General features: G+C 40.9%; 1 long non-coding RNA gene across 3 annotated transcripts; it reads left to right on the top strand.

The window, feature by feature from the left end:
* Window positions 1–42,566: 42,566 nt before the first annotated feature.
* LOC101678274 lies at window positions 42,567–60,703 on the top strand. 3 transcript variants are annotated; one of them, XR_199992.3, is made up of 5 exons: window positions 42,568–42,839; window positions 48,908–49,120; window positions 49,231–49,633; window positions 51,728–51,959; window positions 59,151–60,703. It is a non-coding gene; the product is annotated as an uncharacterized LOC101678274 (long non-coding RNA). The 3 variants fall into 3 exon arrangements; XR_001180716.2 differs by having other exon boundaries at window positions 42,567–42,839; window positions 48,926–49,633; XR_001180713.2 differs by having other exon boundaries at window positions 42,567–42,839; window positions 48,908–49,633.
* Window positions 60,704–72,089: the final 11,386 nt, after the last annotated feature.

Raw genomic sequence — 72,089 nt, 5'->3', positions numbered from 1 at the left:
AAGACTTTAGGAAAAGTTCTGCATACCCCTTGTGTTTTCATGGCCAACCAGTTTATGCTTTGAAGTGATATTTACAATGTTAAAAAACAAAACAAAAAGGAAACAAAATGGGGGGTGCCTGGGTGGCTCCCTTGGTTAAGCATCGGAATTTTCAGTTCAGATCACGATCTCAGGGTCGTGATATTGAGCCCCGTGCTCAGCATGGAGTCTGCTTGAGAGTCTCTCTCCCTCTCCTCCGCCTCTCTGCTCATGCTCTCTCTCTCTCAGATAAGTAAATAAGAAAATCTTTAAAAAATAATTTGTTGACTCAAAACAGAAATAAAGCAGTTATATCCTTTTGAATGAATATATTCAGCTATATACCACAGTTCCTATTATTCTCACCACTGACTGCATTTTGAGAAGAACATTAGGAGGGAAATCACTTTCTTAATATTCTCCTCTCCCCTAGCCACCACATTACATTTCACTTTTCTCTAAGATCTCTGTGTCTTTTTTTGGTTGTTGTTTGTTTGTTTGTTTGATTTTTAATCCTCTAGAAACATGGGAGGCAAGGAAGAGCAGAAGTCATTCTCTCTATTGGACAGATGAAAGCAAGAGGCTCAGAGGAGGGGTTTTCCTAAAGCCACTGAGCTCATAAATGATGGTGTAAAACAGTACCAAGGCTTTGCTGCCCCAGGATTGGCGGAGAGAACAGGATTCTCTCTCCGCTGGCCCTGCAATCAAGAACTTTGAACACCTGTGGAGCATCTCTCACCCAGGAAGACAGTGCACTTGTTGGTCACCATCTTCCCATACTCAGGTCCAGTCAGGAAAGCAGAGCACAGTCCAGGTAGAGGTAGTCCTAGGACCACCTGGGTGTCTGTCCCTTGTCCCCTCCTTTCTCCTTGTGTTACTACCCTTCTTGCCCAGGGTCTAATGGTTTCTTCCTGTGCCATACTGCACCTTAAAACTGAGGCTACAAACTCCAAATTCAGACCCCTTGCTCTGCAATGGGAGCTTGACAACAGTCTAGCCTGACTCATCAGATCTCAGGCATCCTTAACCTCATCCAACCTGCACAGAGGGCATCCTAATACATATTTGTAGAAAGAATGAATATTGTCCAGAAGGCAGAAGCGGATCCCTGGTTGACATCTGACCATCACAAAATCGTGCTTCTCCTTTGATGGAAACTCTGCTATGGATTGGGGCTGTGCTGGTGACGGAAACAGAGCCATTCCCCGCCCTTCAAGGATTCTAGGAGGGAGTACAGACAGTTATACAAGGGTTGGCCATGCACGTGATGATATGCAATCTGGCAGATGAAAAGCTCTTAGTACCTCTAGGCTCTGTCTTCAACAGAATCATAGGCTCTCCCAGAGCCCTCATATCCAGCTGATACTGCAGTCTGGAGGTTTCCCTTCGAGGCCCAGTGTTAGCTAAGAATTCATTGCCTCCCTTCTCCCTCCCTCCCTTTTGCTCTGCCTTGCTCCCTTCCTGACCTTATTTGGCCCTGAGTGTAGGGCTTCCCAGGCTCCTGAAGTCATTTCGGTCCTATGTAGTGACATCAGCATCGGTGGGTAGCCATAGCAGCTGCGTAGATCTGTCTATAAATTAAAGCTATAATTCCGAACTTGGACTGCCAAGGACGCACAGCAGGCCTTCCCTTTCAAACACCTCCCAGTCATCCTGCTGAAGAAATCTGGATTTGCAGCCTCCCTTCAACCTTCTAGAATAGAAGGTGTGAGAGAGACTGAGTGATCGAGGGTCCAATTAAAATTGTCCCTAAATGGAGGTGAGAATTTCAAAGGCCAATAAATGTTGTCAGAGTGCAGAAACACGGCAGGGTCTGGATGTTCAAGTCATAGTTCTTTTTCTTGGTTTTGGAAAGAAAGTTGTCAATCTAAAAAAAGCAGTGTTGAAGGACATGCTGATTAATCTAGCCAAGTGTGGCAAAGGCGAAATGTTATAAACCATTTTTTTTTTTCCCCAAGTAAAATCCTACTCTTTGGAAATGGCTCAGTTATAGAAACATCTGGGGGCACTTTTTGGCATGAATAAGAAGTTTGGCCCTTAATGTAAGGTTAATTTACTTGGGATGAAACCATAGCTATTCAACTTCCTATCACTCTTTCCAGAAAACCCTGTAGCCTGGGATCCTCCAGGCAGAGCTCATTTACATTTTTTTATCTCCCTATAGTCAATTCTGAAATTCCAGTGGTCATGTTCAGACATTTCTTACCAGAAGAGTTATTTCATTTAAAAACATCTTAATTTTCAATGACATCTTGAATCTCCAGATCTGTGCTATGGACTTCTTTATTTTGACATGTTCATTCTGGTTGAGTAAATTTAAGGTTTATGAAAACACTTTACAAGCTAAAAACTATGTGTTCCCCCCACCACCCTATAAGTTTCCTCTGTCTGATCATGGAGGGTCCTACTTTTATTACCCTTTCTGATATACAGACTTTCAATTTCTATTTTTAGCATTTGTCAAGTGTCACAGAAAATGTTGTCTTCTGCTGAGTCAGAGTTGGAAATGACATTTTCGAGAACTTTGGGAACATTGGCAAGGATCCCACCAAGGTGTAGACCAAAGAGGGCTGATAGAATTACAAAATGTTCCTCCTGGGGGCTGAGTTGTATGGTGGGAAGAACCCAACTTGGGGAGCAGACCGACCTGTGTTTAGATCCCAGCTCTGCTAGTTTTTCATTGTGCTATTAACCTCTCTACTGAAAAGAGGGGATTATATGGTCTTTTTTCTTGCTGTGGGGACATTAGAGTCTGGGAAAGGCTTAGCACAGTGCTTGGCCCATCGTAAAAGGTGGATAAACAGAAGCGATTATCATTTCCTCTCTCTATTGGCAAACTCGTCTAGGACACATTTGACCCAATTCACCTGGGGTTATTCTAACTTTTCTGTTGAGAAATGAGGTGCTCCACACAGATCCATCCTTTAAGTAAATGCTTGCACAATGCTGACTGGTTCATAGTACTGGGTCACTGGGTAGAATGTACTTTCCACTTGGAAAGTCAAGTGCTGCTCAGAATTCTAAACAGTGGAGGGGAAAAAAATAACGACTTAGAAAGCAAGAGTTCCCAGGTAACAAAATACTTCAAGGAAAGAAAAGCTAGATCTAAAAATCAAAGATGCATTCTTTTGTTCAGTAAATATTTAATTGTTTAACATGTGAGGGACCCTGGGGGGGTATATACAGAAAATGGATTTGAAAGGTACAGGTACCCCTACTTTTTTTTTTTTTTCTGTATAGTTGAACTCGCTCAATTTAAAAGCCAACATTTTCTTCTCAGCAGCTAGAAGGTAGGTGTGATGGTTAAACTTTAAATCCAGCTCCATGTCCTAAAGCTAACTTATTCACTTCTGCTTTATTTCGTCACTACTAATTCACTCAGTCTGTGAGCAGGGGAGCCCGGGGGTCACACTGTCTACGTTCATGGGATGGACTCTAGTTCTCGCAAACACCCTTGTTCTTTGCTCCAACCGATCTTTGAGGGAAGGCCTCTGCCCTTATAGGACACGTTACAGAAGTGTTTCTGGTTGAGATAAAGAAGTCTCTTCCAGCCCTGCTCATGCACAGCGAAACCCTACTGTCTCTGGCTCTGAGGTGTGGGTGTGAGCCTGTTCAATCCCCATCTTGGAAGGCTAAGGTACCATTTTCAGTCTGGTATGTAGGAGATAGTTGATCCCACTAATAGAAGTGGAGAGGGACACTCATGGATTGGAGAGGTCCATCGGATACTTAGGTGAAATGTGAGCCTAAAACTCAAGAGAAAAACTAGAGATGGGAGATTGACATTGGGGAAGTAATCTGTTCAGTCCCAGGACCTGAAGGCACGAGGTCAGGAGAGGTCACCAGTGGAGTGTCAGTAGCTAGATGATTGAGAGGACGAGGCACCATGTTCCATGGGAGAAGGACTTGCCTCCCACCTGCTTATCGAGTTTTCACAGACTCCGGATTCCATCTCATCAGGAGGAATGGAAGTGATTTCCCATGCCTCTGCATTTTGCATCCCCTGTTCTTGCTGGGGTGGGATACTGTTCTATACTGGGTTCCAGTAATCCATTCCCATTCTCACCTGATGTTCTTCTTCAAGGGGAGTGGACAGTGGCTGGGAAACCACAGGACCTGGGACACCTAAGTGACCCTGGTGACTGAGCATGTGGTGTCAATAGTACCTGGAAGCAAATACTAGTCTGGTATCTAATGAGGCTTCTGAGTCCATCATAGATGAAACCATTCAAGTTCAATATCCAAGCCCATATAAGGCAAGATGGTAGGGAGGAAGCAAAATGTAAATTGGAGGAGGTTCAGAACCATGGAAGCTGATGTGTAGTGGACAGGTAGAGAGGAGGGATTGTAAAGTGAGTTCTGGGAAAGTGGTCCTTCATGTGCTTTCTGGAGTTCATTGCCCAGGGGCATCTGACTCCAAGGTTCTTGCTTAAACCCTGGCCTAATTCCTAATCCTATCTATCCCCTCCTTCCTTGAACTACTCCATGTCTGAGTTTCGAGGGGGGGGCAGTTGGATCACAGACTTTTGCCTCTTGTGGTGATTTTTTGACCCTCAATTTTTGGATTTTCCTGGCATTGCTACCTGCCAGTTTAGGCCTTGATTTTGGTCTGTTTTCCCTGACAACCTCAGCCCCCACTAACGGCTGCGTGGTTCTACCTGTTGGATTCCCATTATCGGTGTCTGGCCTGGGTCTAATCTCTGCTTCTGGAACTTCCTTTTTAATGGCTTTCCTAGCACCAGGAGTGTATCTGGTCTTCCGGTGCTTGTATAAGTTTTGATTTGATCTTCTGCTCAGCGCCTGGATCTCCTGTCAGTCCAAGGGCCCCAGTCTTCACTAAGAATGACTACGTGTGCCTTATTATCTTTCAAACAGCCTTCAATACAGAATTGTAATGCTCATTTTGCAGGGCACAAAAGGATGCTCACAGGCATTCAGAGGCTTGCTCAAGGTCACAGAACTAGGAAGTGGCTGGCCCTAGGATTGACTGTCAGATTGGTTTGGTTCCAAAACTCATTCTTTTTCCACAACTACAAGTGGCTTCCCAGGAGGTGGGGACGTTAGAAAGGTGAACAAGACTATCCAGGCCAGGGGTTTCTCATCTTTATGGTTCCTTCAGAGGAATAGGCTGGCTAATGACTGTAGCAGAGAGGAGGTCCCAAGTGCGGAGGAATTGGAGGGAGATTCTCTTCCGGGTTTCAGGGGACGTGTCCACACAACACATCACAATGGACAAATTACTCTCGTCGGGATTTGCAATCAAGACAAAATGCACCCTGTCGCCTAGAAATGGGTGCTATGAAAGGATTGCGATTAGAGTGATGGTTGCTGGATTCACCTGACTTTTAGACACGATCCCGTTACTTCCGTTACTTCCGCAGGAGGTCGAGACACACACGTTGTGTACATTTGTAGCAAATCTGCCCACGTTATTGGGCCAGCAGTCTTGACCACCACCTCCATCCACGAAGTCCGAATGCAACATTTGTGAGAAAAGCACAAATGTTGCCTCTCTGGTTCGCTATGAATAGAAACGGCTCCACTTTGCTAGATGTTCCTGATGTAACGCATCTTTATCCAAACTATGGCTTCTTTCCTGCCCTAAGTATATGCAGAATAGCTAACATTCTTCCTTTTCCTTTTAGAAGGCGGATTAGTACCACCTGTCTCAGCTAACATTCATGGGATTCAGCAGGAAAAACAGTATTAGGGGAGGAAAGCTCCTTTGAATGCAGTATTTTAGGATTATTTCTTTGGTTGCTAAACTGCTACCTTTGTTTTCAAAGGTGATGAGACATTTTCTGGCTGGGAGACAGACATCCCAGAAAGGTGTCAAGTTAAAAGAGGGCTGATGAAAAGATCTGAGCCTGAGCTCTTAGAGGAGGGTAAGCGATTGATTACAGGCGTTGCTTACACTTGCTTCTTACTGTTACAGTTGAGGGAAGGATTGTGGTCATCACCTTGCTGCCCCATCCCACCCCTTCTTCTATGGAAGGTATTAACCTGGGCTCCCATTCCAACTGGATCTTTGCCATCCCAGGCTGCTCAGTGGTTTCTCTGTACAGGGTAAAGGGAGGAAGGTGCTGTGTGTAGAGGTTCAAAGGGCTATCTCTGAGCTGGGAGCTCTGAGATCTGCTCTTGGATTTGGCATTCAACAAGGATAGCATCATGGACTAGGTATTTAACCTTTGGCTGTCTGCATGGTGCCCTTTTCTAAAATGGAGATAATGGAATTCTCTTGCAGGAACATTGGAAAGATTAATGAGTTAATGTTTGGTGAAGTGCTTTGAGATTCGCAGATGAAAGGTGCTACATAATAATTATAATAACACTTTGTTCTTACATAGTGCTTTTCTTCCAGGGAGCTCAAACTGCTTTACCAAAATTATTTCATTAATCCTTGCAGCATCCCTCTATGGCAGGTAGCAATTACGATCCCCCTTTCCCATCTCAGAAATCGGGGGCGTGAAGGAATAAACAGACCTGGCCAAGATCACCCAGCAGGTTATTGGTTAAGTCATCGATTCAATTCAGGTCTGATTCATTCATCCACACATTCATCCATTCACTTACTCATTCACCAAATACTCACCCACAATTATATGCCAGACATTTGAACTCTTTGAAAGGGGGGTATATGATACAAAGTTAAATAAATATACATTTTTTTTTTGCCATTGAAGAGATTGGGTTAGTCCATTTAGAAAACTAAATAATTATTTAAAAAATATAGCAAGCATGTTATATGATGGAGTTTACCAGTGGAGAAAAAGAGGTTGAAGACACATGTCCCAGATAAGAGAGTGAAAGAACACGGTAAGTCTGGGGAGAAAGACCCTCTTGGCATGATGGGAGTACAGGGTAATTTGGACAGAGGAGTGGGATAAGAAATTTGAACTTATGCACAAGACAACTGAGAAGCTTTGGAGGTTGTTCAAGTAGAAGGAACGAGGTCAGCTTTATATTTAGAAAATTAGCTCTGGTGGCTGAGTATTAAGAGGTTTGGATGCAAAGAGACCTGAGTCCAGAAAGCAGGAAAAAAGCTCCCTGACTCAAAGTCCAGACCAGTTACTAGGTCATTCTCAATGGCACTGTAAGCTAGAGCTACAAGGTATTTTAAAATATTGCACATGGTACTTAAAAAAAAATCCATAACAGACTTCTTTCACAGCGAGGATGTTTTCTCATGTCAAGAAGCATCCAAATGTCTTTTTAAAAAAACCAAATAATCTAGAATCTAACTTTTCAATGATGGTACAGTGAGCAACTGTCACTCTTCGGCTCTGAAATCCATCAGGCAAATGAGTAAGTCTACATCAATTACTTATTATAATAGAAAGAGCATTTGCTATACTATTTGTTAAGTATCTCTTCAAATTAGGTACAAGAGAACGATCTTCAATGCAAAAGAGTGTTCATTTGATTTCACGTGATAAAGCTTTCTGTGATTAGACATATTTATTTTTATTTTTTGCCCATCATTATAACCATACAGTCAATTTTAAGAACAATTTCTTGATCACTTGTATTTTTTTCCTCATCAAATGTCTTTTAAGTGTCTGACAACAAAAAACAGTAAAATCATCCTGACTTCATTAGAGGTTCTTAAAATGTATTTTTAAGTTATGAATGGATTCAGACCCACAAGCTACTTATGCGATGGAAGAGGAAGACCCACTTGGAACTCAGCTGCTCTGCATCCGGCCCTTTATTGTCAATCCAAGAAGAGTAGTGAGCTGGGAAAAATCATACACATACATATTTTTCAAAATTAAAATCCTGACGCATGGCTGGCTGAACTATTCTGAGCCTCATGGACGTGAAATCAATGCTTGTTGACTTACTGACAAGGAGCTCATTTAGAATTAATAATTTCTTTGAGCAACGCTTGCTTTGTAAGGAAGACTTCCTATTTGTTCTGAAGTTTAGTAAGCGCGATCAGTTAGGATAAGCAAAGTTATGCTGCAGTAACAAACATGTCTAAGAACTAGTGAGTTTAACGACAGAGATTTAGTTCTGGCTCATGCAAACTTTATTGCAGATCTAAGCGATTCTCCAGAGTGCTGTCCTCCAGGTGACTGCCGTGAATATTACCTTCTTATCACATGCATTTCAGTAATTGCTGGAGGAGGACAAGAGAGAATCCATTGCTGGTCAGTTAAAAGTTTCTATTGAGAAGTTCTGCTCTTTTCATCTGCTCCTATTACATGGACTAAACCACAACACACAGCTGTGCCTAATTTCAGGGGCACCCGGCATTACAATCCTTTCATGTGTCCTGAAGAGGGAAACTTAAATATCAGTGGACAATTTAACATTTGCCATAGGTTTTTCTGGTGGTCTTTGAAAATACTGTGTTTTTGAAAATATCATCTATTTCCATTTAATGAACGTGCATCTTAATATTTGAATACCAAGTTATTTATTATTTGTGAAATTCCTGGAAGACTTACTGGTATTAAAAAAAAAAGATTTTATTTATTTATTTGAGAGAGCGAACATGAGAGAGGTGAAGGGGAGAGCCAGAAGGAGAGGGAGAAGCAGACTCCCAGCTGAGCAGGGAGGCTGACACGGGCTCCATCCCAGGACCCCAGGATCATGACCTGAGCTGAAAACAAACACTTAACTGACTGAACCACCCAGTCCCCTGCCACACTTAACTAGTATTAATGCCATTGTTTAAATATAGTCTACAATATAAAACTCTATATTGGCTAACTTCTCTCACCAGATGGTGAAATATTTAATGGTAGGGACTAGGTTTGATTTTTTTCTTCTACAACTTAGTGGCTGTCACACAACAGGCACTAAACATCTTCCCATGTCTGGTGACACAAACAATTTGTACCTCATATACACCTGGAAGAAGACATAGGTAAGCTGAATTTATTTTTTTAAGGAAAAAAAACATCCCCAATTTTATTATAATAGAAGTGTTCAGAAAATTTCTATAGTTAAACTTCTTTTTTTTTAAATTTTTTATTTTTTATAAACATATATTTTTATCCCCAGGGGTAGAGGTCTGTGAATCACCAGGTTTACACACATCACAGCACTCACCAAAGCACATACCCTCCCCAATGTCCATAATCCCACCCCCTTCTCCCAAACCCCCTCCCCCCAGCAACCCTCAGTTTGTTTGTGAGATTAAGAGTCACTTATGGTTTGTCTCCCTCCCAATCCCATCTTGTTTCATTTATTCTTCTCCTACCCACTTAAGCCCCCATGTTGCATCACCACTTCCTCATATCAGGGAGATCATATGATAGTTGTCTTTCTCTGCTTGACTTATTTCGCTAAGCATGATACGCTCTAGTTCCATCCATGTTGTCGCAAATGGCAAGATTTCATTTCTTTTGATGGCTGCATAGTATTCCATTGTGTATATATACCACATCTTCTTGATCCATTCATCTGTTGATGGACATCTAGGTTCTTTCCATAGTTTGGCTATTGTGGACATTGCTGCTATAAACATTCGGGTGCACGTGCCCCTTTGGATCACTACGTTTGTATCTTTAGGGTAAATACCCAATAGTGCAATTGCTGGGTCATAGGGCAGTTCTATTTTCAACATTTTGAGGAACCTCCATGCTGTTTTCCAGAGTGGCTGCACCAGCTTGCATTCCCACCAACAGTGTAGGAGGGTTCCCCTTTCTCCGCATCCTCGCCAGCATCTGTCATTTCCTGACTTGTTGATTTTAGCTATTCTGACTGTTGTGAGGTGATATCTCATTGTGGTTTTGATTTGTATTTCCCTGATGCCGAGTGATATGGAGCACTTTTTCATGTGTCTGTTGGCCATCTGGATGTCTTCTTTGCAGAAATGTCTGTTCATGTCCTCTGCCCATTTCTTGATTGGATTATTTGTTCTTTGGGTGTTGAGTTTGCTAAGTTCTTTATAGATTCTGGACACTAGTCCTTTATCTGATATGTCGATTGCAAATATCTTCTCCCATTCTGTCAGTTGTCTTTTGATTTTGTTAACTGTTTCCTTTGCTGTGCAAAAGCTTTTGATCTTGATGAAATCCCAATAGTTCATTTTGCCCTTGCTCCCCTACCAATATCCTTGATGAACACAGATGCGAAAATACTCAACAAAATACTAGCCAATAGGATTCAACAGTACATTAAAAGGATTATTCACCACGACCAAGTGGGATTTATTCCAGGGCTGCAAGGTTGGTTCAACATCCGCAAATCAGTCAATGTGATACAACGCATCAATAAAAGAAAGAACAAGAACCATATGATACTCTCAATAGATGCTGAAAAAGCATTTGACAAAGTACAGCATCCCTTCCTGATCAAAACTCTTCAAAGTGTAGGGATAGAGGGCACATATCTCAATATCATCAAAGCCATCTATGAAAAACCCACCGCAAATATCATTCTCAATGGAGAAAAACTGAAAGCTTTTCCGCTAAGGTCAGGAACACGGCAGGGATGTCCATTATCACCACTGCTATTCAACATAGTACTAGAGGTCCTAGCCTCAGCAATCAGACAACAAAAGGAAACTAAAGGCATCCAAATCGGCAAAGAAGAAGTCAAATTATCACTCTTCGCAGATGATATGATACTATATGTGGAAAACCCAAAAGACTCCACTCCAAAACTGCTAGAACTTATACAGGAATTCAGTAAAGTGTCAGGATATAAAATCAATGCACAGAAATCAGTTGCATTTCTCTACACCAACAGCAAGACAGAAGAAAGAGAAATTAAGGAGTCAATCCCATTTACAATTGCACCCAAAACCATAAGATACCTAGGAATAAACCTAACCAAAGAGGCACAGAATCTATACTCAGAAAACTATAAAGTACTCATGAAAGAAATTGAGGAAGACACAAAGAAATGGAAAAATGTTCTATGCTCCTGGATTGGAAGAATAAATATTGTGAAAATGTCTATGCTACCTAAAGCAATCTACACATTTAATGCAATTCCTATCAAAGTACCATCCATCTTTTTCAAAGAAATGGAACAAATAATTCTAAAATTTATATGGAACCAGAAAAGACCTCGAATAGCCAAAGGGATATTGAAAAAGAAAGCCAAAGTTGGTGGCATCACAATTCCGGACTTCAAGCTCTATTACAAAGCTGTCATCATCAAGACAGCATGGTACTGGCACAAAAACAGACACATAGATCAATGGAACAGAATAGAGAGCCCAGAAATAGACCCTCAACTCTACAGTCAACTAATCTTCGACAAAGCAGGAAAGAATGTCCAATGGAAAAAAGACAGCCTCTTCAATAAATGGTGCTGGGAAAATTGGACAGCCACATGCAGAAAAATTAAATTGGACCATTTCCTTACACCACACACAAAAATAGACTCAAAATGGATGAAGGACCTCAATGTGCGAAAGGAATCCATCAAAATCCTTGAGGAGAACACAGGCAGCAACCTCTTCAACCTCAGCCGCAGCAACATCTTCCTAAACTTCTTTTTTTTTTTTAATTTTATTTATTTATTTAACAGAGAGAGAGTTCACAAGTAGACAGAGAGGCAGGCAGAGAGGCAATGGAGGAAGCAGGCTTCCTGCTGAGCAGAGAGCCCAATGCGGGGCTTGATCCCAGGACCCCGAGACCATGACCTGAGCCGAAAGCAGAGGCCTTAACCCACTGAGCCACCCAGGCGCCCCTATAGTTAAACTTCTGATGTGTTTTCTAATAATACCTAAAGGCAAACCAAAATAGCTAAGAAATCTAAATGATTTCTTGAAAACATTTTTCAACTTTGGATGGAGTGAAGTGGAGTTCATTTGTGCTAGACATAATGAGGAGGTTATCAGGAAATTCTACTTTGAAAATGAACTCAGGTAATGAACTCAATGAAACTGTACACTTCTGGTAGAGAAGCTGATTCTAATTCATTAAAATTTCAGAATCATTAATAAAACTGTTGGTACGTGCTTCCCATGTTTGTTAAATTTACCTTTAAGTGTCTTAAATCCATGAAAAGGCTAAACTATAATAAAATTCTTAAGATATAGCTGATGTGTTTTCTTCTTGAATTTTATTCCCATATGTCTAGTATTTCCTTCCAGTGTATTTAAAATAATTCCTGTTCCTCATTGGCAAGGACATCTTCTGAAGTTTTATAGCACGTCCACCCCATTAGCTATGATCTTCATTTGATATTTATAATCTTTCCTCATGGGTCCATTGCCCTAGTCCCACCAGTGTTTGATACACCGTTGATGTATCGGAATCATTTTGATACAGAGGCAGTAGGCCCCACGTGATGTGAGTTAGATTCTTTATGTGAAGCTCAAATAGCAGAGTTGGATTTTTAATTTTTTCCTTACTAATTTTGAACCTCAGTATCTTCAACTCTTTGGATTCATCTACATCTGTATTTTACTTATTTATTTGTTTAGAGAGATAGTGCACATGAACTGGGAGGTGGAGACAGAGAGAAAGGGAGAGTTTTTTTTTTTTTCTTTTTAATGACAAAGCAGGCATTTTTTTAAAGATTTTATTTATTTATTTGACAGAGAGAGATCACAAGTAGGCAGAGAGGCAGGCAGAGAGAGAGGAGGAAACAGGCTTCCTGCTGAGCAGAGAGCCCAACGTGGGGCTCAATCCCAGGACCCTGGGATCATGACCTGAGCTGAAAGCAGAGGCTTTAATCCACTGAGCCACCCAGGTGCCCCGAAAGGGAGAGAATCTTAAGGAGGTTTCACATCCAGGATGGAGCCCAATGAGGGGCTCCATCTCACAACCCTGAGATCATGACCTGATCTGAAATCAGGAGTTCCACGTCCAGCAGATTGAGCCACCCCATTGCCCCCATCTGCATTTCAGATGGTTTGCTACTGCTGTCCTGCCATTTAGAAGGGGCCATTCTTTTGGATTCCATGCTAAGTGAATGGATGCCCCTTCAGTATATCTGGGGCCACAGGGAATTTTCCTTCTTTATTTTCCCTGAAAGCTGATAAGTGATCATGGAAGGATTTGAAAAACAAATGGAAACACATTTTTTTTTTTTTGAGTAGACACCAAAGGTTGAGTGGTGAAGTCAAAAATTCTAGGGACACCATGATTATGCAAGACTCTCTGTATGGCTCCAAGTTGTGCATCTGCCATTTTTTATGCCATATACCCTTAGTTCAACTAAGGGAGGTTGCATGAGGACTTCTAAGGGAGGGAGAAAGGCAGAAGACATAAAATGCAAGCCATTGCTTCTGGATGTTATCTTACTTAAAAGTTCCATCAAAATTACTGGGTAACTCAGAGTGACTGAGGTTGTTGGTATGGGAGTAGATGCAGAGGTAGAGGAGACAGAGAATGAATTCAGAAAATTACAGGCAGTCTGGGGATTCCTACCTGAAGACTGAAATGTTGTCAGATGTTGCCCCAAGGGCATCCTATTTTAGCAACAGCTTCGGCAGTGTCATTTTTCAGAGTTCTCTCAACTGTTGTTTGGGTGGGAAATGGGAAAGCATTGGAGATACAGAAGCTAAAAGGTCAGGGCTCCTAAGCTGCTCCATAATTTAAAAAAAAAAAAAAAAAGACACATTTACTTGGGTGCCTGGGTGGCTCAGTGGATTAAGCCTCTGCCTTCGGCTCAGGTCATGATCCCAGGGTCCTGGGATCAAGCCCCGCATCGGGTTCTCTGCTCAGCAGGGAGCCTGCTTCCCTTCCTCTCTCTCTGCCTGCCTCTCTGCCTATTTGTGATCTCTGTCTGTCAAATAAATAAATAAAATCTTTAAAAAAAAAAGACACATTTACTTGTTTTTCTAAATTAGTGTATATTGAAAAAAGTAGTTTCTGGGTGAAGACCTCTGGAGGCAATTTAATGAACATACATATATTTCATATTGTCTTATGTTATATTTTATCATCGTGCACACATATTATGTTCTGTGGTTTTTTTTCACTCTGCACTATTTCATATATTCTGCACATCGATATTATTCATGCTGTAGTCATTTTTAATAGTTATCTGTGCCGTATTTAGTCAAGCTACTACATTTGAGTTGGCTCATATCTGAATTTTAGAGTTGGTGATCTTTCTGATTTTAAAGACCGTATAAATTTACATAATGTAAAGTAATGTGTTTACATTGGTGTCTAAATTAGATACCGGCTAAAGGTTGCCCTCTTTTTCTTCCTCTTAATTCCCAATTGGATGCAACCCCCAAACTTTGAGATTTCTGACTCCCAGTGCTCATCTCCAAGACTATCAATCCCAAGAAGGTGATTTTCATGTAATAATTTTCTGCTCATAGTTTTAACCTCTTTTGGTGCATTTCTATTATTTCTTTGTCCTTACTGGTGGTTGCACCAGCTCCCAGTTTAATATCATTTGCACATTTCATTAATATGTGGCTTACTCCCTCTTCGAGATCCTTAATAAAGATGTTAAATTAGATTGTATCTGACATTGACCCCTGGGGCACTGGAATGCTTTAACGATATCCCGTTTTCCCGTCTGCAGTGTATAAGATTCTCGCAGAATGCACGAGGCGCACAGCTTCAACCTGGGATAAATCTTCAATTTTAATTCTAAAGCAGAAGTCAAGTCATGTGGTTTGGGATAACTTGACATTGCCAGAAAATGTACTTGTAGTTGCTAGGAAGTCATATTTTAGCAATTAAGTACAGGTTTGCCAGAATTATATGTCAGATTGCCAATCTTCTGACAATTACAAGACATAGTCTCTCTATCCTGCTTCATCCATTTCAGTCAAACTGAGAAGGGTCTTGTTTTTCAAAATGAAACTCAGCTTTTTTTTTTTTTTAAATTTCAAGACTAGCAATCACCTTTCGCCAGCTTTCAAACAGCACGCTTCTTCTGTGTTTCAAAGTAGTCTTATTAAAGAACTGGTTGTACCAATACACCAATCGAGACAGGTTCAGGGAAGCCTACCAGGTGTCCCACTGAGAATCTGGACATGAACTCAACTTTCAAATCTCAGGAATTTACTAAAAGTTCTTCTTCTAAATTGGAAAACATTTATTTATTTTTTTTAAATAGAGAAGGTATAATACCATATGATATTCTTGGCACCAAATTTAACTCTCTGATTGTACTTGGTTTAATTAGAGAAATATCTCTATATCAGATGCAAGTTTTACAAATAAGTTATAAAATAATATCTTAAAAATTGAATTGTGTAACCCAAAGTGCCTATGAAATGAAACTAACCATGGTTAAATAGAATATTAATCTTACTACCATCAAGCCTTCCAAATCATTCCAAATGATCAAATATTTTAAAAGTCCCATGTTAGACATTCGCATCAACTTCTCTCATCATTTATGGCAAACTTGTCCTGCAAAGTTTTTGATCTCTTCTCAGGCATATGCATTATATGTGTCTGCTTGGGCTGCCACAGACTGGGTGACTTGAATAACAGTAATTCTGAGGGGGCTGGGAAGTCCAAGATCAAGGTACCAGGTGATTTGATTGCTCAGTGAGGACTCTTTTCCTGGCTTGTACATACCCTCTCATTGTGTCCTCACATGGAGGAGAGAGAAAGAGTAAGCTCTCTTGGGTGTCATTCCCCTTTTTAAAAAAACAATTATTTATTTATTTTTTATTTATTTGTCAGAAGAGAGAGAGAGCACACAAGCAGGTGGAGTAGCAGACAGAGGGAGAAGTGGCCTTCCTGCTGAGCAAGGAGCGTGATGGGGGACTCTATTCCAAACACCTAGAAATCATGACCTGAGCCAAAGGCAAACGCTTAACCAACTGAGCCACACAAGTGTCCCTCTTTGGTGTGACTTCTTATCCCATCATGGCGACTTCACCCTCATGACCTCATCTAAACCTTATTAGCTCCTGAAGTTCCCATCTCTAAATACTGGGACTCAATAGGAATTTTGGGGGGGAAAGGGGCATACTCAGCCTATAGTACATATCCAAATAACTCTTTGGTTTCAAACAGGAAAAAAAAAAATGATTGAAAGAACAAACAGAACCAGCCCTTGACATTTGCCCTGTAAAATCCATTTTTCATATTCATAAGCACAACTGAAAGTATATTTCAGCACCAGTCACACAAAGCCACATCGTTCTCTGAGATGATGTGATGGAGGGAAGGTGCTCTATTCCTCCGGGGTTCTTGCCTCCAAACATTTTTTTTCAAATATGTGATGACTGATTGTGTCATGGAAAGGACACTTTTCACCCACTTAACTCATTGCATTTGGAAACCTGAATTCCAAAACATTCAAGAGAAATTCTTCGGTCACCTACTACCTCCCTCTTTGCCCACCTGCACCCCATGAAAAATCAGTGACCTCACCTACTTCACGAAGTAGGTGATGACTCAGGCAGCTCAGACAATACAGCAAAGCAGAGTAATTGGGTGATGGAATGGGGAATATTTACTCCAATGCTACTTGGTTGGCTGGGTTTTGGTGGTAGAATTTAGATGGTTTCTGAAATTCCTGCTTTCTATTTTGGGTAAATGATTGGATATAGTGCATTTTATTATACTTTCTTGACCTCAAGAGACCTAGCAGTTTAGCTGGCAAGAAAAGAGTTGTCTATAAGAGGAATTAGAGTCATATGAGAGATAGGGGCACCTGGTTGACTTGGTCAGTTAAGCATCCAACTTTTGATTTCAGTTCAGGTCGTGATCTCAGGCTCCTGGGATCAAGTCCCACACTGGGGCTCCCCGCTCACTGGGAGTCTGCTTGCCTTCCTCTGTCTCTGCCCTTCCCCAGACTCTCTCTCTTAAGTAAATAAAATTTAAAAAAAAGAATTATATGAGATGTACAGTTTAATACTAAATTATGCAAAACAAAAAAGGACTCAAGCAGTGACACAGAAGTTAATGTTCCTCAGAGCCTGCTTCTGAGCTACATCTCCACCCCCTCCTCACATTCCATCCCAGGTCCAGCCAGTCTGACAACAGGTGCTAGGTCTTCGCCTCCTTCCCAACATCCTGCTCTGGGTAAAGGCCCCCTCACATCCAATGCTAGGTCAGGGACCCCTTCCATGGGCTTGCAGAACCCCTGTGTCCTCTCCTTCAAGGACTCACTTGAGTCCTAAATACATTGATTCTTTCTCTAAATTAAATTATATGAGATGGAGATGGCTCTTTCCCCCAGAGAGTCATCTCCATGATGGGAGGTCAATAATCCAGGATCCTGCTGCCCAAAGAGAACAAGGCGATGCTTGCGATAACCAATCTGAAACTTCATGTGTGTGCACTGACTAATTACAGAAGCAAAAAGATGGAATCGTGGGCCACCGAGAAGACCTTCCCAGGCAATACGTTAAGGAATTGTCGCTCAGTTCTCCACGATTTTGGAATTTTTAATGTCAGTGCCTCTATGTTCTCTCATTACCAGGGAAACTCAACAATCACAAGTGCTGGAAATGAAAGATATTTTAATGGAAATGAAATTCAGATAATAGGTATTCTTGTTATCCAAGTAGTCACCTTTCTTATTTTGAAACCAAATGCTTTTTTCTTCCAACTCTGTATTTAACATTTAAAAATATTTGCATTTTACATCTCAACAGTAGTTAACATGTGAAGGATTAGAGAGGAATTGTTTTAGCTGATAAGCATTGAATTAAACTTAGAGAAACATTTTTTTTTTAATCTGATGACCTTCATCAGGGTGAATCTGTCTAGGTTTTAGTGCAAATCAAATTTTCAAAGTACTGTAGAGAGAGGTAAGAAGATAGGGCTTTTTAACTATGTAATAATGTTTTGGATTATCAAGACTTATTTAAAACTTCCTTGACATAAATCAGTTTAAAACTCAGTCTTCATTTTTTTTTCAAAAATGAATATGAATATTCTGTAAACCATAAGATTTTAAGGCACAGTAAGATTTGTTTAAATTTATGGATAAAGATTGATTTTATCAAACTGAAGTTACCTCAGTGAGAGTTTTTTCTTCTAAGGCTATCTCATTGGAAAACTAAGTTAAAAATAACCATGTCGGGTGCTTGGGTGGCTCAGTGGGTTAAAGCCTCTGCCTTTGGCTCAGGTCATGATCTCAGGGTCCTGGGATCAAGCCCTGCATCGGGGTCTCTGCTCAGCAGGGAGCCTGCTTCTTTCTCTCTCTCTTTCTCTCTCTCTCTCTCTCTCTCTCTCTCGGCCTGACTCTCTATCTACTCGTGATCTCTCTCTGTCAAATAAATAAATAAAATCTTAAAAAAAAAAAAACAAAAACCCCGTGTCTATCAAATCTACACATGCATATGAAGTTGTTTGTTTGCTTAGCGTGACAATAGAAGAAATAAAAGAAAGCATTCTGAGCTAGAATTTCCAAGTTCTCACTCTAACACACTTCACAGCTCCAATTCAGACTGATTTTAGAAGGCAGCCATGAGTTTTGCAGAGAAAACTTTTTTTTTTTTCTTGATAGGCGGTCAGTTTGTGCAACAAGTAAAGCAGCACAATTTCAGAGGTAAACAGAGAAGATAAGAAAGAGGGTATCCCTGTATTTTTTTTCCATTCTGTAAAGTTCAGATCATGCATCATCTCTAATGAGCTTGATAAAGCATAGGAAGGCAAATGTGCCATAATTCATCATGTTTCCCATTTCAAAAGTGACAGGCAACCTAAGGGAAGAAGTCTTTATTTTGTAACAATAAAAGGAGGAGGCAAGATAATCACCTTTAAAACAATATCTGCAGAGGAGCCCTTACAATCCACACCACATATCGAAAATTGTCTTGTTCTACAGGGGATTTGTTCAGTTAATGTTGTATCAAAACTTCCATTAGTGCTCATAAGCAAGACAGTTGATTTTTGTATTTAATCTAAATGTAGGAGAAAGAAAACATCTTTAGAAATCTCTTCACATTTTGAGGACTCATGTGCTTGTATTGTGAGAAACGGAAGCAGTGTTTGCAATTGTTAGAAAGGTACCATGAGCTTTCGTGTTATTTTGTTAAATGGTACAACATAAAATATTGAAAGAGCCAAGTGAAATTCATTCTGTAAGGAACCAATATATACTTACATCAGTCTTCTGAGGCTGTTTGCTTATTTCTAGAACTAGTTCAACAAAATACCATCTCCAAAAATGCGTCTCTTTTTTCTTCAAATGTGCCTTTTGAAATCATTGGAATATTCCAGAAATTGTATGTATAACATATTAATATATTATTGTATACTATATTTATATTATTAAATATTTGTATAATTAATATCATATGTTATATATATTTCAGTAAAAAATATACGTAAAAAACAGAGACCTGAATATCTTAGACTGCACACAGAGAGAAAGGTTGGTACGCAACCTCATCACATCTCTGATGCCTCAAGTATTCTGCCTTATTTGCAAGTGAGCAAGGGAGGCTAAGACGTGTTTGGTCCCTCTAAGAAAAATAAAAGCTCCTACTGCAAAGACATGCTAATATTTTATAGTGTCTCAACACCACACACCCACATCTACTCAAAATATGCCACTTTTTATAATGGCTAAAGAAAGCAATTTGTCTTTATTAAGAAGTTTAAGGTTCATGTTTATTTAAAGTTACTATCTGCACCGTAATGAACAAGTAACAGGAATGCTAGGCAGGCAAAGTAACTGTTTCTGTTTCGAATATATGGAGTCTATTTACACAAAGATTCAAAATGCAGAAACACATTGGGTTGTAATTAATGACAGTGAAGCCCCTCAGAGTTCATGTTGAGGTGCTGAGGGTCACGGGCTTCAAGGTTAAGACAGAGACTGTCTTCCATATCTGTCTTTGCATATTAGAACACATTATATTTGGTAGATTTAAGGGCAAAAAAGTCCTCTGGGAATTACAGTAATTGATTTTATATGGTATGGATAGATGCATACTTGCCGAACAAATTCTACCACTGTTACATCCTAATCATTGGCCGTTGCTTAATGACATTCCAGTGGTAAACAGCTTGGTCCCCTTGCCACTGAATAATTAATACGCCAAGGCATATTTTAAGCAATCTTTGTTCCTTTTGGGACCAAGAAGAGCTTAGCTTCTCTCCCCTGCTTTTGAGTTTTTTAACAGGAGAGAAAATGATAGACCTGATGATGTGCATACATCTGGTCAACTCAAATTGATTTTATATAATGAAACAAGAAATCAGGGATGTCTAGGTGGCTCAGTTGGTTGGGCGTCTGCCTTCAGCTCAGGTCATGATCCTGGGGTCCTAGGATGGAGTGCCGCATCAGGCTCCCCACTCAGCAAGGAGTATGCTTCTCCCTCTGCCAACTCCTCCCTTGCTTGTGTTCCTTCTCTCACTCTCTCTTTGACAAATAAATAAGTAAAATCTTAAAAAAAAATTGAGTTTCCCCTCACAAATATTCACCTGTGTTGCTGCCCAAAAGGGCACTATTTTAAGGACTATGACATTCTCCCTGCTCTCTCAAATAGAAGTTGAGACTCTTTCACTGACTCCCATTCCTGCATCTCCTGTTACTTTAGGGTTATTGCAGGGGATGAAGATGGAAACGCTTCTCTAAAACATGGGCTCATTGTTAAGACTGATAGATTTTACCCAAGGGGACTGATCAGCAATATGCCACCCTTATATCAGGACTGGGGACATTTTCCATTTTTGCAAAACACCTGCCTGATGAGCTTTTCAGTACTTGCTTCTAAGAAAGACATTTGGGTGACTGTAGTGTATATGTTTGAGTTTGGTCTATTTTTTTGGTATTTCTCCTTTTCTTTCTGATCCCCTTTCCCGCCTAGGGACCGTTATGTTTTTCCTTTTTGGAAAGGAAACTTAATTTTCAACCTATGGTCATACTTGGATTATTAGATCTTTTTCTTAATGTCCTAAGTAATTTCTTTCATTTATTGATGTTCATATCTCACACAGATGCTTATCTTGCTATCCCTTCATTGAACAAAGTCTGAGCAATTTATTTTTTACCATTCTTAAAGAATCAGTGATTTCAGCCATCACGTTTTTCTTAACTTTATATTTTGTTCTCAGGGACTTAGAAATCAAGTGGAACTGCAGAATAACTTTTGGTACACACCTCTAAGTCCCCACTGAACTTGAACTTTCCAACTCGAATTTGAAATTTACAATTCAGGGTTTCAAAAAGAAGGGAGAAATAACAGTCTGAGTTGCTCTCTTAAGCAATATGAAGATCAGAATTGATTTTAACAAACATGGTAACGTCCAACGTCCAGTGGAAAAGCATCCATTGGGACACAAGGTGACAGTGTCCCTGGAGACAGTGGGCTAAAGGAAGTTAGTTCTTGATGCACATCTTTCTTTATGGGGCTGCACTGATACGGTTGACAGGGTCTCCACAATTTCAATAAGGAAATTCAGTACTTTTGGCATGGGGGGGGTGTGGAATGTGGGAGGGTTAGAGAGACACCCTTGACAAGGGTGCAATCCACTAGTTAAAGATCTTGTTATCTGGTCTTTCCAATCATAGCCACAAGGCCTTTCTATAATGTGCTTGCCTTTTGTTTTTGGTTAACACTTTCCCAGCCAGATCTGTGAAAGGGGTATTGTCAGCCAGCCAGAGAAAGCTTGCGTCCCAATAAGGATGTCACTGGTGAGGGCTTGGCCATGGAGCTCCTCGGCTGCGCCATTAATGTCATCACTCTGTGAGGTGAGGTATGGATGGAGAACACATGGTCTAACAGTCACTGGAGGGTGGGTTTCTTCAACTGAAAGTCAGAGGCCAATGGGCTGAGACTGGCAAGCTTTGGAACATCAGCTGGGATTTGGTTGGAAAGGAGCCTGTATGGTCGGTATGGTTCACACATGCTCATCTCTGGATTGTTCTTGGGAGGAGCCTTCAAGGTTTCCTGACTCCACCCCTTCCCTGGTTCCATACCAGCAACAATAGTGAAAAGTAAAGAACCTATCACTGGGGTGTATAGCATGTAATGTCACATCCAAGGAGAAAAGGAAAAAAAAAAGATGACTAAGCCCTATTTCTGGCTTGAGGACTTGGGGAATTAATTACCAAATAGCTGAACTTCTACTAATTCAGGAGATGCAGCTAATAATCTAGCAAAAACATCTCTCTTTTTAAGCAGAAGGGCAATGATCTGGCAAAAATATATGCTTTCTAGGCCAGGCAACAGATATCCTTTAAATGAACATGGGTGGGGGAAATTGGAAGGGGAGGTGAACCATGAGAGACTATCGGAGGGTTTTGAAGGGACGGGGTGGGGGGGCGGTGGGGGGGAGGTTGGGGGAACCAGGTGGTGGGTATTGGAGAGGGCACGGATTGCATGGAGCACTGGGTGTGGTGCAAAAACAATGAATACTGTTATGCTGAAAATAAATAAGTAAGTAAGTAAATAAACAAATAAATAAATAAAATGAACATGGGAAGGAAGGAACTTTGGAACAAGCTTTGGAACATCAGCTGGGATTGTCGAGGTGTTGTATATTTTTCACACACACACACATTTTCTTTTTGTATTAAAAATTATGTTAAAGCTGAATTTATGTCATGCTTCCAGACAAAGCACAGGATAACCAAATGTCTTAGCCCTCCTGGGTCGAACTGTGGGCGTGAGAGTCAAGTAACTGTTTTAAAGATGCTTACAAGAGGTATTTATTTCAATGAGGACATAAACTTCCGTGAAAGCCCTTTTCTGCTCTTCCTTGTTTCCGCTGCGACAAGTTCTCCCACCCAGAGGGGCATCAGAAAGTGGGATTCAGGTTCAGGCCTGCTGATGGAGGGGAATACGTGGTCTCCTCATTTAAAGCAACTGGATTTTTTGCTCTTCGAATGTAGGAAACCTAATTACACCCTGGTAAATTCTCTTCAGTCTACCAAACACAGAAAAAAACAGTGACAGAATCTGAAAGGCCAGAAAAGAGAAAAGAGTCCCTAAGACCTAATGAATCCAAGCTAAACACCTCTCCACAGAAATGTCAAACATTTCTCTTAGCACAAAACAAGGCTTAAAGAATGCCTTGCTTTTGTCTCTGGCCTAATTCCTTAAGCAGAGAGGGGGATTTTCCTCTGGGAGTGTTATTTCACAAAGAACGAAACAGCAAATAAACAAAAGACTCTCAAAGAGAGAGAGAGAGTATAAATAAAATTCATGACTCTTTAAAGAGTTTACACTGAAAGAATGCGGGGGATTATTTACAATTAAAGCAGAGCCTCTGAAATACAGTTATTATATATTAAAACAAAGAATAAGAGTTCGTTCCATTTTGTTCACAGGAAAGTGCACCTGGCAACTCGGAGTTTGAAAAAAAAAATCGTGAAACTTCACTTTCTCGAGATCTTTCTCTCGTTATTTTTGTTGTACGCATGTGTGCAACTTCTTATGCCACGAGCAGAGCGTTTTCTAATTTATCTGTACCTTCCTTTTTAAAACTGCAGGTGATTCCTATTGCTATTTGATTAAAACAAACAAACAAAAAACAACATGTCAAAAGACAAAGTTCTAAGAAAAATTTTGTCGTGGATGTGTATAGAAGGCATTTCCCACATTTTCACACTGAAAATGAGTGTTTTCAGTGGGAAAAAAAAAAAAAGTCTTAGGTTGAACAAAGACAAAGTCGTAAGCCACTAAGGAAAAAAAAAAAAAAAAGTTGGAATTAAGAGAAAAGTAGGAGAAAGACCAGATTTAGGACTATCTGGTGTCCTGACAAATCATCCAATAGCACAATGGGGTAGTTAGTAACAGAAATGGGGGAAGGGGTGCGTTCAATATGAAACAAACACAAGATTTCAGTATTAATGTAAGAGGCAGACAGAAATAAATGGTTATTAAGATAAGAAGCAAAGGCTAGAGAAACCACTTGATTATAAATTATAGAGCAATTAGTCCTCTTTTCAAGTGAGTGTGTGTGCGTGTGTGACTTAAAAGAAAAAAGAAAAAAACGCAGATGATAATGTTATAAGCCAGGAAATGAGGACCCCGTGGACAATCGGCGTTTAAAGGTAGAGCACTAGTAGAAGTACGGTTTTCTTCCAAGATTCAGTCATGGGCCTGGGAGATGGGGCGAGGGTTTACGCCTTTGCCGAGTTTATAGCAAAGTTTAGATTGAGTCTTATCCTGACGTGCCTGTCCCAGTGAAATAGCTGAAACATTTGGCCCCACGAGATTAAAAGAACCGTGCTTATACTTAGCATCTGCTCCCCCCACCAACTCCAACTTTGCTACTAATAAAATTCAGCTCTATGGAAAAGAATTTGAATTCCAGCTGGGCAGTTTTCAAAATAAGATGAAAAGTTAAGCAGGCAATTGGTGTGTATTTAGGGCTCAAAACACCTTGCCCCCTAGAAGACTTGAAGGCGTTAATCCCTTCTCAAGATAATCCACTAAAAAGCATCCTTCATTATGATGTTAAAAGCAAGGATCAGTGCTGGGGAGTCTAACAATAGGACAGGGGGGTTTTCAGTCCCAACCACATTCTTCCTAGGTTAGAAACAGAAACTGCTGTGATTCCAGCAGAAAAATAGAGCAGGACTTTTCTCTTATGTTAAATATTCATATGGAAGGAAGGGGAGGAGTGTGGGGGGGGCGGTGGTTGGAGAGGAACTTACCACATGGACTAAATTCCTCATTGGATCGTTTTCCTTGGAGGATTAATATTTCAGATTATTTTAAAAATCGTCCTCTCCTGAGAGGAAAACCACAGTTTTTAACTCAACAGTTACACGGTTTGGGAGCACTTTTGATGTCATGCAAAAGTGCATTTTTGATGAAACCATACTCAATTACTCCCTGCCTCACCACTCAATGCACTGTCACCCCCCCACCCCACCCCACCACACCTTGATATGCTCAATGAACACAAAACTCACTCTAAACTTTTACCAAAGAGGCAAGCTGAAGTTACTTGGTCAAAATCTCATCCTGGGAGCCATGATGTTTTCACCTTATGGCCAGATTGTACTTCTCAAAAAGAGTTTTTAATTATTTTCTGTAAGTGAGAAGACAAAGTATTTAGTGTTTGTAAGCAAATGTATCTTGAAAATCCGGTTTTAAAAAATCTCGTTTTCACTGTATTCTAGTGTGTTTCACCATGCTGGGAATACAATTTACTGTTTGTTGTTGCTTTCAAAATGTTTTGTAAGGAGGTAGTTTTAAAACTTAAAAAAAAAAATTCCTGTAAAAGTCTTCCATCCTAGGTAAATTGGGATGGCAAAAGTTGGCTATGAGAAATATCCCCCCCCTCCTTTGTAAAGTGTAAATACATTATTTTGTCAAGCATGTTTATTTTAAGGAATTCATCCTTACCAAAATTGAAAAAAGACAGAGAAATTTTTTTTTTAAGTGTCTTTGAAGTGGAATCAACTGCAACTCATGAATGTGTGTTTGTGTGCTTTGCCTTCCATGATCTCTTGTGTGTTCCTATGGGGTTCCAGACACCTGGGATCTGAAGACCCTGAGCTCTGCTTGCAGTCTTCCAGGGGCCAAAGGTGGACACACACGGCTCTAGGGGTATGTGACCAAGCATGCACTGGAGTGGCAGTAATTATCAGAGATAGAAGAAAAAGGGATGTGTTGATGTGATTTGGATTTGGATGGGTTAAGAGAGCCATCTGGAAACACTGGTTAGACAAAGAATTTGAAAGGGAGAAAGTTTAAATGCTAAATAAATAGAAACCCTTGAAACACGGTCAAAGACCTACTATTATAGAGAGAAATATCAGGAGCTAGTATTTCAAATAGGATTTGATTAATATTTTATTTCCATGAGAAGCATCGTGAAAAAGGAAGGACTTTTGAGGTCAGAACTGGGGCACTTATCAACAGTATGACTCACTTCTCTTCTCTTATTTATATTCATTGAGGATACCTATGCCTGGACAATTGGTTAGCATGAAGACTCTTAGAGAGCTCATCCAACACTACTTTATCTCGATACACTGGTGGTAAAAAAGAAACAAAAACCAAAACCAGAGACCTGAAGTTTGGCAGACTCCATAGGCGCTCCTTGTGGGACTTTGGGCAGGGCCCCTGGTGTTCCTAAGCCAGAGTCTGTTCATCTGTGAAGTGAGAATGGTACTTATGGTACTAATTCAAAGGGTCGCTAGGAAGATACAGTAATATGGTCCGTAAGTGACTCAGCACCTGGCTTATCATAAACCTTTAATAAAGTTCAGCCAAAGCAGCAAACGTATATATTGCAGAACATCAAACATAGAAAATGCATCAGAAAACGTAGACTCTTTTCCTTTGTAAATACTTGCTTCCATATTTTAACCTACTATGCATAGAGTTAATTCAAGGAATGCAAGCGTTACTAAGATTTTGATCTTATGGTTGAAGTATTTTCCTTAGCTGCCATTCATTATGAAAACGAAAGAAGATTTATATAGTTTACTTTTATTAATCTCAGTTTTAATTTTAACAGAGGAAGAAACAGATTAAAATGTGTCCAAGAGCATTGATCTGATGAGTAAGTGGCAAAGCCAGAACTGAAACCTCAGGGCTCCCAGTCTGGATATCTTCTCCATGCAACATGGAGAAAACATTGCAGTCTTCTTCCACTTGGTTCTCCCAAAGCCTGACACCCAGGAGGTCCTAGAAGATGCTGGTGGGCTTGGACTCTCTGCTTTCATTAGCTCCTTTGTGAATGGAGCCTCCTGGTTCCCACCACTGTTCTGTGACTGATCCGGCCCCTACTCTCCATACAAAACTATACCTGCTGCTTCACTGTCTAGAGGAAGGCGATTGTCCTGATGGAACCAAGGAATTCTGCTAAGGATCTAAATGTACTGTACATGCACAGGCCAAAGGACAGAATGTTCTGTAAGTGAATGACCTAGACTTTTGCCTTGAGGAACAAGTGGGGTTGGATTGGAAGAAAGCCCTGACATTACTTAGGCAAACTAAGCTCCTGGCAAGCAGGCCAAAGACTGAATCTGAGCATTTTTCACTTTCCTAGAGTTCTGCACATCGGATAAATGTTCAATACTACTAATTGAGTTGAACTCATTTGACAAAATAAAAGAAAAAAGAAAGTATGGGTCAAGAAACGTTCTTAGGTTAAGAAGCGATCTTGAATTCACAGTTTAATCAATAATGATTTGCAGATTCATTATTTCCCAACTTTAAGTTGGTGCTGCTGGCTGCTTAGTTATTTTTAAGCCTTTACTAGATACATAAATACTTTCCTCTTTAATGAGAATGAAGCTGGACAGTCTGTGTCTTATCATTAAATTCCATTTTATTCACAAATGTTTTAGTTTAGGCTTTTAAAAAGTCATTAATTTATTGCCCGTTTTTCTTATTGTCTTTATTTTTTTTTTTTTTTTTTTTTTTTTTAAAGATTTTATTTATTTATTTGACAGAGAGAGATCACAAGTAGACAGAGAGGCAGGCAGAGAGAGAGAGGGAAGCAGGCTCCCTGCTGAGCAGAGAGCCCGATGCGGGCCTCGATCCCAGGACCCCGAGATCATGACCTGAGCCGAAGGCAGCGGCTTAACCCACTGAGCCACCCAGGCGCCCCTTATCGTCTTTAAAACAAGGGGGGGCAATATAATGGAAAGAAGCTCTTATTGGCAAAAAGACTGAGCACATTTCCATCAGTTGAGCCAATAATTCAAGCTTCTGTTTATGGCAATTAAAGGCCAATCTGTGGAAAGGTGGACAGCCCTGGGCTACACAAGGATGGACTTTCAGCTGTGGGAACCCCAAATCATTGGTGAAATGGGGAAAATACTTGCAGATATTAGCAAACTGGGACACTGATAGCCATAGTGTTTTGTCATGAGTCCCTTTTCCTTGTGATTGCATCTTTCTGTATGTGCATTTGACTTTAATCATTTTATTTTTAATTTTTTTAATCAATGAAGTATAGTTGACATATAATATTACATTAGTTTCAGGTGTATGTCATGGTAATTCGACAGTTCTATATGTTAAGGAATGCTCATTTTAAATGAGATCTTGAAGGAGATGAATAGAGATAGTTTTCAAATAAGTAACATTTATTACCAATAATAGAAACATTCCTATCCCATAATTACTATTGCTCACATCTATATTGTCAGGCAAAACGTCAAACTCACATGCAGTAAAAGCCATATTATAATAAATTTTTCTATTTTTTAAAAAATAAATGAGGTGGTGAGTTTAAGTATGTACATACTCACTGTTTACCAATTAAGATATTTTAAATTCAATTAAATTTTAAATTATGAAAGCCACAAGGGGAAGCACAAGGATATTTTTTAACATCTAACAAATTTAAATGTTTTCTGATAATGACAGAAATACCCAAATCAGATCACGTTTTAAACCTAAAAAATAAATAATTAAAAACTTAGACTTATTAAAGATAAACTTTTTTTCCTCTATAACTTTGCAGAGATGAATTACATATCTCTTATCATGGCCAGAAATACCTTTTCTATGTAAATATACCTTACCAACATTTTTCAGGTGATTTTAACACCTTCAATCTTTGACCTACAGTCTGAGACAGACTATAAGAAGGAGGACCCCAGGGATCCTTGCTTGTTTGTATTCATACTCTTGCCTAATCTCCTCCCCATTGAGTGTGGGCTTGTGTCTTACTTCTAACAGATAAGGATAGAGCAAAAGTGATGGAATATCATTTCTGTAATTATATTATGTAGAATGATAACTTCTGTCTTCCAAGCCAACTCTTCCTTGCTGGCTTTGAGGAAGCAAAGTGCCATGTAGGCTAGATCTTAGTGGCAGTAAGCTGAGGGCAGCCTTTGGACAACAGCCAGGTGGAAATAAATCTTTCCTTCCAACAGCTTAAAAGAAATTGAATAATGGTAACTGACAAACACAAAAGCGATCTTTGAAGTCACTCCTTCACAATCGAACCTTCAGATGAGATGAACTTTCAGATAATATGAGATCAAGATGCTAACAGCTTGATTGCAACCTTGTAAGAGATCCTGAAGCAGAAGACTTAGCTAAGTTGTGTCCAGATTCCTAATCTACCCAAAAGAGATAGTAAATATGTATTCTTTAAATTGCTCAATTTGTGGTCATTGGTTTTGCAGCAATAGGTAACTAAGGCAGGCAGACACACAGGTACAAATGGACACTATTTGTCATTTGAAATAATGGTGTATGTTTAAGTTGTACAGTGTTGTTGATTGGATAGATCCTGCAAAAATGATTATCACCATAGTGTGAACTAACACCTGAGCCACATCACATAATTAATATTTCTTTTTTGTGGTGAGAACATTTAAGATCTACCATCTTAGCAACTTTCAACTCCGTAATACAGTATTATTAACTATAATCACTATACTGTACAGTAGATCCCCAGAATTTATTTGTCTTATAGCTGGAAGTTTGTATTCTGGCCAACATCTGCATTTTCCTCCATTTTCAAGCCTCTGGCAACCATCATTCTAGTATGATTCTATGTATTTGACTTTTTTAAGATAACACACATAAGCGATATCATTGAGTATTAGTCTTTCTCTGTCCGACTTATTTCATTTAGCATAATCCCCTCAAGAATCATTCACATTGTTGCAAATAGCAGGATTTCTTTCTTTCTCATGGCTGAAGAATATTCAACTGTATGACTATATCATCTTTTTTATTCTTTCATCCACTGATGGACACTTAGGTTGTTCCTATGTCTTGGCTATCGTGAATAATGCTATTATGAACATGGGAGTGCATCTCTTCAAGGTCCTGTGGTCATTTACTTTGAAAATATACTTTAAAAAGTGGGATTGCTGGATCATGCAGTAGTTCTATTTTTAATTTTTTGAGGAAGCACCATACTGTTTTCCATAGTGGCTGAACCAAATTACATTCTCATCAACAATGCACAAGGGTTCCCTTGTCTACACCTTCACGCCAACTCTTGTAATCTCTTGTCTTTTTGATGATGGCTATTGTAACAGACATAAAGGGATATCTCATTGTGGTTTTAGTTTGCATTTTCCTGATGATTAGTGACGTCAAGCACCTTTTCATGTACCTGTCAGCTATCTACATGCTTTCTTTGGGAAAAAAAAAAAAGTCTATCTAGTGCCTCTGCCCGTTCTTTTTTTTTTTTTTTTAATTATTTTTATTAACATATAATGTATTATTTGCTCCAGGGGTACAGGTCTGTGAATCATCAAGCTTACACACTTCACAGCACTCACCATAGCACATACCCTCCCCAGTGTCCATAACCCCATCACCCTCTCCCTAACCCCTCCCCCCGGCAACCCTCAGTTTGTTTTGTGAGATTGAGTCTCTTATGGTTTGTCTCCCTCCCAATCCCTCTGCTCATTCTTAAATCAGATTGCTGGGAGTTTTTGTTTATTGAGTTATACAAGTTGTTGCTATACACTTTTGAATATTAACTTGTAATCAGATACATGATTTACAAATATTGTCTCCAATTCCATAGGCTATCTTTTCCTTGTTTTAATGGTTTCCTTTGATATCCAGAAGCTTTTTAATTTTAGTCTCCCCAGTTTATTTTTGCTTTTACGGTCTTTGCTTTTTGGGTTAGGGTTTTCTTCCTTTTTTTTCCCTTAAGATTTTTATTTATTTTACAGAGAAAGCACATGGGGAAGGGGTAACGGGAGAGAGAGAAAGAGAGAGAGAATCTCAAGCAGACTTCCCACTGAACACAGAGTCTGACTTGGGGCTCAGTCTCACCAGCCTGAGATCGTGACCAGAGTCAAAACCAAGAGTAGGCCGCTTATCCCACTGAGCCACGCAGGTACCCTAGTTTTTCTCTTTTAAATAGAAAAAAAATTCTGGAAGAATGTTTATAACACTATTTTTTTCTTTGGATGGAGTAAAATCAGTGAAACAATAATAAACTATCTGGGTTTTCTTTATTTTTTGCAAGGGATATGTCCCAAAATGAATGTTTCAAGGCTTTTATTATGTTCATAGCTTGAGGTGAATTGAGACTGTTGCCTATAGGACTTAAAATATATTCCAAACCAACTTCTAGGCCTATCCTCATTGTCTCAGTTGTGGTTGTGTAACACTTCTCAGTATGGTGCCTTTTAGTTTTTTAAAATGAATAAATTCAGTTCCATTTCACGCCCCCCCCCACCTCTCTTCATTTTATTTGAGAAGAAGAAAAGACAGGAATATCAAACCATACTCTCTTACAGGCTCTTACAGAACTTAGGAATCCACTATAACATTAAAGAAGCTTAAATTTACGGATGACACCAAATACCTTTGACAGCTAATGAGCATTATCTCCAATGCTATTCTTCTTCTATCATCTAAAGCACATGTCTAACTCCTTGTATTTTTGTGGAAGTAAGTTTTTCACTGTAATGAATGGAAAGCCCAAATATGTATGATCCTTTCCTGTACATTAAAGTTACTCCATTGATTCATTAAGACTTATTTTCAGTAATGTTCATGCCATCTTGGTCATAATGTTCACCTAGAAGGTGACTAATACTAGTTCAGCAAGTTGGCTTCTGCACCAAGGAATATGTATAACTTTAGAAACAATGTGAACACATGCTATTCTACTAGCTCCATAAATGTCCCCCTTTGAAAATTACCAACTGGTAATCATTGCTTTTGGCTCTAAGGTGCATTGATTTAAAAAATCTGGGGAATGTGTCTGTACACATGAAAAAACTTCATGACTTTTTCTTTAATCTTCATTTTACTTTGTTTTCTAGAAGAGTTCCATGTGACCTGTGCCAACATAAGGTATATTCAGAGCCCTTGGCTTTCTAGTTGGCCAAAAGAAACCTACACTCTGCCAACATTATAGTACATTCACTCCTTTATGAAGTTGAAAGACTCACAGGAAATGGATATGATTTGATTTGCACCATAACTACTAAAACACAGTTCTCCGTATTAATATTTCATGTATCTCACAATTGAACAGAAATGGCCTGAGTTTCTTTACTTCATCACGCCACCCTCCCTCTCTGAGAATGGGCCACACTTATCCCCAGTGTCTCTTGTTTATGCCTTAGGGTCATGGAAGGGGTCTTCCATAAGTGGGCTCAGACACTCCAGCAGAGGAATACTGTTGTATTTTCTAGAAGAACCACCCGCATGAGACCACTGGTCACCAGTGCAGCCTTGCCACAGGGCCATCTCACCAACAACTTCATGACACATTCCTGACCGTGCACAGAATATTTTACCAGAGACAAGCATCCAGAACACAATGCTTGCACAATAAAGGCTTTCCCCCACCAGCTTCAGAAATGAGTGACAAGAATTTTATTAGTCAAGGAGATGTCTATTGAAGCAACGCAACAGTGATTTTTATGTCTGCCTAAGTGGGAAGCTTTATTGTGTATGTATTTGTTTGCTTTTAATCATTCTGTGGTACTCAGATGGGTGGTACAGAAATGTAAAGATAATGTTTTTGAAAGGTTCATGCTGTTGTTTAAAAACATAAAGGAATAAAACTTAATTAACAAAAAATAAGTTTTACTATTGTGTTGCCTGTCTTGGAAAGCGTGAGGATAATACGAGAGGTTTTCTTATTAATTATTAATACCAGTCATTAGTTATTATATCCTTTAATCTGGAAGGGAAAACAAGAAACTTGACAATCATCACAAACAACTGCTTCTGTTCACTCGATTTTTTATGGAGAAGGTGCATTGTGGATTTCGAAGGCTATCTTGTCTTATATGAATATGCCCTCTTGCTGCATTTTTGGACATCAAAGTACCTTCTTGCCTCCAGAATCCCCTGGCACAGCCCAGGGAGTCTTGTCCTTTCAAGCACTGACTGACCAATTGCTACCCCTGCCCCAAATCCACAATACTTGTTAATCAACAACTTGTGAGGCATCTCATTTTATTCCAATTATCTCTCGAAGTCTTAACAGCATCTCTTTGGTACCCAGTGTACGTATCATTTCAAGTTTCAGTTCTCAAGTCTGATAAAACTAATAAACCCACACTGCCAGAGGTGGCACATTAAGCTGGTAAAATGGTTTTCATCTTAATTGGATATGAGCACTGTTATCGCTAATAACCCCAGGATACTTCTAATTGGACTCTCTCTCTCTCTCTTTCTCTCTCTTTTTTTATTTTTGAAACACTAATCGCATTGACCAGCTTAATTTCTTCACCCCCCACTCTTCAAACCCAAATTTTGAAACACAGTATAGAAATATTCTCATTTCAGGAGGTTATTTCAGTATCATTTCTTTGTATTAGGCCAAAAAAGGTAAACGCTTTTGTAAAAAATAAAATAATAGTTCCTTTTTAAGTTTTCAGAAAACAAGAAATGGTAACAAAACTTTGCTGTTGGCATTGCAATAATGTCTTTAATGTTGTTCGGTTAGCTGCCAACTTCACCTAAGGACACTCAATTCTCAATTTTGAGTCCTTTTAAAAAGATAATGGTTTCCTCTTTTAAATTATTTAGTGTAATTTTTTTTAAAGATTTTATTTGTTTATTTGACAGACAGAGATTACAAGTAGGCAGAGAGGCAGGCAGAGAGAGAGAGAGGAGGAAGCAGACTCCCTGCTGAGCAGAGAGCCCGATGTGGGACTCGATCCCAGGACCCTGAGATCATGACCTGAGCCGAAGGCAGCGGCTTAACCCACTGAGCCACCCAGGCGCCCTATTTAGTGTAATTTTAACACAAGTTATATATCAGGATAAAACCACTATTTTAGAAGTTATCACATGCATAAATATTAGATTTTTGTTTCATCTTGATTTTACAAATATTGGTGAATATATATGAAAATTATAGCAATCTGGATGTTACCATGTTGGTTAAGAGAAAAAAGATGTGACAAGACTTCTTCCATGGGGAGCTGGAAGCTGGTTGGTGGCTCATAAGCACACACTGACATACACACAAAGATAGTAAAACTTGATTCCACTATTCCGTGATATCAACTTGAAACTAAATTTCAACATGCAAAATCAACCCTAATATTTCTTTGCATGATTCTTTTTAGATTCGTCAGGCACATTGTTGGCACCAACAGAATAAGAAAATAAGTAAAAGTCTTAAGAGGGGTAAAAGAAATGAACAAAAAAAATTTTTTTTGGATTTCAAAAACCAGTCTTTTTTTCTTCAGTAAGTATAAAAACTGAACATTGAATATGTTTTAATTGTTGAAAAATGTCATGCGAGCCATTCACTGGCAGAAATAATTCATTTTAATGGACATAATAATTTTTCTTGAGCAATATGTATTTTATCAGCTGAGTGTGGGCCTTTATAATTATTATTACTATTCCCATATAATTAAAAGCCTTTATGTAGATATCATTAAATAATTATAGATGTGCAAAAGAAAGGCTTACCATTTTTCCAATCCGTAAAACGATGATAGGAAAAAGTACTCATTAATATATATTTACATTTCTAGCAATTAAATTAGCAATACCTGGAGCACAGAGGAAGGTGGGTAAAAAGCTTTCATAGAATCTTTTCTAATATCAAAGCCGTAGTGACATCACATATGCCTTTTATGTTGACTCAGAAAATTACGCATCATTGTGACCCTGAAAGATATTCCAACTGACAGTTGTGTGTGTGTCTGTGCGTATTATTTGTGTAAGTCTTATATGTGGGAGAGACATGTATATTACATACACATATTTGTATGTGTGTATATGTACATATATATGACATATAAGGTGTATACAGAAGGAAGGATATCCACATGGTATAAAACAAGCATATACACACATATGCATATGATGGTGGTGATAATGATGATGACTGTTTTATAGCTGGCAAACATTTTAGTTTCTCTGGGACTCATTCTTGGTTTCCTTCAGTTTGAAAGACCAAAATTACATAATTTCCTCATGAGATTCTGGAAAAAGTGAAGCATATCCAAATTCCAACTTAAGAGAGGGCACTCCTCCACTTTTCTTAAAGGAAGATAATAGAGAACAAACTCTCCCACTCTATTTTGTCCCTCTCACAGTGTGGTCAGAGAAGGATTTGCTTACTCTCCAGCCATCAGTCAACCAGAACTTCTGGATTGTTGGACGTCACTCTGTGAGACATTCTGCTGGTCTCTGTGGAAACCAGGCAGATAGTGGATGTATGATACATGGGCTCTCTCTCTTTTTATATACACATATGTAGAGAGAGTGAGAGCAGGGCAGAAGGGGCGGAGGAAGAGAGGGAATCTTAAGCAGGCTCCATGCCTACTGCAGAGTCCATTGTGGGGCTCAATCTCATGACCCTGAGATCATGACTTGAGCTGAAATTAAGTGTCGGACGCTTCACCAGTTGAGCCACTGACATATTCCCCTGACATGAACTCTGTTCTTAATGAGAACATCATCTGGTTGTAGAAAGTCTTCCATACATTTTAAACATACAGTTGAAATATAAGGTGAAATACAGAGCAATATGCATCATCAAAACTAGTCATATCTACAACATTGACCAAAAATGCTTATCGGGAAGGCAAAAAAGGAGCTGTAGCTGTATGCAGTCTTGCTTTGGGTATAGGCTCTCACATGTGGTTTATATGTATTACTCTAAGGAAATACTATGTATATTAAACATAGACAGAATTGTAATAAAGAACGATGAGACAAAATCAATATTCATAAGAGTTCTAATATTCTGTCACTGTTCACCCTGTGGGGCCATTTCCCCGATCTCAAGACAACTGATAGAGATGATACAACATATTTTTGTGCTTATTGTGGTTAAGTCATTATGCTCCATTTCATTGGTGTGGTAGCTAAGGGTAGTTCATCCTGATGAAGCATTTCCAAATATTAGGGGTAAATTCCACCTCATCCCAAACTAAAGGTGCTACTATTTCTTGAGCTACAATGACTTTCATTTTCACAGGGCTTTTCCATCACCATACACCAGTTTCCTCCCAAGACAGCAGACCCTTCTCTCTCCCACCTTTCTCCTTACCAACAGTCCAGTCCCTTGTTTTCTATTTTTGCTCTTTCTCCAATTAAAGAGCTCCCTTTCCAGCCTCATCAAAGGTGCTAGATTCAGCCTCTTTCCTAAAATCCCAGTTTATGGTCTGGAAAAAAGTCAAGTACCTTGCCCAAGGTCAAGCAGACTATGAAGAGCAGGGTAAGAGCTTATGTTGCCTCAACATTGGTATTGTCTTTAGCTTAGAATCAATGTGATGATGATAACGCAGAATATTCACTCAACAAGCCCCCTGTTCTGGGACAGGCACTGTGCTGGGCTGTGGGGACACACAGGTTAATAAGGTGGGCTAGCGTCATGTAGAATAAGAAGCTTGTATTCTAAAGAGGAAAGATGTAAAATAAACAAGCATGCAAAAAACAAAAAACAAAAACAAAAACAAAAAAACCCATGGTAATCTCAGACAAGGGTAAGAGTTTGGTAATTCACTAGGAAAAAACCTTGAGTGGTAAGATAGATATTTGTGGGGGGCTGGGGTGTCTTATTTAAGTGATCAAGAAATTGCCTTTGAAGATGTGGTATTTGAGCTGAAACCTGGATTATATAAAAGCGTTGGTGTGAACACATGTGGACATTCCAAGCAAGTTCTAGGACCTTAAGGTACAAGTAAGCTTGTTATGTCTAACAAACACGGAAACAATTCTGATAGCTGGATCATAATGGAAAAAGGGGGAAAATAGCACGAGATGAGGACTGTGTAGGACCAGATGACCCAGGATGACGTTTGGATTTCATGGTAAATACATTAAGAAGTTGAGGGAGATTTTTAAGACTGGGGAATGACATGGTCTTATTTACATTGCTTAAAGATCACTCTGCCATGTGAAGAAGGGATTCTTGAATAATGGAAGTAGCAGCAGGGAGACCAGTTAGGAGGCAAGCAACGGGAGTGCTATTAACCAGGATTATAGCAACAGAGTCAGAAGAAGGGGCAATGGAAACAGAAGGATTCTTTGGTGGATTTAGTGTTGACAGTGTGCGGAAGACAAAAATCAAGAATACCTGAGTCTGGGGGTAAAGTGGGTACTAAGATTGCTGAGTGTGCTGTTATGCATGAAGAAGAGCCAGGATGGAAGTCAGAGGGGTGGGGAGACAATGAGATCTGATTTGGCCACCTTAAGTTTAAGACATATATTTAAGATCTAAGCAAATGGGTTAGATCCAGGAGGCTGTTGGATTCCTTAGTCTGGAGCTCAGTGGAGAGGCAAACTCTAGACAGAACTTGGTGAATCAAGAACAGATAGACGGTGTGTAAAGCCAAGAAATGGAATGAGAGGGACAGCTGGGTGGCTCAGTGGGTTAAGCATCTGCCTTTGGCTCAGGTCATGACCCCAGGGTCCTGAGATCGAGCCCCTGCTTCTCCTTTTCCTTCTTCTACTTCCCCTGCTTATGCTCTGTCAAATAAATAAATAAAGTAAAAAAAAAGAGATGAGGCAAACCTGAGAGTGTTTGCACCTCTAAGGCAGAAGCCATGTCTCCATCTACCATTTCCATTTTAAAAGATGGAATCTCTAGATTAAAAAAAAAATACTGGATATATATATACATATATATGTATATATATATATATATATATATTTGAAGATTTATTTATTTTTCAGGTAGAGATCACAATTAGGCAGAGAAGCAGGCAGAGAGAGAGAGAAGAGGAAGCAGGCTCCCCGCTGAACAGAGAGACTGGCACAGGGCTCGATCCTGGGATCCTGGGATCATGACCTGAGCTGAAGGCAGAGGCTTTAGCCCACTGAGCCACCCAGGTGCCCCTGGATATATGTGCATTTATACACACATTATGCCTATGTGTATTATGCATATATTAGATATGCACATTATTTTATATATATGCAGGTTATCTTACATATGCATATTTCACATGTGTGCTTTAGTCGGTATGTACATTTCATTTTATGTGTCATATCATATCACACTCTGGGAGAGCCAAACCAGGCACATTTGTGGGTTGCTTCTGAACTAGTTGAAAACATCTCAGGAGTAAGGGGTATAGTCTGGTCTGGGTTGGTAAGAAGAGCCTTATAGAGTTGGGGGAGCTGCTGTGTGACAGGGCATATGGCTCTTCATTTCCTTGTTCCACGAGGCCCTGGATTGGCCTAGACGCTCGAGGCCAGGTAAATCACGCTCTGCTGGGCTTCAGCTGTGTATCTCCCAGGTTCATTGCAATATCAGGGACCCAGTGAATGCAGTTAAAAGTGAACCTTGCGGGGTGCCTGCGTGGCTCAGTGGTTTAAAGCCTCTGCCTTTGGCTTAGGTCATGGTCTCAGGGTCCTGGGATCGAGCCCCACATTGGGCTCTCTGCTCGGCGGGGAGCCTGCTTCCTCCTCGCTCTGTCTCTGCCTGCCTCTCTGCCTACTTGTGATCTTTGTCAAATAAATAAATAAATAAATAAATAAAATCTTTAAAAAAACGAACCTTGGCCTGGGCCTGCTCACAGAGTAATGGGGGCCACACAATGCTCTTCCCTACTCTGGATCCCCATGCAAGCATAAGAACTAATTATTTATGTACTATTCACAAGCCTTGCGATCTATGCATTTATTCATACTAGGTATACATGTTTGATAGGAATACAAATGGGTATCCTTAAAGGGGACATTTCCAGTTTGACAGGGATCAGTGCCTTTTAGTAGCTCTTACAAGTATTCTTCTTTGCGGCGTCTGGGTGGCTCAGTCGGTTAAGCCTCTGCCTTTTGCTCAGGTCATGATCTCAGAGTCCAGGGATCCTGCCTCACATGGAGCCCCAGGTTGGGTTCCCTGCTCAAAAGAAGTCTCTTCTGCCCCTCCCCCATTTGTGCTCTCTCTCAAATAAGTATTTAAAATCTTAAAAAAAAAAAAAAAAAAAGGTGTTCTTCCAAGCCCCAGAAGGCTGAAACAGGGAGGGGGAGGACTCATCCTTCTTCAGCCCAGCCCCTCTCCATAAAACCCTCTGGCTGTTTATTTTTGCTATACACTGAGTCTCTGAATTAATATTTCCTTTGAAAAGGGGGGTTCTTTGGCACTGAGAAAAGTTATCTGGAAAATTAAATTCTAACGCTCAAGTTTTAAGCATCAATTATTTTTAATCTCCACTTCCTGTGAAAGTCGTAGGGTTTTTTTTGTTTTTTTTTTCCTGCTCATGAATAAATCCTCGAAAAATAAAAAGATACAAACGAAGCGTTAGAGTAGCCACATTTTCCCTCCTCCAGGCACAGAACTATAGGATCCAAACTTCTCAGCTGGAATTCGGGGACGGTGAGCTTCCCTCTAAACTACTAACACGAGAGACACACTGTTTTCCTGGCAGGATGCTTTCGTGCCCATCTGCTCGGGAGCGCGGTGCCAAGAGGCTGGGACCACGCGGGGGAGTGGGCGGCGCGGGGAGTGAGGCCCCTGTCAGTGCTGGGACCCCACTGGTGCAGCCGTCCCTGCATCAGAGCACAGGGCGATGGCCAGAAATCACATTTGTGGATATGTGGAGGAAGAACGAGCAGCAAACATCCAGATCCTAGGCCCCATTTCCAAGTTCACCTGGGATCCGCAAAGCTGAACCCCACCCACACAGACCTGGCTGACTGCGGGGTGTGTGTGTGGGGGGGGGGGCGGGAGGATTCTGGAGACTCCACTGTTTGCCTATATCCCTTTTGAAAAAGAACAACTGGGGTCCTTTTTCCTCCCTATGTGCTGCGTAGGGAAACCGTCAGCCGGCCTCAGAGCAAATCTCTTCACTTTGCAATGGAATCTAGGCGTACGATCAGGTGAGGTCAAGTGTCATAAAGCGAAAAGAAAACAAGTGGGTGCTTGAAAAATTCGGAGACCTTCCTTTGTGTATTCTCTGTCTCCTGTCTCGCCTCTCCTGCCTTTCTATTGACTTCTGCTGAGTTCATTTTATGGAATCTGAGAGCCCCTGACCTCAGTCCGATGCAGGCATTCTCCCAAAGGGGTGGCCGCAGTCACAGGGACCCACAGGGCAAATGGTTATTGATCTCTGTGAAGTTGGCCCATACACACGCATATCCACCCGCGGGGGCTATGAAATAGGTGCGTGCAAGCTCACGTTCTCCCACGGCTCTTGAGCACGCGCGTTATATGCTGTAGTTCAAGGGCCACTTTAATTATCTGCTTCTGACTCCCCGTGAATATCATTAATTGGAAAACACCCCACCACATTTACTAAGTACACTGTGTGGTTTCCTTAATAAATGTGGGGTTTCCTAGGCATTTCGGAAGGTAGGGAAAAAAAAATGGCAGGGTTTCTACTGCTCCTTCTGGGAATTCTTAAGAACTACAAGGACCCCCGATTTGGGGGTCCCTGTTATACATGATGGTGTCCTGGACAGGAAACCCAGAAATCTGGACTCTGCTAGATCCACGGCTGAGAACCTGGACCCAGAATCTTTCTTTTCTCCTTTGTAAGGTGAGGTACAGATACAGTTTTAGATAAGGCCCTTACTGGAAGCAGGGCTTTTGCCTCTCCTAGATCTGCACCCTGAGGAAAGGTGGGCAGATACCTACCTATCTTGGGGCCATTCCTAGCTCCCAGTCCAGCCAGAGCTGCTTCTGATGGGAAGTGTGCAGCTCTAACCCCATTCCATGTGTGCAGAGCAGCAGAAGAACCCTGGAAAATCCCGAAGGAGATCCCAGGGGTGAGTAGGAGGGAACCGAAGGCCAGAAATTAGATCTTCTGCTTGGGGAGCATAAATGATCGGCAATGCACATTTCTGCCTCGAAGAGCTCTCCGTGATTAAATGCCTCTGAACTTGAGGACATCAAAGACAGCTCAGGTTGTGGGGCTGTGTTGTGGGTGTATGATAACTGTTATCACTTCTTAAGTCTTTCTTCAAACATGGTATCGAGTCCAAGAGTCTACTTAATTATTATTAAACTAAAAACATGTCACATTCCAAAGATATTTTGGAAACAATAGATTTGGATATTTACTGGGGGCTTCCATCATTTCAACAAACTTGTATTTAGGGAGCAGCTGGTGTCCGCAAGCCTGAACTGTGAAACTAGTGTTTAGAGACGAAGCTGATAATTCTCTCACTCATTTACAAGATTACACTTAGGGGGAAGATTTCACCTGAGCGCGTCCCATGCCAGAAGCCAGAGAGATGCACAGACTTGGAAAAATCTGGGCCATGGATGCCATGTACTTAACATAGAGGGTGATTTTTGTCGGGGTAGAAATAAACAACTCTTGAGTGGTTGTGGATGCAGTGCAAATCTGATTCCAGATGGTAAGTGTGTGTGTTCGTTAAGAATGACATCGGTGGGGACTTCTGGGTGGCTCAGTGGGTTAAGCCTCTGCCTTCGGCTCAGGTCATGATTTCAGGGACCTGGGATCGAGCCCTCTCTGCTAGACCAGGAGCCTGCTTCTCCCTGCCTCTCTGCCTACTTGTCATCTCTCTCTCTGTCCGGGAAAAAAAAAAAACCACAAAACTTTAAGAATGACATCAGTGATAGAGATCACGATAAAAATAACCCAATTGAAATCGAGTGCAAAAACATCTTCCAGGAGTTAGAGTAAATTCTTAATCAGAAAGAAAGAAATTCTTCTACTGAAATTCACAGGATGAATCTCACAGGTCTTTTTCAAAACTCTAAATTCCAGGATCCTATGTAGACGAAATTAAGAAAACATTAAATGGGGTATGGAGCCATGTATAATCCTTGCTGTGAGTGAATCAATTTTGGCCTGAAGATACAAGGTTTCATGCTCAAGTCAGGTCTTGAAAAAGAAGGTCTAATTCTAATGACTTCACTTGAAATAATGTGTGTAGTTTTATTACTATCATAGCTGAATCTAGTAGCTAAAGAAGGGTTTCCATGAACAACAACACATCTCTAATCCTCTCCTAGATGGACATGAACCAGATGGGCAACAGGCTTGTGACCCTTAGCCTTTGATGGTGTGAGGTCAGGTGGAGAGGGAGAGAGGCTCTGCTCCAGGCCTCACTCCCCAGGATAGCCTTGGCCATCAGCCCCCCTTTAGGCGGAATTGCCTGAGCTCAGTATTTACGCTTTGAGATGTACAACCCGGCTTTAAATCCTAATCACCTCTCTTTCCTTTTAACCGGTTACTCCCTTTCTCCAAATTTCAGTTTCTTTCTTTGTAAGTAGGTAATTAAAATTGCCTTTCTGTGGGGATTAAATGAGATGATAGGCATCAAGTGTCTGATACACAGTGAGTGTTGGAGAAGCGTGCTAATGTTATTATTGTCATCTATTTATTTTACTTACTTACTTACACTGAAACTAAATGAAAAGTTAATTTGAGGGCTTTACAAAAAAGTCCCTTTGTGAACTCAAGATATCACTGGTGATAGAATTATTTTGCTTTCTCCAATAAAACTTTCTTGAAACACCAATGAGAGGACAGACAATCTGTAAAGACTTGAAACCTTTAGTTTTTATTTTTGGCATGTCTTGGGTCTGCTTACTTTTCCTCTTTCTTTCTTTTTTCTTTCTTTCTTTTTTTTTTTTAATATGTTATGAGCATTACAGAATTGGAAAAAGGATTAACAGCCTAAAAAAAATATAGACTTTATAAATCCACTTAGCCTGAGAATGGCTTTCTGGGGCAACTTGCCTTTCCAAAATAAATTTGCAAACTTCACCCTTATAAAAAAAAATTGGAATTTGGCGAGGCAAAAGAATTTGGACCGTATCAGCTTGTCATTCCAAATATAAAAATATTTAGTCTTACTTCGAGATAAATAGCAACAATTGAACTTAAGCCACTAAGAAAAATAAACATACAACTTCTTGAAAATGTACAAATAACTAGATGGTTTAAAAAATGTTATCAGAACTGTCTTTACCGCTAACAAGGTCTAAATGAAACTGTCGCCATGGATAATGTTTGTGTCTTGCGTTGTGACTGTCCTGACAAAGGCCTGTCCCGTTGGGGAGTAGATGAAGCTTAACATTCACAGGCCTTGGGAGCCATGGATGGAGAGACTCCGGCTGTCTGCCAAGCAGAACCTGGCAGATCTTTGGCAAGGTGGTTGCCCTGAGACAACTCTTGCCCTGAGACAATCGGGAAGGCTTGGGGAGAAGGTAAGATTTGAACTGAGTCTTAAATGTCCCTCTCCAGAGGTAACAATTTTCCTGTCTCCTTCCTCTCTACCTTCTCTACAGCACCACGTGCTTAGAGGGGTAAAGGTTGGAATCCATGGACTATCATGGCAGACGGGGGGAATATAGGAAAAATCTGCTTGATCTCTGAAAGCCCTGAGTTGAGTGTGGTACAGAACCAGTATTGAGGGGATCCTGAGTCCAATAATGATTTCCTGAAGTGACCTTGTCTTCCTCAGGTGACCTGATTAAGCACAGAGCTTTGGAGGGAGCCTTGAATTTGAATCTCTTCATTGACACCCATTACGTAAAGCCCTGGGGCCACAAAGAGCGTGCTACTCTTTGACAGGCATCTTTCACATTTGTAAAATAAGTATGTGAAAATTGGATTATTGTGAGGCTAGGTGATTTTTAATTATAATAATTATTGTTATCATTTTTTTTTAGCCTGCCCTCAGCCAAGTACATAGCTTAATTAGGTAGTTTTATTTATGTACTAATATTTACTTTGAATCTAGTTTCTTGATGAACTCAGTTAAAATCACAGGAGCCACAGACCTATGTGCTGTGGTATCCTGTTAAATCTAGGACACTTTTTTTGAGTAAGAAATATATATATATTTTTTTAATCTCAGGAAACTCTATTACCAGAGTTGAGTTAGAGAATCACTTCAAGGAATATCTGGGGTCATTTTGTTTACAGGAAACGGGTTTAAGGGAATGCTTTTAAGGACATATTTCTTTTCAGTGTGATAGAGCTTCTCAGAGTTTTCCATATTAAGATTTATTCTTTCTAAAAGCATTAATAAGTACAGAATTAAACCATAGGGTAATAATTGAAACGGTTGCTATGAAAAATGTGACATTTTTAAAATCCAAATTCTAATACCTTCCTGTTGTTTTAAAACTCATAATACTTTTGAGTTATAATAATCAAACTGGAATTTTAGTTCTAACCACAAGCAGGAATCATAGTGCACAAAACAAACATTCGTAAAACAGTCTGAGTTAGAGTTAGAGCGGCAAAAATTGTGAAAAAATAAAAATCTCCCTTACTTGGCTGTTTTGACATATTTTCTCCTGCTGATAACACAAATACGAAAGAATTGACTGCATCTATCTGATCTCCCACAGACAATTGGCTAACTTATCAGAATACCTGCTTGCCTTAGATCTATGGATCCCTAGATTGAGCAAACAAAACTTAATCTAAAATAAGAAGAACCAGGAGTGCCTGAGTAGCTCAATCAGTTAAACGTCTGCCTTCGGCTCAGGTCATGGTCCCAGGGAACTCCCGGTGGAGCTCCGTGTCCCAGGCTCTCTGCTCAGTAGGGAGTCTGCTACTCCCCTTCCCTCTCCCTGCCTCCCACTCATGCTCTCTGTCCCTATCTCTCTCCCTCTCTCTCAAATAAACAAATAAAATCTTAAAAAACAAAACAAGAAGAACCAGATTATACTTTATGCCTTTTTCCCTTTTAATATCCACGGCTGTTGTTGCAATAATTGTAGTTATTTTCATTGACACCTTGACATGGTTCCGGTAACTGGCCCAGTTCCCTGACTTCAAAGCAGAACACGTGACACAAATGGGGAGGATCATATTCCCCATTCCCTGAAAGCGGAGTGACTGGCACAGAGCGGGGGTGGGGGGGGCCATCTGGCCCAAGCGCGACCTGTCAGAATTCTTTCCTGGGATTTGTTTTCCTGCAACTAGCAGAGAATACAGTTCTTCCTTCCTGGGTTGATAAAGACGTGATGTCATGACTCAGGATGTGCAATGAAGGACTAACCTTGCCTACGGAGAGGTTGGATCATTTGCCCTCAGCTCCAAGGAGGTAATCTCTAAAGCCTTGGAGGGTCCTGCCTGATAAGAGTGTCTTTGTTTACCTAGAGGTCTTGAGCCAGGCCAGATATCTGATGCTAACCATGTCATTTTTGGTGGAAGGCCTTGAGCCATGTGGTACCAGTCCTAGTTCTAGACGGACTAGAGACTAAGGTTATTCACATGAGTGACCAGCCTCTTTACATAGCCAGCTCCTAATAAACTCTGGATGACAAAGTTTGAGTGAGCTTTCCTGGTTGACAGTATTTTGTACATGTTGCCACAATTGTCACTTAGAGTAATATGTTCTTTCTTTTATTATTTTTATTTATTTTATTTTATTTTATTTTATTTCTTTTCAGTGTTCCAAGATCCATTGTTTATGCACCACACCCAGTGCTCCATGCAATACGTGCCCTCCTTAGCACCCACCACCAGACTCACCCAACCCCACCCCCTTCCCCTCCAAAACCCTCAGTTTGTTTCTCAGAGTCCACAGTCTCTCATGGTTCATCTCCCTCTCCGATTTCCCCCAACTCACTTCTCCTCTCCATCTCCCCATGTCCTCCATGTCATTCCTTATGCTCCACAAGTAAGTGAAACTATATGATAATTGACATTCTCTGCTTGAGTAATATGTTCTATCCCCACCACTCCACTGCGAGAGAACAATTGGAAGCTCCATGCCTTAGCCTGTGTTGGGTCCTGCCTTATGTGCCTCTTCCTTTTGCTGATTTTAGTCTATAGCCTTTCTCTGTGATAAAAACTATAACCACAAGTATAACAACTTTTCTCTGTCCTGGGAGTCCTCTACTAAGGAATTGTTGAAACTCAGGGTGATCTCGGGGAACCTCTCAGACATTATCCAGGACATCTGTGCTCTCCATTACTGGAGAAAGTTCTCCACTACTGGTGAAAGGCTCAGAAAGAGAAGCAGAGATGAGAAACATGAGAGATGAATGGAAGAGGTGAGAATGAGAGAAAATGGTATTGTGCCTCTGGCTCTATTGCTTGAGACCCTTTGAGGTACCTTGTTCATTTAGTTATTTCTTTGACTCTGTGGATTACCTCAGTATATTTCCAGTAATCTGTCTCTCTCTTTCTCACTTTCCTGCAAACAGTGTATACCGCATTCCTGGAAGTTTGTAAGTTACTGTATCATTTTCCAATTTCAGTTATATTTAGCTAAAAATATGTCAATTTCCATCCTTAGAGAAGTGAGTGTGACTAATAGTAAAATCCAAACAAAATAAAGACTTGTAAATATTTTTGGACCTTTCAACAAAGTTACTGAAAAACATACTTATTTCAAGTAAATTAATCTAGAAATGTGGACCTTACTTTGATAGGCCTCTTGAACCCCCCAAGTTATTTCTGAGCTGCTGTTAGAATAAGAGATTTGAAAACAGAACTTAGGGGACACCTGAGTGGCTCAGTGGGTTATTCCTCTGCCTTCAGCTCGGGTCATGGTCTCAGGGTCCTGGAATCGAGCCCCGCATTGGTTTCTCTGTTCAGCAGGGAACCTGCTTTCCCCCCTCTCTCTGCCTGCTGCTCTGCCTACTTGTGATCTCTCTCCTGTGTCAAATGAATAAGTAAAATCTTAAAAAAGCAAAACAAACCAAAACAAAACCCAGAACTTAGTATAGTCTTCTAGCTTCATACTTTCTGTGAGAATCTTCTAATATATAATTTTCTGCATTTTGAGCTCTCTGTATTGCTTTTGTGAAACAAGAGATAGAGTTTCAGCTCTCTAGGGATCAAAGCTAAACGCTAGTGATGATGCTCAAAAGAGACTATTCTAAATCCAAAGAGACTGTTTTTATAGAAAATGTTACATTCTTCTACTACTAAATTTCAAATATTAGCCCACAGAAGAGCAATTAGCAAGTATGTCATCTATAAAAAGTATGAACATTTAGACATTTATATTGTTACTATTTATCATTCTGTTGATGGAGAATGGACCACATTCATTTCATGCCTGATACCAGTCCAGGAATGATAATTGAATTTCCACAAGTATTATCAGAATTCCTTGAGCTTTTTGGAACCAAAAGGAACTTTCTTAATTTGATAAATCTTTGTACAAACACTTAAAAATCACGTTTGAGGTAAAAGTATCATGAATATTCCCTTCAAAGTGCAGAAAAGGACAGACAATGAGGTTCCCTATTACTATCTCTAGGTCCTAGATATAACATTATATAAGTAAAAGAAATATGAACCATATTATTAGAATGAAATAATGAGCAGGATTATAGACAGTTTCTTTTCTTTTCTTTTTTTCTTTTTTTTTGATAGTGTAAAAGAATTTTGGAAATTTGACAGATACAAGGTCAAAATTTAAATATCAATACATGCAATTAATTGTGTGGTTAAATACCAGCCTAACTGATCAGAAAATGTAATCTTTCAAGGATTCCATGCCCAATACCCACCAGGTATTGAAGAATAAATCTAAGAAAAGAAATAGATGATCTGAATGGAGATTATGGTACAACAGTATTGAAAAGACACAAAAAAGGAGTTATATAAATGGAGATACAGTACATAGATGAGAAGACTTATTTTCCTAAAGAGATCAATTATCCCAAAACTAATCTAAATTTTTCATTAAAATCTCAACTTTTTCTTTCTTTCTTTTTTTTTCCTTTTTCCCACAGAGCTAGTGAGTTCATATGGAACTAGTTCATGCATCTTAAAGAGTCAGGACCCAAAATAGTTCAGGTGCTTTTGAAGAGAAAGAATAATAAGCAGCACACACCCATTTAAGGATGCAATTATTTTAAGGCTATCATCCTCAAAACGCTATTCTAGTGGTAGGCTAGAGATGCCTGAAACAGACCCACATAGACATAGGGAGGGGATAAGAGGTGGTCTTACACACCAGTGGGGAGAGAACACGCTTGCTTTTGAAAGGAAACAGATATAGATATACAAAAATAAACATCAGATCTTAAAATCAGGAAACAAAGCTTTAAAATTCTTTTTCTTTTAAAGATTTTATTTATTTAACAGTGGGAGAGAGAGAGTACAAGCAGGGGGAGTGGCACAGAGAGGGAGAAGCAGGCTCCCTGCTGAGCAGGGAGCCGATGACAGACTTGATCCCAGGACCCTGGGATCATGGACTGAGCCAAAGGCAGATGCTTGAGTGACTGAGCCCCCTGGGGGCCCTGAAATTCTTAGACAGAAATGAAAGAGAATATATTTATGATGTCATGAGAGGAAATAATTTTTTAAATATGAAAAGTGTAAACCTGAAAAAGATGAATGAATTTGATTAAACTAAAATTATTCTGTGAAAACTCTTCTCTTTGTTTACAGACATCCCATAATATTTTTAACACCTACATTCTAAGATTATAGATTTTAATACTTCTCATTCCTATTAAGGACATATTAAAAAAGTCTTCAAAATTAATCAAAGATAAGTAGGCCTTGGAAAAATGAGCAAAGGATATGAACATCAATCTGAATCAGGAAATCTGAATCAACAAGAAATATCTGGAAAAAATGAACCTCTTTCCCTTGCTCTGTGATGATGGGGATGCAGATTAAAATACAATGACAGGGGTGCTGGGGTGGTTGAATCCTTAGGCATCTGTCTTTGGCTGGGGTCATGATCCCAGGATCATGGGATCGAGCCCTGCATCAGGCTCCCTGCTTGTCGGGGGGGGGGGAGGGTTCCCTCTCTCGCTGTGTCTCTCTCTGTTAAGTAAATAAAGTAAATAATATCTTAAGTAAAAATGACAAAGACAGATTGTTTCAAACTCAACAGATTGCCAAAAAAAAAAAAAAAAAAAAAGATAGAGAAAATGTGAGGAAAGGGGAGTTTTCATATACTGTTGCAGGGGCTGTAGATTAGAACAATCACTGTGGAGACTAATTTTATAATATGTATTGAAGCAGCAGAATCTCATTCACTATGACCAGCAATTCCACGTCCTGGTGTATTACATTACAGAAAATGATACCCTGTACCTCATAGCTTATGACATCGAATGATAACTGGAAACAACCTGAACGTCAGTTAACAGACGAATTCATGAACACAGTTTATTCCTGCAAGGAATACTATATAGCAGTTAAGATTAATGAAGTTAAAAAAAAAAGTAAAAAAAAAAAAAACTATCCCAGTAGTTCATTCATTGACAATCTCCTCCATTCTTCCACCAATGGCCTCCTTCTGTGGGGATTTTTGTTCTTACTTATGCTTCCCTCTCTCTAGAACATTCTTTTCCCACAGATACTCTTCTGTGTCATTCCTGTACTTTACCTGGCTTTCTGCACTCAAGATCTTATCTCCTTGGGAAGACCCTGGAGTGGACACAGTATAAACCATCCCATCTCCTTGACCTGGACAATCCTTTGACCTCCTGTATTTGCCCCTTGGTGGCTTCTGTTTTGCCCTATAAAGACAGATTCTGTTTCCGGGAGGTGGGTAAGTATTTGTTGAAGCAATACGTAGATATCGGCATACATTTAGATGTTTATGGGCCCCGTCACGAGATTTAAGGGCTCCCTCACATTCCTGTTTTCCTGTGGAAACAGACTGGGCCGATCTACCTTCCTACTGCAAACCCTCTCCTAGAACTACGGGATGAGCAGAAACATGAGGGACAAGATGCAACATGTGAAACCCTCCAGCCTCCTCGCCCCCTTGCATGCTTGCTTTCCTGGGACCTTCCACGAGGTGCTCTGCACGTAGACAAGGGACCCATCCAGGAATAAGACGGTGTCCAGTGGAGCAGAGCTGGCTGTGTCCTCTGAGAACGCAAGGAAGCACGAGCAAGAGAAAAACGTCTGGGCTCAGATCCCAGTGAACTCATCTGCTTCTCCTTGAACTTTTTGCAATATCATCTATGCTGGAAATGATCATTTAAAGCCACAGCCTAGCATAATGTTTACATCCTGAGGGTTGGAACTGGAGTCATTAAGTCTTTCAAACAACAAGGTAATGTTCAGCTACTGCTCCTGGAGGAGGGGGCGTCATTTAGCACACTGCAGGGTGCTGATGAGAGCTGGCATCCTGGGAACCTGAAAGCCTTGGTACCTCTCTTTGACCTAGGGTTCACCTTGTCTTCTGTGGAGTAGCCTGGGAATGTGATCTCCTCGTTTTCTTAAGTTACATAGCTAAGTGTGCTTTGAATTACTTGTGTTAGTGGAAAGATAAGGTAGACCCGGGTACGGGTTGTAGCCATATTATTTCCTAGCCACCTTACCTTGGGCAAGCTGTTTCTTGATCGTCCTTCCCTTTCGTCACCTGAGTGATGGAGTTATAAAACATCTCCTACCTCTGGGTTTTGGGGGTTGATGCATTGAAATTGTAGATGTAAGGCACAATGCTGGTCCAACTCGGACAGGCAAAAAAAAAAAAAAAAAAAAAAAAATCATACTTTATGGCATAGCTTGCGTCCTATCTCTCTCTGTGGACATATTAATTCTCCTTTGTACAAATCCCAGGTGATTACATTGAAATGAATATTCTCTTCCACAAGCCCAGAGCTGCGAGGATTTTGTTTTTCCCCAGTTGGCTGAATGAGGTAGAGGGCAAAGAGAAGTAAGTAATGTTAATAAGCGGTACCACTCATGTCTTCATGGCGATCTCCTTGTAACCAGATAACTTCCTTCTAGCTGCATGTGTGAGCTGAATTTACCGAGTCCTCTAGAGAAGAAGGGAGATCGAAATGAGATGGGAAGAAAGCCTGTCTCTAGATATTGAATATCCTGGCCTAGGAGAGACTTAAACAAAAATTAAAAACGTTAGTCTTCTTCTTTTTTTTTTTTTTTTAAAGATTTTATTTATTTATTTGACAGACAGCGATCCCTAGTAGGGCAGAGAGGCAGGCAGAGAGCGAGGAGGAAGCAAGCTCCCCACTGACCAGAGAGTCCGATGCAGGACTCGATCTCAGGATCCTGAGATCGTGACCTGAGCCAAAAGCAGAAGCTTTAACCAACTGAGCCACCCAAGTGCCCCAGAAAAGCATAAGTCTTCATTTTGAGGGATTGTACCATAGCTGATATTCCGAGTCACACTGATAGACCTCCATTAAACATCAACCAGTTTAGAAAATCCATTATTCGACGTGATTGCCTAACAACTAAATGAAAGAAAGCAGATGAAGATCACTTTATTTTGATGAAGACACCCACACTAATTAAAGATTAATTCAAAGTAAGGAGGAGTGAGTCTTAACCCCCTTCCCTATTCTTCAGAGCCTCTGTGAATGCCTACGAATTAAGCAATTTTAACAACACACTGATTTTTAAAACATTCTCGATGGGTACTTGGGTAGAGCTATAGCATGGTAAACAGGTTGGTTCACTTGTTTAATGCCCCATCTACTCCTGGTGACTTCCTTCTCTTGTTCTTCTTACAACTTGCTCTACTCCATTTTCATCATATGTGCAGGATGCCCTCCTCTATCTTCAGCCAATTCATGTTGAAACTGAACCTTTTCAAGGTGGTTTTGTTAATCATCATTCCTGAACATACCTCTTCTAACCTTTATATAATCTTGGGCTAGAACACTGATTCTCTAGCAAAATAACTGGGGGTTATTTTGCTCCCCACCCAGGGGACATTTGGGAATATCTGAGGCCAGTTTTGGCTGTCCCAACTGGGTGAGAGCCATGCTAATGACATCGATTGGAAGAGGCCAAGGAACACACTGCAAAGCACAGGACTGCCCCCCACAACAAAGACTTAGCCAGCTTAAAATGTGAAAAGCCTGGAGGTTGAGAAACTCTAGGGTTACTACAAGCTTTTTCCATTAAAGCTGGACATTTTGGGGAGTGAAAGATGGTGCATTTACCAATGATGCTTGGATATCTGGTACGACCTGGGACTTAGTGTTGCTGGTATAAGGGATCTCTGGTCCCCTATCTTGAATTTGTTTTCTTTTGGATTGATGAGGCATTGTTTGGAAGTATTGTTTTAATTTGCTTTCTTGACTTGCTGTTAGACCTTTTTTACCAGTTCGACTCTTAGCTACCCAAAGACAGGAGTAGGAGGTTCAACCTCTGTATCTTTCCTTTCTCCTTCTAGGACTTTCTCCAGAATACCTACTTGATAAACCTTCTTGACTGACTGTGCCTATTTGTAATCTCTGCTCACAACTGGGTCCTTGACAAAACCTACTATAAACTTCTCAACCATCAATTATACATAAAAAATGTGGGTGAAATGATGGAGAAGAATTCAACAAATAGCATTGCTCATAATGGAGAGAAGATTCTACCTTCTACAATATGTAATTTGATGAAATATGCTAAGCAAGGTACAATCCCTATAATTGGTACTCATTTAAATTACTCATGTTTACTGTAAATGTTTTCATTGTAAAAAATGTGCTTCTATTGCGTTAGATAAAATTTTATTATTGAAAACATGGTTAAACAATTAAAATGAACAAAGATATATGAAGTTCCCCAAATCTTGATCGGGATCGAGTAGATACATAATAACTATTAGTTCTGTTTGCCTCCCATTACAGATAACACCTAATTTTAGGCCATCTAAATTGTCTTATAAGTTTTTAAATTATCGATTCTAGGGGATTTTTGAAGTTACCGAGATGGTTAAAATTGGTTGGCATAGGGACAACTGGGTGGCTCAGTCAGTTAAGCATCTGCCTTCAGCTCAGGTCATGATCTTGGGGTTCTGGGATTGAGCTCCTGCATTGGGCTCCCTGCTCAGTTGCTTGTCCCTCTCCTTCTGCCTTCCCCTACCCCCACGTGTGCACATGCACTCTCTCTTTCTCTCAAAAAAAAAAAAAAAAAGATAAAATCTTTTTTAAAGTGATTGGTATGATGTTTGTGGGGTTCTGTAACAAAGCATCACAGACTGGGTGGCTTAAAAGACAGAAAGTTAGAGTCTCACAGCTCTGGAGGCTGGAAGTCCAAAATCAAGGTGTTGGCAGCTCTTGCTCCCTGGGAGGGCCATGAGGAAGACTCTGTCTCAGGCTCCTCTCTGTGGCCATTGGAAGACATCTTCTTCCCTCTATATGTATCTCTGTGTCTGATTTCCCTTCTGTATAAGGACATCAGTCATATTAGATTAGGGCCCCTATCCTGAAGAACTCATTTTAACTGATTATCTCTGTAAAGACCCTGTCCCCAAATAAGGTCCTTTTTTCAGATGTACCTCAACATATTCATTTAGGGGGTACACTTCTACCCATCACAGCTGATAAAGAAATGCCAATAAAAAGATTAGGGGTTACATTTAAATTTTATACAAAGAATAATTTTATAGTACCTTACTATAAAGAGAAACTTGTGGAGTCCCTACAGGCTGGAATTATGAGTGATAAACTTCAAGTTGTTGTGGGCCACCGGAAAATACATTATAGCAGTTTATCCTTTAAGATACTGAAAAGAACTTTCCTGAGGAAATCACATAGATAAAAATGTGAACACCTTTCTTCTGAGCATCTCAAAATACTTAGCCTGTCTTCTTTTTTTTTTTTCACCTCTCAAAATCTCTTGGGTGGGATGTGGGACATCCCACAGGTGAGAAAACTGAGGTGAATGGAAATTAGATCATTTAGTTTCACATTATCTTCCCTTTCTAAACGCAGAAGTAAATTTGTTCTCTGCATTTGCCTTATTGGAGGTATGTCTGCTCGACTAGTTAGAGCATGAAAAAGATTATGGGATTCCAGGACTGTTGATCTTTAAATGGATTGTATTCATGAAGTAATCAGGGTGGGGGCGGTCTGGAGGGCAGCCCAGGGATCTACCAGGATGGGATCTGAGCCAGGTGAGGGTTGTGGCATTCTCTGAGCGGGGATAGCCCCTGTCTGCCCATTACATCAGGCCAGGAAGAGAAAATTTAAAGATATATGCCTACCTTTATACAAACTTATGTCTATTATATAAGACATATATATGCATTATATATATGTAATATTTAAATTTCTCTTCCTAGCCTGATGTAGATACATACGGTATGTTCTAGGACTGTATTGTGTAGATATATTATAAAATGTGTATAATATTTTGTATCCCTCTGTCTGACAAGAATAGTGGACAGGGACCTGCCCCTCCCAACCCCCCTGCCCCACTCTCATCCTACCACTCCGCTTGCTAGTGGACTTGAGGCAAGCGCCTTTGCTTCCGGGACACCTGTTTTCTCAGCTGTAAGATCAGAATATCAGCTTGCATGCCCGGCCAGGTCTCCTACAACATCACAATCTGAAGCGGGAGGGAGATTGTCCCAAGTATTAAAAGCAATTCTCCCGCGGTCAACCCACGTGCTGAATGGACCCTCAAAGCCTAGTAATTGGGTAACCTCGTCCCAGCCCTGTCGCTTACCAAGTCTGGTTGGGGGTGGGGACGCCTGAGTATTTCCGGAACAAAATGAAGAGTTCTCCAAGACGCCTAGCGCTGACCTCCTGGCCTTGCCCACCAGCCGCCCCTCCTCCCCTCCTGGTATCCCTTTCCCCTACCCCCATCCTGGGACGCTCACCAGCCCCGCGGAGTGCCGGCCGCTGCGGCCGCGGGGTGGACGCTGTGAACTCTCCAGATCGGAGAGGGAAAACCTCGGCGCCCAGGGTTTGCCTTTTCCCGACAGTTTCAGCGACTCTCAAATGCAGGGGAGTTAGAATGCGCGGGGTCCAGGACTGGGTTATCTACACAGAGGCCCCTTGATCGGCCGGCCTCACTCCCTTACCGCGGGGCGGCCTCCGCAAGTTATCAGAGTGTCGTTAACGGGGACAGCTGCTGGTAAACAAGGCGGATGTCGACACCAGCGCCGCAGTCCGCAGGAATTTAACTTTAATCTGTCCCTTTGCTTAAAGGAGCACCCCTCTCCTTCTCTGGGTTGCGGGCATCATTAATTCATCTCCGTCAACGTTCCGATGGAAGGCTGGCATTGACTCGGGGAAACCCGCTGGGATCGGGAATTAATAAGGTGCTAGGGACGTTCACCTTAGGTCAATTCGAGGGGACATGGAGAGAAAGAGAAGTTGCTCCGGAGTTCCCCGGCTTAGCTGGAAACCGATCCTACATATTTATAAAGGTGAAACTGGAGGGCTGCCAAGCGCCTGCATTGAAGTGATTAACAAATGTTTCTCTTTAAGTGGACACCTCTTGTTCTAAATATATTTGACAAGAATGCAAAGAGTCATCTGGAGGGCACCGAGGGCACCGCTCGGGCCTTCTCTGGCGCGGCCGGCGGGGATCGCAGGCCCGGCCCGGCCCGCGCCGCTCCCCGCTCGGTGCCAGCCGAGTTCACGTCGCCGGTGGGCAGGCTGCCAGCGCCGGCGGCTCCCCGCTGTTTAACGACAATGGATTTACTGCTTCTCTGCATATTGGTGTTATTTTGTATAAACAAGGTTAACAGTCCTTTTAAATTAAATGCACCACCTGGTGACTGAATGGGTGACCTTGCCAGCTCTTTTCACCTGGCTCGGAGAAGCCCAGGATCCCGCTCGCATTTCTACCTGTAGCTCGGGATTGGAATCGCCCTCCCTTCTTATTTAAAGAGGGGGAGCTGTCCTCCCCCTCGCGCTCTGACCCTGCCGCGGGCGACCCGCACGCCGGGAGGTACAGGTGCGCGCGGCAGGTGAGCCCCGCGCGACCATCTTGCGCGAGGCGCAGGTCGGCTGCAGGCGGTGCCGGGGGTCTGCGCGGCGGCCGCCCGCCGGGGAGATCCGGGACCGCCCCAGTCGGGCGGTCGGGGTCCCAGGAGAGTGACAGCCGGCCCTGTGGGCCCTGCCAAGGCTGCCTTCAAAATAAAGATCTCCAGAGGGGGCAACACCGTGAAAAAGGTTCTTTGTGTTTCACTCTAGCGTGGTATTGATCTAATATAGGCCTCGGCACTTTCCCCACCCTCCAGGAATTTGAACACCTGGAAAAATTCTCCCGGCTTTACATGTGAGGAAATTTAATGGTGTAAACAAACTCAGCAGGAAGCCCCCTTTGATATGGGAAGGCGGTGGTGCCTAGCTGAACGGCTTGAAAGACTTTGCCTGGGAACGTCCACTGCGATGTTGAAGGGTGGCTCGGAGCTGTGTAGGAAAATGCAGACAGGGAACACCGCTTTAGATACATCTAGAAACTTCGTCCAGAAATTTTCAAGCCGGAGACACTTTCGTTACTCATTGAATGAAAGGCACCACCTCACTTCCTCCTTATCATTTGCCAACCCTCCTGCCCCCCCCCCATCCCCAAATAGGGCCGAAATTACTCGGAAGTAATTGCCTTCCATTTTAGCCTAAATTCTAGACCGGTCCGGCAGCCCCATTGCTATGCAAAGAAGGAAATCAGATACGGAGAGGTGCGGTGACTTCCCCAGGTTCACCTGATCCAGAAGCCAGGCCCCAGGTCTGCCAAGTCCAAGGCAGTTTTTGCTGTTCCCACGGAGTCCCTGCTCTGCCTACCCAGAGTGTGCAGTGTGAGCCAGAGCCCTTGGAAATTTGTTTTTGTTCTTAGCGCCATAAAAGTCACTGGTTACATAGCTTCTGCATAAGTTCTTAGAAGTCCAAATTCCAATAATGGAAATGTCTAATTAGGCAGAGTAAAGTAATTCCAGTACCTGATATAATTTTCATTGCTAGAATTCTAACATTTTATATATGTTTTATTAAAAAGAATACAGATTTTTAATACATTTTAGTGAGTGAGATATAATGTGTCCCCTCTTCCAAAACTTCCCTAAAGAGTACATTAAATGTGTGCGTGGTGGGGGATAGGGGATTAATATTAAGAATATTAATTTTTATTATATTATTGTACATAAATAAAAGCCATTGTCCATAGTCACAAAGAGTATTTCTCAGTAAGTCTGTTTCTAGTGGCATGAAACATTTAGTGTGGGCATACAGGGTGCTAGGTTTTGGGGGTCCAGAAATGAACAAGGCACCATCGGGAGCTAGATTGGTTATGGAAAGTCGGAGGGATTCAGTGTATGTATAAGAAATCTCTTTGGGTAGGGTATGGGGTCCCAGAGCTGAAAGCTCCTAACTCTGGGCACCCGAGCAAACTTCACAGAGCTAGAAGTGCTCTACCCTAGGCAATTTCATGTGTGTTATTGTGAAACAAGTCGGAATAGGAAGATATTTACCTTAGGGATTACCTATCGTGATTACTGTTTGCCAGGCCTTCTCCTTGATACTCGGCCTAATCCTCCTAACACCCCAGGAACTCCACTTTCCATGGGGGGAAAGTGAGCTGTGGAGAAATTCAGTCATTTGGCCAATGTTTCACAACAGAGAAATGCAGACCCAAGCATGAGTCCATGCTCTTACGCTGCCCCTGGATGATTCCATGGGCGTTGTATGCACATAGCTGTGTATTACTTTCTTCCTTTCAAACAATCTATTTTCCAGGAACTAGTTATCACAATGGAACACATAACTTAAAAGTTACTCATTGCCAGACACTACTGTGAACTTTTTATACAAGCCTCTCATTATCTTCTCGCCTCCAAGTCCTGTAAAGTAAGTATTTTCTCACTTTGCAGTTAAGGAGACTGGGCAGTTTATCATCATCATGGTCAGCAGCAACATTTATGTCTTCCTCATCACATTCAATAAACTTATCGCGGGGTGCCTGGGTGGCTCAGTGGGTTAAAGCCTCTGCCTTCTGCTCAGGTCATGATCCCAGAGTCCTGGGATAGAGCCTTTGCTCAGCAGGGAGCCTGCTTCCTCCTCTCTCTCTCTGCCTGCCTCTCTGCCTACTTGTGATCTCTCTGTCAAATAAATAAATAAAATCTTAAAAAAATATATATATATATAAATAAACTTACACAACTAAATCCACAGAGTATTTAGAATTATTGGATTTTGGGGGACAGGAAAAAACCCTTGACTATTCTTCTCCACTGTAAGACCAAATTCCCAGGCTTTTCACCTAGAAGTATAAGGCACGGAGACTGTCATGGTAAACACCCAGGAAACAAGACAGGTCCATGAAGACACGGGCGTCTTTACAGTAGAAGGGGGCTTTGCAGAGATATTAGAGCAAAAATCACAAGAGAGAATGACAGTTGAGAACTGGGGTTGTCAGGAATATAAGAGGTAATTTCTAGTTAATCCTAATGTAGCCCTTCTTTAGGGCAAATAGATTTCTGTTACATTGTAGAAGCTGCTCTCAGAATATGAAGCTAATTACTTCATGATAAAGTGTTTTTTCATAGATTACTCACCACGGTGACCTCCATCCTCCACATTGTTCCACTGATACAAACATGGCCCTCTTACTCCCCTCACCCCCACCCCCTAGCAAATCTACCTTGAGTCAGAAGAGTTTATCACTTCTCTGAGTGTCAGACCACGTCAGGAAATGAAGAAGTGTTGCCTGGTTAGTGTTTGGTTTTGTTTCAGTCCATATAAGGCAGCTCTACTGATTTTTCCAATCACAAAAAAATATTATATATTAATAAGGAAAATTGGGAGAACCATAAAGAACAAAAGAGAAACTCATTGAAAATTCTATGGCTGAAAATACTTTGGCATTTTTCTCTTCCGGCCTTATTTCACATGAAATCTGTGAGGAAAAAGTAGGACCACTGTCATGTGTTTTGTTGATGCTACTTTTTTACTTCGTAAACAAGTTTCAGTATCAAATATTCTTCAAAATTTGTATTTTCAATGATTATATAACATTCATTGTAAGAATTTATTATAATTTTCATAATACGGGTTATGAGTATGTAGGTTATTTCTAATCGTTGCTCTTAGAAATAATCTTCTGCATATATTTTGGCTGCCTATATAATTTTGCCTGGCTTGCATGGATTGCTTAGAAATGAAGCTATTGGATCAAAAATCGTGCACTTTTGCTGTGTCCTCAGGAATGTGAACATGCCTGACACACAAGTGACTTTGGGGGGATAGGATAAGATTCAGAAGTTGAAGGGTACACAAATTTTAATGCTATATTTGGTAACTTCTACAAAAAAATTAAAAACGTGTATGTGTGTGTGTGTGTGTGTGTGTGCATATTTTTCCTAAACTTGAAAATTGTGCTGGACTGCCTTCTGTATTCCAATCTGAGACTTCCTTTGTATCATATGTTGCTTCCTTTAAGGTTGGATTTCTGCCTTTTGGATGTTAACAAGGGGAAAAAAGAAAACATAGTGGAGACACTAGAGCTTACCATAACTCACCATAGTTTGGAATTACTGTAAGGGAATTTAGAAATTCTAGTTTGTCAAGTATCTCGTCCCTTTTGTTTTTTTCAAGAACACAGGCTTGTGTTCTTATTTTTCAGGAATAGCAGAAGGTTGCTATTAAAAGCCAACAAGCACACACACGCACACAAACAAACAAACCAAAAAAACAACTTCCACCAGAATTTATAAACTCTGGAGGAGTAAGCTATTAAGTAGTACATTATGACCCCAAAGAGACATTATGAATTTCTAAGGCATCTAACTTTGTCTTGCTTCATGGCTAAATGAATTTGCAGTGCAACTTTAAATGGAAGTTATGTTTGACCGTGTTCTATATGACTTCTTTCAGGTTGGGAGAAAATAGAACCATTATTTGTTGTCCGAGCTCCTGGATCACACGCTACCACTTGCTTATCTCACTGGGCTCAAGCTTTTCCTGTGGCATGCCCCCCTGTTCATCTACCTATCTGCCTCGCCCATGGTTTGCTGAATGCTCCCGGTGAGCCTGGTATCCTGAAGGACCTTCATATCCGCTGTGGTTGGGTTCTCTCAGCTTTCTGCTTGGCCTTGGTCAAAGCCACGGTACACTCCAACTCTTCAGCTCTGGCCCGAATGCCTTGAGCTTGAATACAAATAACCTTGGAGTGGGAAGCTTTTCTACTCAACTACGGACATAGCTGAACAGATTTTGCTTTAGTGAAATGAAGTGGAGCCTGAATTTATCTGGAAATGTGTGGAATCAGCAGAGAGCAGTAAACACAAGTCTAGGGAAGTGGGAAACCATTGTGAACGATTTCGTGTTTTTCACTCCCAGCGGGCATTTGGGCATTATTGTAAAGAACCATGTTTTCAAACCTGCCAATAACAGAACAGATCTTTATTCATTGTGGATGAGGCTTCCACTGGGAGAGTTGAAACTCTCGTTCCTTTTTCACCAACTAGAGAAGCTCTTCAGAGTTCCAAGCTTCTGTTTTCTGACTTCCACACCATAAAGGGAGATGTTAGATATATTTCCCATAGAATAACCTCAGGGCTTTCTGGGGGAAGTTGGACAGTTTCTATGGTGGCATAGAACGACAGTTCACCAGAGAAACAATCCCAAGGAAAGGGCAAATATATGCTTTCTGTCCATTTGTCTTTCCTCTATGTGTATTGTTGCAAACAATAGAATCCACTCAAGTAAGTTTAGGCAGAAAAGGGATTTAATAAGGGAAATGGGTAGCTCGTAGAATCACTGTGGTGGGGGGCGGATTGCTGTAGAAACAGATTTGAGGCTAAGTTTCCAGAAACATGTCCCACATCAAATCACAAAACCACAGTATGAGTAGACATTTGTCATTGCCCCTTCACGAAATGTAGACTTCCAAACTTTTGCAGCTCTGCTGGGGCCTCCGGTGATGGATGCTAATCTTGCAGTGGGAACTCAATGTTGCAACCCAAGACTGGAAGCTTATGTTGCCACATGAACCCAGAAAATGGAAACTCCACCAGGACTTCGAATCAAATGCCCCAGCCATGTGTCTCATGGAGGCAGCACCATGGGAGATACAAGGGGAGCTGGGGATTCCCGTGCTGATTTCAATCCTGGGGTTTGGGGGCATCGCTGTATATATCCTCTGGGTTTGTGTTCCAACATTCACATTTATTCAGCAGGACAGCGCCTTCCAAATTCTAGACAGGAGCCTGCAGCCTAGCAAAGTGGTTGACTGTCTGGGCCTCAGAATCAGTCAGACATAGGTTCGAATTTAGGCCCAACCTGCTGTTCTCATAGTGACGTAATAAGAAGTCACTTCCCTCTCTTCCTTTCTCCTCTGTGCGTCAACTTCCTTATCTGCAAAAGACACTGACTACCATGTATCTTAGAGGCATGTGATAAAAGTTTAAATGAACATCTACATCAAACCCTTTGTACAGGTTTTTTCTTTTTTTTAAAAGGTTTTATTTATTTGACAGAGATCACAAGCAAGCAGAGAGGCAGGCAGCAAGAGAATAGGATGCAGGCTCTCTGCTGAGAGATCCCAGGACCCTGGGATCATGACCCAAGCTGAAGGCAGAGGCTTTTTTTTTATTTTTTAAAAGATTTTTATTCATCTATTTGACAGACGGAAATCACAAGTAGAGTGGTAGGCAAAGAGAGAGAGGGGAAAGCAGGGTCCCTGCTGAGCAGAGAGCCCGATGTGGGGCTCGATCCCAGGACCCTGGGATCATGACCTGAGCTGAAGGCAGAGGCTTTAACCCACTGAGCCACCCAGGCGCCCCTGAATAGTTTTTTATAACGCCGTGAACATTCACAATCTAGTGGTTGTCATTCCAATTACTAGTAAAATATAGGTGTATGGTTTGGGAAGGGGGAGAAACTCTTATTGTCAGAGATCATATGTTAATAATAATAATAATAACAACAACAATAATCCCACTAGTAACAACCCAGCCTCTTCCCAAGCCACCCAAGTTCATTTTAACATTTCTTGTAAGATATTCCAGTTCATACAAGGAATTATATGGCTGAACAATGGGAAAATGTGAGGTCAGATGCTTCCTCAACTGTTTCCAAAATAAATAGTTACAGGAAGCTCACTCCCCTCTGCCTTAAAGATTGGGAGGGGGGCTCGTGGAGGAGGCTCTGTGACTGTGAGTTCTCTATGGGAGATGTGGGAGCAGATCAATCCGTGGCCAAGTGTTTTAGCCGCACGTTTATTGTGTTTGACAGCGATGACAATGTAGTACGCACTGAATAAAATGACGGATGCATCCCTTCTCTCTCACACACACACACTGCTTCTATGTTCCCCTTGAACCTCCTGAGTGAAAGCTAGTCATACAAAAAGCATGCAGGGTGGGAGTTGAGATCTGCCGCAACCAAAATTACCCAGGAATTCCAGATTTCCAGAGTCGCAGAGGGGAACCTCACTAGCCAGAGGAGAAAGAATACAAAAGACTGCGTGTTCAGTAGTTAAGAGTCAGATCAACTGGGAAAAGCCTGCCTGGCCACAGAATTACATTTCTTGGTCATCAAGCCTTGTCTCCTTCCCATGGTGTGGGCAGCCGATGGACAAAGAAACAAGAGATATCTACGTTTACTGTAAATTTACATTATATAAGGCAAAACTATTTTTTGATGCTTCTACTCCACTGTTCAAAATCCTACTTAGATGCCATCCCATTCCCCTCGCTGCTGATACCCAGATGTTTCCACTTGCGATTAGGGCAGGCAGCATCCAGATGTTTTGAGGGGGCGGAGGAAGTTCTTTCATTTGTGGCAAATTTGAGAGGTGAAGATTCATTGACTCATGTAATAGTAATCTTCCTACCCCCGGAATTTGGAGCCAGGCTTCTTGCCCGCTTTCCTAGTCCTGTGTGGGGTCATCTCACTGGTATGGGACAGTGGGGGAACCTACAGGGCTGGGATTGTGTGGGCTCCCGAAATATCTACCACAGTTTGGATTCGCCCTAGGCAACTCCTTCTGTTCTTTTAAAGGTCATTTTGTAGACAAGGAGGAAACTTCTGGCCACATCACCAGCACAAACTAGCATCCCACGCTGGTTCTCCCGCCATCCTCTCCAAAGATTTGCTCTGGATTCATAGAGCTCTTGTTCTAGAAATCTCCCTGTTCTCAGCTCACAAGAACCACAGATCTTGAACCAAGCACATCTTTTCTGTAGTTTCTGAATCTTTTTTCTGCTTACCCGGGATTCAGTTATATTTCATCTTCTTGCCCCCCTCCCCCCGACCCCGCTCCCTGCTGGGCCCTCCTGCCTTGTTCACTCTGTCCCAGCCCTACTGTTCCGTCACTTGGATATACTTTGCACACTCGTGCCTGGATGAGCGGGTGGATGGATGAGGGAGGGTTTGCCTCAGCGGTTCCCTGTGTCCAAAACGTTCTTCCCCGGATGTCCCCAGGAGCCCAGACACATTTCACTGGGGTCTCTGCCTCAGGGTTCCTTTTTTGGAAAAACCTTCCGTTTCCACACTGGGTGAAATATCAGTGCCCACCACCACTTCCTGATTTCCTCTCCCCACCTGACAGGGCAAATAATGGTTTGCTTAATTGATCCTGTCTCTCTTTCCCTACTAGGATCTAAACGCTGTGAGGGCAAGGTAGGTGTCTGTTTTGTTTCTTGCTGCCTATCCATGGCCTAGAACTCTACACCTCATTCAGGTTGGGCCCTTTACTAACAATATTGTTGTTCTGCTTCTGTTTTTATGCAGTTTATGAAAGATTCACTCATCCTCTATAGACATCAGTGGACTCCTATTCTCTTATGCTCACAGTGGTTCTTTTCCTGAAGAATTAGATGAGAAATAGGGGTGCCTGTGTGGTTTAGTTGGTTAAGTATCTTAGTTCATGATCGCAGGGTCCTGGAATCAAGCCCTGCATCAGGCTCCCTGCTCAGCCGGAAGCCTGCTTCTCCCTCTCCCTCTGTCCTTTCCCTGCTTGTGCTTTCAAGCTCTCAAATAAATAAATAACAAAATCCTCAAAAAAAAAAAAAAAAAAAAAACAAGAATTAGGTGAGGAATGGAGTGAGCTATTTCCCAAGGTTTTCACAGCATATATTCAATGGTCAGGAGGCAATTTAAGCACTTTGCTTTTTTGCTGCTGCTTCGGAAAGAGTAAGCACCTCATTTAAAAAAAAAAAAAGAATAACAATTCTGTAGGTATAATGCGAAGCGTAGTGACTATAGTTAACAGTATTGTATTACGTATTTGGGAGTTGCTAAGAAAGTAGATCTTTTAAAAGTTTTCAACATGAGAAAAGAAATTGAATTACGTGTAGTGATGGACGTTAGCGCGACTTACTATGGTGATCATTTTGAAGTATGAATCATTATGTTGTACACCTGAAACTAATATAATGTTATATGTCAATTATATCTCAAAAAAACTGACTAATAGAGAAACTACATCTCTATCATCTGAAATGACTCTTTAATGTCCTTTTTTCAAGAGCTGAGCTTACAAGGAAGCCCGAGAATATTTCTGGCCCTTCACCGACTCCATTCATTGCCCTTCTGGGCCCAGGAGGGCATCAGATGCATGACCTCTACCCTGGGAATTTCTCATTCAAGTGTCTTTTTCCCCTGTAAATATAATCTGATCTTTTCCTGAAATTTAAATTTGTGACAAACATACATGCCTTTCCTTTCTTTTTTTTTTTTTCTACTTTCTTTTATTGATCACACTCCGTAAGAATCTTCTGCACTTTGTACTTCATGACTGAACTCTGAGGTTGCTTCCTGGCTGATTCCTCATTGCTCTGCTTCGCTGTGAAGACACCAAAACCTCACGGTAAGATCCCAGTCAATATTTGCAAACCAAGTGAGCCATCGCTGGGGCCTCCATTTTAAAGCACGGAGGGTGAACTTGCTAACTTCCAGCCCTCCATCTCGAGATGGCAAGGCACTGTTTTATTACCATTCAGAATTTCTTAAAAGTTGCTGGGATATGTTTTTGAAGAACATGATTCCTTTTGTGTGGGAAGAAACAATAAAGATAATAGGGCAAATGTATTTCCTAAAATGAACCATTGTGTTTCCATTTTGAAATTCTCTGTCAAAATGGTTTTCGTCTCAACAAGTTACAGCTTTCTGTGTAGGAAAGAAAGAGCAGGGATCTGGCCAAAAAAAAAAAAAAAAAAAAAAAAAAAAACCACCAAAAAACAAAAAAAGAAAATTGTGCACAGCTCCTTAAAGAAACACAGGAAAACTAAGTATTAGCTATGGATAAACTGACTTATTGACCCAAGTGTTGACCTAAATTCCCTCTGATTATATTAAATCCAAAGGAGGGCATTTAGACCTGCAGTAGGTTCTGCCATCTTTGACACAGAAATACACTGACTCAACATCTTGTTATGCTGGAGATTCACATTTGACAATTGCCCTTCAAGAAGAGAGAAAATCCTAGCAAGTCATTGTCCTTGGTTGAATGATGCCCAGAGAAAAGAAAATAAAAATTGAATCTCCTTTTTACTTAAGCAGTTTTAATTCCTCAAGTTAAGCGGAGAAAATAAAGATGTGTAATTGGGAGTCCAAGGCCACCCATGGTTTTCTACTGAGCATTACCTCGGCATCTTCTGTTCTAGCATTTCAATAGTTCAATGTTCACCTCTTTTTATATTTGGACCTTGACGACACAAATGGAGATACTATGTAGTCTGTTAAAATAGGAGAGATAGTGTGCACGTTTTATTATTCGACATTTTTAAAAATCTGTATTTTTATGTTATTAATAATTATACAGGGACTTAAAATCTATGGCCTCTTCCACAAAATGGTCTTGAATGATGCCCCCATTTGCTTAATTCTGCTTTTTGTAAATCACTTGCCCTCCCCCCCCCCACCAAAAAAAAATCTCTGGATGGACTTTCAAAGATGTCTTTTGTAGAAACACTGGGGTCTTGTAATTACTTGAGTACAACTATCCAGTCTGAGAGGATGACCTTTCACCTCCTATCCAAAAAAAGAGCACTCTGGAGAGACGGGTGCTGTAATCTGGGTTTAAGGCTTCTTACCACCATGTTGAGAGCCCGTTTCCTGCACTACACACAAACAGTGGCAAGAAAACCCAGGTTCAACATTCACTTTAGCATTTGCCTGTGTTGCTCTTGAGAAATTCTCCTGCTTACAATGAAGAAAGGGTCTTATCCTAAGCACCACCATCCCTCCCTGCCCCTTGCCGGGTAGGGATGGGAACACATAATAATAACACCTAATAAGCGGTTTGTGGGAAACTGTCCAGAGGGAGACGGGACAGAGGAGATTAGATCTCAAGGAGGTGAGCAAGTTCAAGGGTGGTTCTAGAGTGGCTGTATTGTCTCCCATAATTCATTTGAGCACCAGGAGAAAGGCTGAATCTTGAGTCCTGCCATAGGACACCAAGCGGAATGCTTCCTCACAAATAAGTAGACAAAAAGATTCCAACATCTATTGAAGGGACTTTTAAAGCAATGGATAGAATGACTTTAAAATGCTGGGTTCGCCTTGGGAAACATGTCCTCACACTTGGTTTTGCAAGAGGAATTGAGGAATGGCTGTGCGTGCTATAAAGTAAGACGACCTCTTACATTTTCTTTTTCTCAGGACAGTCAACAGAGAAAAGTTCTTTTTTTTTGGCTTATGATTTCTATCTGTAAAAACTTAAAAAGCACTCTAAAAATCCCCACAGTTCTGTTTGAGGAAAAGCTTCCTTTAGTTTTTCATGCAAACTGAACTTCCAGTGTGGATTCTCTAAGTTCTAGCTAGTAAATCTCTTCCTTAGCATTGGGCTCATAGATTTATTGGCGTTTCCATGTGGAGGCAACAGACAAACTTCAGTTCTGCTTTTCCTCAGAGCATCAGGGTATGGGTTGTAGGAATAACCCATGTTGGCTTTCTCTGTTTCAAAGACAGTGCTTCTAGTGAGGCAGGGGGTTCCTGTCTGCAGGTCCCCTGTCTGTGCCAGATTCCTTAGGGACTTTTGATCTATTCTGCATACTGGCTTTCCATAAAGGTCCTCTTTTTCTTTCTTCAAGGTGTGATAATATACCTAGAACACCAACTTTACCATTAGTGACATTTAGTGCTATTAGCGATGGTATTGGGTCATCATCGCTAGGAGGATATTTTATTTATTTATTTATTTAAAAAAATTTTTTTTAAAATTTTTATTTATTTATTTGATGGAGAGAGAGATCACAGGTAGACAGTGAGGCAGGTAGAGAGAGAGGGGGAAGCAGGCTCCCCACTGAGCAAAGAACCCCACACGGGGCTCGATCCCAGGACCCCGAGATCACCACCCGAACTGAAGGTAGAGGCTTTAACCCACTGAGCCACCCAGGTGCCCCTAGGAGAATATTTTAATCACCCCAAAAGGAAACCCCATTCCCCTTAAGCAGTGACTTCCTATCACCTTTCAGCCCCCAAGTCCTGGCAACAACCACTCATCTGCGTTTTGTCTCTAGGGATTTTTTTTTGGACTCGATTTTTATATTTCATATAAATGAAATTATACAGCATGTAGCCTTTCGTGTCTGGCTTTTTTCATGGAGCATGCTGTTTTTAAGGCTCATTCATGTTGTAGTAACGATTAGAATGTCTTTCTTTGGGGCGCCTGAGTGACTCAATGGGTTAAAGCCTCTGCCTTCGGCTTGGGTCATGATCTCAGGGTCCTGGGATCGAGCCTCATGTCGGGCTGTCTGCTCAGTGGGGAGCCTGCTTCCCCCACTCTCTCTGCCTGTCTCTCTGCCTACTTGTGATCTCTCTCTGTCAAATAAATAAAATAAAAATCTTAAAAAAAAAAAAAAAGAATGTTTGTCTTTGTTTATGGCCAAATAAGATTCCACTGAACGGATAGGCCTCATGCTGTTTACCCACTCCTCAGTCAATGGACGTTTGGGATGTTTCCACCTTTTGGCTATTAGGAACTGTGCCGCTGTGAACATTTGTGTACGTATTTTTGTTTCAACATCTGTTTTCAATTCTTTCAGATATATATTTAGGGGTAGAGTTGGTAGGTCATATGGTAATTCTCTGTATGACTTATGGAGGAACACCCAAACTGCTTTCACAGTGGCTGCCTGCCACAACACGTTCCTGCCAGCAGTGTGTGAAGGTTCCGGTTTCTTCACATCCTGTCAACACTTGTTATTGTCTCCTTTTCTGAAAGCTATCCTCGTATGCGTGTAGTATTGTGTATGGTTGTGATTTACGGTTCTCTAGCTGTTAATGACGTTGAGCATCTTTTCATATGTGTCTTGGCCATTTGTAGACCTGTATAAATGCTTTTTTTTGGAGAAAGTGATTTGTCGTTTCAGAAAAAGACATAGTCAATGAAAGGAAATGTGCTGATTTTTCGAACTCAACCTGGTCACTTGGATAGACTGCCATTGGCCTTGAAACAAATAATTCCACCTGCTGGCACCTTGCCATGTCTCTTGACTTTTGTAGCTAAGATTTGCATTCTCTCTTCTTCCCTCTGTCTAATCCTTTAGTACCTCTTCCATCACAAACCTGATCTGTAGCTTTGCTTCTTGTATTTATTCTGACATAGAAGTTAGCAGCATGTGCTCCAGAGTCCCACTGTGAGAGTTAAAATCTCATCAACTCCACTTACAAGCTTTGGGACCTGGAGGGAATTTATTCCCTGTGTCTCAGTTTTCTCTATTTTAGAGTGCGTGTGTACATAGTACCTGCCTTATAGATGTGTTGTATTAAGAAGGGAATGTCTATAAATTACTTTGCCTGGTGTTTTAGATGCTCAATGAGAAGTACTATAAAAACATCACACATCTCTCTCTGCATTCTAGTTTCCTTGGACTGACAATCTCGTAATCCCTTCTAGGTCCCCTGTTGAAGCCTGCATAATATGACTTTCTAGTGTCTTTCAGAAACCTCAGTTAGGACCATCTTTAAAAACATTGGGACTGGGGTGCCCGGGTGGCTCAGTGGGTTAAAGCCTCTGCCTTTGGCTCAGGTCATGATCCCGGGGTCCTGGGATGGAGCCCCGTATCAGGCTCTCTGCTCTGCAGGGAGCCTGCTTCCTCCTCTCTCTCTGCCTTCTTCTCTGCCTACTTGTGATCTCTATCAAATAAATAAATAATTTAAAAAAAAACACATTGCGACTGAGAGTTTTGTGGGGGGGCAGGTGGAGGGGGTGAGCCTGGTGGTGGGTATTACAGAGGGCACATACTTCATGGAGCATATTGTATTAAGCACTGGGTGTGGTGCATAAACAACGAGTTTTGGATCACTGAAAAAAAATTAAATAAATAAAAAAAATTGGGACTCAGTGCACAATACTGAAAATCATGTGAATTAGCCACTTGATTTAGAATCTGTTTATGTTGCAGTTCATTTCTGGGGATATAATATATTTGTTTCTGAGCAGGATACTTAATAACATCATCTACGTTTTACTGAGTGCCAAACATGGGCCAGGCTGTGTGCTATTAGGGGTTCATGTATGTCCCTAATCCTAGTAGCGATCCTGAATATTGATGTCAAAAATACTCTGCCCTGGGCGCCTGGGTGGCTCAGTGGGTTAAGCCGCTGCCTTCGGCTCAGGTCATGATCTCAGAGTCCTGGGATCGAGTCCCACATCGGGCTCTCTGCTCAGCAGGGAGCCTGCTTCCTTCTCTCTCTCTGCCTGCCTCTCAGTGTACTTGTAATTTCTCTCTGTCAAATAAATAAATAAATAAATCTTAAAAAAAAAAAAAAAGATTTAAAAAAAAAAAATACTCTGCCCTATCCACAGGGGACACATTCCAAGATGCCAGGGGATGCCTGAATAGTGAAATGGTGAATAGTACCAAAGCTCATATATATTGTATATTTTCCTATACATACATACCTACATACGAATGATAAAGTTCAGAAAGTAAGCACAGTAAGAGATTAACGACAATAACTAATACTCAAAACGATCGATTAGCACATGATTGTAACAAGAGTTCTGTAAATGTGGTCTTTCTCTCTTAAAATAGCTTGCTAGACTGTACTCACCCTTCCCGTGATGAGGCGAAATGATAAAATCCCTGCGTGGTGAGATGAAGTGAGGTGACAGACAAAAGCATTGTGACACAGCGTTGGGCTACCATTGACCTTCTGACCATACGTCCAAAGGAGGGGCACCTCCTCCTGGATTGCTGTTGACCACGGCTAAGTGAGACCCCTGATAAGGAGGGCTACCGTATCATCTCTTTTTTACAACTGAGCCAAACAGAGGTTCAGCAAGTTAAGTCGCTGGCCCCGTGGTCTCAAGAAAAGCTTCATAAATAGCAAGGATAGAATTTAACACCCGGTCCACCTGACCCCAATGGTTTTTTGCTCCTTCCTTGTCACCACTCCTGATGTTAGAGCGAATTGCTAATTTAGGTGCTGCGTGGAATGTTTGTATTTAGGGGAAAACTCTGAAGGTGCCAGCAGCCAGCCATGAACACTGAGAATACGGCATTTGGACAGTAAATCTGAAGCAACCGCACTCCTCTTGTATCCATCCCATTCTCCTTCCTAGTCGTTCTTGCTGCTTCTTTCTACCGGAAGACAGAAGATGAAATGAAATGATAAAACCAGGAGAAAGTTCTGCTTTACATATGGAGGTAGAAATTGGGTGTGCGTCATCTGTTGGAAGGATTCGGAAATCATTCTCCAAGAATTAAGAGCCTTTACCGGAATAAACCAAACTTGTAGAAGTAGGATTTTGTGTACATTTGTATCTAGTCCCTGGAAAACTACAGTATAAAGCAAAGGTCCTGCAAGTTTGTTAATGAAAAGAAGCATGTTGAGCAGGTGTAGGAATTCACATTTGCAATGCTTAATGTAAAGCCAATTATAATATGAAATTAAGATAAATTCAGCCTTAAGTCATTCAGATAATTAGATAAATAGAATTTATATTTAATAAGGTCTAATTAGCATATTTCTGTATCACAATTTCTAAATAAAAAAATAAAGAAATTTACTATCCACTTTCTCTCCATATGGGCCTGGGGTGATAAAATAAAATTTCGTCTCAAGTACAACTCATCTTCTACAAATTCCCAAATAATCATTTCTGTATTCCTTGTTTGACGATATAAACTATGTTAGGCTTGTACCGTTGTGGGCGGCGTGACACAACGGGGCAGTCACCTGGGCCTGAGCTCCGAGGTGAAACCTCCCCCACTTGGCACTGGAATACATTCGCCTTACTATCTTCCCTTTGACCTCTTCTTCCTTTGTTCTGTTTGCCTGTTTACTACAGTTTATGTTCTCTTTGTGTATTGTAGCTATAATTCCTGTTACCTTTTTCTGAGCCTTTAATAGAGTGAAATTAAAAAAACACAATGTAGTAGACACTGTGAGAAGTTCCGTACAGGGTACGTGAGCTCTGTATGTCTTCACTGTGTCAGGTTTCCCGTGGTAGTTAAAAAGTGGATTTTAGGGGCGCCTGGTGGCTCAGTGGGTTAAAGCCTCTGCCTTCGGCTCTGGTCATGATCCCAGGATGCTGGGATCGAGCCCCGAATCGGGCTCTCTGCTCAGCAGGGAGTCTGCTTCCCCTCCACCCCCCGCCTGCCTCTCTGCCTACTTGTGATCTCTGTCTGTCAAATAAATAAATAAAATCTTAAAAACAGTGGATTTTAATCCTGTTTAGAAAGAATAATTGAGTTGAATCACCTCATTTCTTGAATTTCTCAGGCCATGGTATACTCATGAAATGAGCAAATGGTGGAGAATTCTCTATGTTCCAGATGGCCCTATCGATTGCTACTACTATTTAAAACAGCCAATGGGGTCCAAGTTTGGAGAAATAATTGAGATGATTCCAAAATGTATATAATGTTAATACACTGTGAAAGCTATCTAATATGAAGACAAGTTTCAAATATAATAATCTTGGAACAAAACAAAATAATTGAGAACTTTAACAAATTAAAGATGAAAATTTTTATTTATATTTTTAACATTAAAAAATTTAAAATTTAGTAAGAAATTAACGCTCTCAGGGTTTGGGCAGGAAAGTGCCCTGGGCAGCCTTCACCCGTATCCTCACCTTGCTTTTTCCAAACAATGCCAGAAATGTAGCTGATAGTAGCATCGTTAGAACTGTTCTTTCAGAGCTTTTTGTAAGTTTACTTGATCTTGGGCCCTGCTGGATGTTCACAGGTGTTTGCTTCTCTGCAAATGGACATACTCCCAGGGCATGGCTGCTGGAGGAAGGGCCACCAGGAGCCTGGGCCATATCTAGACCAGCCTTTGGCTGGAGTGCAGAGTACACGAGCACTAGGCAGCACGGAGCAGGTCAAGCCTTGCTTGAAGTGTTGTAGAGAAGTACAATCATTTATACTGTGACCTCAAAGGATTCTTACTCTGTAAGAGTTGACCATAGGCTCCAGTTAGAAGATGTCAAAAACAGCTATTCACACATCCTTGTGAAATAAAACAAATTTATACTCACACAGAGCAGTAGCGATTATAAAAGACCAAGTCAACTGCAATTTACACAGCTAGATAGTTTTGATTGAAAACGGAAACTGCAGCAGAATGTTGATAAAGAAATTTCACATATTGTTCCGCATTCCTTCTAAACACAGTCTTAAGCTCTAAAGTCTATGCATGTGTCTGTCTACACAACGTACATCACTTAGCCACTTAGGGCCCAGAGGGATGTGGATGGATCTGACAACTTCTAGGGAAAATTTGCAGAGGAAATCGCAAGGCAACAGCAAATCATTCTTCTTTGTGTGTTTCACAATTTTTTTTTTTTTAATGACACAAGTTTTAAGTTTTTCCTGGTAGCAGCTCCTGAATTCATTTACTAAAGGTTGCTGC

The sequence above is a fragment of the Mustela putorius genome, unplaced genomic scaffold, assembly GCF_011764305.1.
Source record: "Mustela putorius furo isolate JIRA1106 unplaced genomic scaffold, ASM1176430v1.1 tig00003972_pilon_pilon_pilon, whole genome shotgun sequence".
Lineage (NCBI taxonomy): Eukaryota > Metazoa > Chordata > Mammalia > Carnivora > Mustelidae > Mustela > Mustela putorius.
Note: the sequence above shows the minus strand (reverse complement) of the source record. Positions and strands in the feature narration are given on the sequence as shown.